This window comes from Haemorhous mexicanus, chromosome 1 (genome assembly GCF_027477595.1).
Source record: "Haemorhous mexicanus isolate bHaeMex1 chromosome 1, bHaeMex1.pri, whole genome shotgun sequence".
In the NCBI taxonomy this organism is placed as follows: Eukaryota; Metazoa; Chordata; class Aves; order Passeriformes; family Fringillidae; genus Haemorhous; species Haemorhous mexicanus.
Genome location: NC_082341.1, coordinates 31,525,454 through 31,597,542, shown reverse-complemented (window position 1 = coordinate 31,597,542; position 72,089 = coordinate 31,525,454). Strand labels below are relative to the sequence as shown.

Below are 72,089 nucleotides of genomic sequence, written 5' to 3'. Positions count from 1 at the left end.
CCTGAAAGGAATATTCCTTCCCCTTTCTCCCTCACTAATGCATGTGGTTTGTTTGGGTTTTTTTTGGAAAACAAACTTGTTACACTCTGCATCAATCAGCAACAAGAAGAGAATAATTGCCCAGATATTAAAGTGACAAATGCATTTGCCATGTGGTGCCATGGATTGCATTTCCAGGGGAAACCTCTACCAAACTGCTGAATAGAGAGAGAGGTCTTTGGTTCACCTGGACTGTTCACAGCAATATTTCAGCCTTACTTGCTACAGCTCTATTTAACTGCATTGGAAAGGGTTAAATGAACTCTGTGTCTATAAGACCCTAAAAAGTCTTGAATGGAAGGATTCTGCAAAGACACTGTTATTATGTGCTTCTCTTTCCCTCACTTCTCTGCCTTTGCTAGACAGCTCCCTGAAATCTCCTGAAGGAATCAGGCAGTGACATACCATTAAAATTCAACTTTTAGCAGGGATGAACTTGAACACCGAAGGCAATAAGTATGCAGCAAGGAGTAAAAAGAGTGCTGTTTTTCCCCAGCTTATTCAGTTATTGATCTTTCAGTGATCTCCATTGCTTTCTTAGGAAACTGACAAGCTTGGAACTGTTCCTCAACCCCCTCAGCTTCCTCAATGAACTTCCTGCTGCTGAAGGGAAGGGCTCCCCATGGCCACTCAGGAAGCCAGTCAATAGCAAGGCAGGTTGCTAGGGCTGGGAAGTTCCCAGCTCATGCTCACAGCATGGCAGTGATGTGACAGGAACACAGGACAATCTGCTGAGAGGAGGGAGGGACCAGGGAGAGAAAAGAGCCACAGGGCAAGCTGAGGCCGTCAAAGAGAAGTGTGCAATGAACCATGGTTCAGCACTAGACAGTACACAGCTGAGGCTTCAAGCCAAATTTGGCAGCTAATAAACTTTGTCAGCAACCTTGGGCAAAGAGGTTTTGCTCCTTCTCCTGTGTACAAACATGGTACTTTGCAGCTTCCTTCAGCTCTCTCCATGTTGGTATCAGTTTCTCAGTTTGATAGCTATAGACAACAAGGCAGGCACAGGGACTGGCTGGCATGCAGACAGCCAGAAGGTGCACATTCAGCTGGGCATGGTGACAGAAACCCTGCTATTGAGTTATTGAGTGTCTAAATCTATTCAAGCCTCTTTATGTGCAGTGCAACCCCTCTAAAAAAACAGGAAGACAAGGAGATTTGGATCTTAGCTTGCATGGGAATTTTAAGGGATCATTCTTAATAAAAGTGGAAAGAGATGTACGAAAAGGGTAGGCCAGAATATTCAGGGGAAAATAAAACTGTGACTGGGTCTTGATATCACCAGGTCTACAAAAAGCAGCTCTCATTTGAGAAGGAAGGTTTATTCCAGTCCTCAGCTGATTCTGTGAACCTGCTTATTGCAGTTAGAACATGCTTTGGGCATTGTACATGCTCTTGGTTAATGGGTAAAATGACAGACATCAGGCTGTTAAGACAGGAATGGAGTCTCTCCTCTATGCTTCTTACTAAAGGAGTCACTTTTATTGCACAGGGCCTCTCAGACCATATGTCACTGATGTTGTTAATTCCAATAGAAAACATCCAAAAGGTTTCAGAAGAGTTTATAATTTGTTCAACAACCACAAGAGCCAGGAGAGCCATCAGGCATGCCAGGGAAGAGACAGGTTTTTTCTTCCTTTAGGCTAATTGAGAACTGACATTCCTATAAGAGAAAACTGGATAAAAAAGGAAGAAGAGCAGAGAATTGAAAGAAAATAAGTACAAAAAAAGAAGCAATGAAAGGAAGAGGTTGACCTGTCTCAACACTTCAGCTTTGAAGCAGTTGGAAGAGATAAAGTGATGTGGAGATAGTAACAATGGAAAATGGTTCAATGGTATCTCCTTGGAAAGAAGATAAAATGGCAGATGGAAAAGAATTGCTACTATCTCATAGTTTCTAAAAATATATAGAGAACACAAGACAGGAATTTATGCAAATAACACAGATAGTAGAACCAAGTCAAACAAAAAATACCCAGGTTGTCCAGGAATGTTACAAAGATGGGCTTAAGGTATAGAAGAAATCATCTACTTTGACTGTTTGAAGAGGCAAATGGCAGAAATGCCCAGGTAGAATTCCAGTCAAGGGGTGAAAATTATACTGAAACTGTACAAAGACACAGAAAGATCTTGGATTTACTGCACACACAGAAGAAAAAAATCAAAAAGATACAAGAATAAATAGTCTCTACCACAAAACTCTGAATCTGAGAAGAAGAGGAAATGCAGGGGAAGAATCTGCTAGATCTGTTTCACAACTCTTGAACATTATTGAGTTTTCTGAATTTGGTTCCTGGTTACACTATGTATCCTGCAGTTAGATTTTTCTCCCCCATGTCACCTCATTTTCTGAAAAAATTCTTCGCTCAGCTGTAATACCAAGACTCACGGTGAGCAGCGTTGAAGCCCAGGGAACTGAATTTTCTCTTCTTCATTCCTCTAGTGGCCACCTTCTCAGACCTGCACACCATCCCTGCTGTGGCAGCAGCAGCAGTGGAGAGCCTGGAGAGATCTGTCCCTGCTTTGATGTGCTGCTCCAAGTGCCCTTGCTGTAGCAGTGGTGCCAAACTGAATCTATCACACCTCCAAAGCTGCAAACCATACACAGACTTGCTTGAAGTTTCATCTGCTACACCCTCCTACGCTCCTCACACTGCTCATATTTGGACTTAACTCCCTAAGTACTGGACTGCAAGAAGAGTTCAAATCAAAGTCTTGGGCTGTTTGCCAAAAAAAACCCAAAAAACCCAACAGAATTCAGTGTTTTCTTTAGTTTTATATCCTAAGTAATATATTAATCTTCCTAAATATTGAAAAATTGTTTGCATGGAATGATTACTGTTTAAATCTTACACTGAACTTTGGGGAGAGGATGCTTTCCCTATCCGATGTAATTTGTTAGGAGTGATTTAGAAGAATTACCTCTATATATAAGGAGCTGCATTAGTTTATATGAACTGCAGACCCCTGAAAAGGCAATACTTGGCTTTTAGGATTGTTTACTTTAAAACTTACTCTACCATCTAAATTCTAGATTTACTAAGTGATACCCAGAACTCCTCTGTTCTCTCCTTGCCCTTGGCAGATGCATTCAAATGCATTAACACAATTTTACAAGTACAGGTTTACAAAGTAGTAGGTAACAATTGAATTAAACTGTTACAAAGGCTAAGAAGAGAGAAAGCAGAGGAATTCTGAAAACTAGATCCTAGAAACCTTACAGGGAATGAAGAGAAATTATCAAATCCAATAAAAATGTAGTAATAGATAAAATTAATTACTTACAGAAAAACTTTGTAGTTTATTGTGACAGGATGAAGTGTAGAAGAACAATTTCTTAATCATTTAATAAATTACTTCTTGGAATATCTGGCCCTAGAGCTCAAACAGTGACATACTATTCAAAATTTCCATTATTTTTCCTTAAAACACATAGCTAAGAGATTTTTACTATACTGTATTGTTAGGCAGGAAATTCCAGAACAGCCCTGGATATAATATAATACCCTGATTAGATTACTACCTATTTGTAATTACTTTTTGTGAACAAAAACAGAGGATACAGCATATACTTGAAGACGCAGTCATAAAAAGAATGTAACCAGATCCTGACCACAGCATAACCCTTCTTTCTCCTTTAGTTTTAGTGAAGTTTAGTAAATTCACACCAGGCATAGATTTGATATGGCATGTTTTCATGGTTCATTTGCATTCTCCCCAGTGAATTCCCTATACTACAAAGGACCTTGTGCACTGCTTGCTTTGCACACAGAATAATGAAGATGCCATGTGATCTGCTAGCAAGAGAGCTGTGAGGAAAATTGAGTAATTATTACTGACTACATTTTGTACAATCTTTGCATAAGCAAGAATGTCTTATTTTGAAAACATTTATCTTTTGTCCAAGCCATGCCTTACAGTTTAATTTGACAGAGGGAAAAAACACAAAGAATAGGAAATTCTCCATGTAAAAAATGGAGAATGTCTTGCAAGACAATCAGGACATAAATTTTGCAATGAAGATATTTCATCTAGAAATAGAAAGATGTAGTAAGTTTTCAAAGACACATCCTTTTCTTTGATGATTTTTGAGATTTAAACGCACAATGGAGTAATGAAGATGATCATTGAGGAAAAAAGCACCATTATCTTGTGAAAGCAGTATCAACTTTGTGTAGCATTCACTGCTCCTAAGAACACAACCTCCCTGTTTTCTCAAGCGTCCATTTGTGCCTCAGACACGTCACTCTCACTACAGATGTGCATCTTACATTTTATTTTTTTGGCTCAGCCTCCTCCTGCTCATCTCAAATATGCAGGCCCTCTAGGTTCACTAAGTGCTTCAAACAGAGCAAGACAGAAAACCAAACAGCACCTTGGCACATACTTGGCTGCTGGTCTGATGGGGCCCATCCTATTTAACTGTTCCATATGAAACTAAGCAGTGCTGTGGCAGGAATCAGGAGCTGCACAGACCAGGCATTAGTCCTGACCAGCTCTATGCCACCCCCATCATTCTGTGAGTAGAACATGGGAGAAGCTAAGCCGTATGGGTACCAGCCTTTTCATGCTACTAGTCCTCAGGACCACAAAATGCCCTTCATAATTTTACTAATACAGATGTATCCTTAAAAGTCAGCTCTCTGAGTGCTCAAGAAGAGATGGCTGACATTCAAATCAAAAAAGCCTGGAGCTATTCATACAGAAACAGGAACTCTGTAAGAGCCTGCCAACAGAAGAAACAGATGTTTGCTGTGCTACAGAACTTAGAAATCCTCGATAGCTACTCCCTACTGAATCAAACAAAACAGACAACAAAAATACACCCAAACCAAAACAAATCTGGGGTCAGTATTAGTTTAACCTAGAACCATAAACCCTAAAAACATAGTTCTTTTTGGCTGAGATTTAAGCACTTGAGCAGATAGATGTGTATTTATGCCCTCAAAGGAAAAACCATGACAGCTGGCCAAAACTGAGCTCTGATGGGGCTTCACAAGTTCCTCTCAGATTCACAGATAAAAATAGATGTTCTGTCAGTAGCAAGACAAACCACAAGGAAAAGGCTAATAGGTCTTAATGAAAGAGGATTTGGAAATGAAAGACAACAGTTTAAAAGAAAAGTAAAAATATGGACAAGACTGCCTGTGGCAATGCAGGACACCCACTCTGCCTATGTTTGACTTTAATTCTGGTTGAAGCTTGAAGTTACTGTACTACTAAATTCCACAGAAAATGGGAGCCAGCTAAATCCTGACAGGACTATAGAAGAGGAGACCATTATAAGGATGTGGTGACTAAAGTAGTCATGCCAAGCTGGAAGGAAATTGGAGAAATGACATTCCTCTAAAACTAGAAAATTTAGTTCTTAATGCTGGGACTTCACAACAACCACTGAGGGACTGTAAACTTTACAAGAGGAAAATATACTATGAAGAAACTTGCTCAAGGATGGAGGAGCAAGTATTTGAAGTACCCATCAGCAGCTCATGAAGAAAACTTGCTGCACATGGACTGAATAACAGAGATTCGATTCGAAAGAAAAATCACTTTACATGTCTGACTTTGGAATACACAGTAATGTTCAAGAGCCCTGAGGAGACTGAAGTGAGAACCTGGAAAACATGCAAAGATGAAATGCTGCAAAGAGTATACTCACTGGAAAGAGTTCATTAGAGGATTTGCTTGTGTAGGGCATGGGGGCTGAGAGGCATTCAGGCACAGTGTTCACATCTTTGGGGAAAAGCTGAAGGGTTACCATGATCAATAAATGTAAGTAATGTAAAGAAAAGTAAAATCAGATGCAGCTCCAGAGACAGCAAGACTGACTGATCTCATCATATTCATGCTTTTGATAAATAATTGCTTCTTCTGGCCTTTACTTTTCCAAGAAATTTTGGTGATGTGCAGTGTTTAGGAGTGATTACTGGGGGATTTGGGATATTGAAAAAATTCTGGTACCCAAGTAAATCACTGAGCTTCAGAAATACCTCATCTTGTTTGTGCCTTAGACCCATCAGCACATTACCATCTACAGTGTTCATCAGCTTTGTTTGCTTGAGCATCATTCCTCCTCTATAATTTATTTCATCATTCTCTATGAAAGTTTTTGAAATTCTTAGGTGCTTATCTGTCCTCAGACACCCTTCAGTTGTGGACCCATATTTTATAATGGTGCCACCCATTGTCTTCACCTGACATACTTTCAACTCAAATTTGCACCTACAGGGTGTGTTCTCAGTACACTGACAGCAGAATTGATTGCAATGTCCAGATTGAAAACAAGCCAAACAAAACCAACACAAAACCAAGGAGGTTCAAAGAACAGCACTGTGTAGTTTTGGTTCCTGAGCTACTGATTCCTCAGCATAAACAGAACTGCAGGATGTAAGATTGTAAGTGAGCTCAAGGGAAAATGCAGCTTAATGTAGGATGTTGATTTTTCTAAAATGAAATGGAAAAATGAGACTATATCACTTCACTGAGCTTTAACATTATGAAACTGTCTGAATTCACCCTTTTGTTCTCTTTCTCATTATATTAGTCTTTTCTTCAAATCTAGGGAAATGAGGAGGTGATAGGTTCCCCTGCACTAACTAAAATTTCATATGGATATCTAGCAGTGTGTTAACTCATGAAATTTATGTCTCCTTCACTACTATAATGTCACTACTTTGCTCCCCTGCAACATGAATAGGTATCTCCTGCTCTTGCCTCCAGAAGTGCTAATTTGCACAGTAGGGGACTGATGAAATTGTTGCAAGGTAAAAGGAGTTTGAAAGCTGGCTTTCAAAAAGCCCTTTAAAAAAAAGAAAATAAAAAAAAGGAAAGAAGAGAAAGGAAAATAAGAAATTACTGTGGGAATAAGGAAAACATAAAGGGTAAAAATGTGAAAGGAGAAGATGAAGAGAGATATTAGGAATAATATTTCCCCCTCCTTTCTTAAAAAAATAAATGCAATAGTAATGAAACAGAGACAAATAGCACTGTCAGAAAGCAAAATGCAGAAGGTAAGCACCACTACTGAACATGTCACTGAAGTCTCTAAAATAGAAAATTATACAGAATATGTCACACTAGATTGTATACAAGCCTCCATTGGCCTTTAAGTTGCAAAAAAAAAAAAGTGTAATTAAGATGTAAAGGTAACAAAATTAGAGTTAGGAGGGAACTTCAGCAAAACTTAAGCAGGATTGGAAAAAGAGAAGAGGAAGGGGGAAAAAAGTGAAAGTGGTATGTTATAAAGTATAAGAACTTGGTAAAAACTCATAGTCAAATCAGAATGCTCTTTAGAACAGTGGTGGTTAAACACCTCAGAAAATTGAGAAACACAGCCCACGTAGAAGATCATTGTGGAATAATCTGCTGTAGGAAGGCTCTTCTAACCCCCAGTCAAACATATAATTTTAATACAAAAAGTATGAGACATCTATTCCTCTCAAACCATTCTCATTCTTAAGGGTTAATGTTTTTCAGACTTCTCATTTTCTTATCAGCTACACAGATGTTTCAGATGATGAGTGGATTGAAGGCTACACAACCTGAAAGTTCCTAAAGATGCCACTGCAAAACCAGTTTTCCCAGCTACTTTCCAGCTCTCAGGAGAGAACTACAGTTTCCCTCCAAAACAGTGTCTCTAAAACAGAGTTTAGGTGAGACACTTGGTATCACATTATGTGTATTTCCAAACAGTTTTAAATCTGAAAACACCTACAGATGTACTTTAATTTTTCCAGTTTTATACAACATAGGAAAAGCAGAAAGAATTAACATTTTCTGTGAAATTGCAATCATTTGTGTAAAAGTTTGAGGGTTGAGTACACGTACAGAATTACTGTGTGCAAAAGCAGGAAGAGTATTTACATGCAATTTACAATTGCATTAACACCACCACAGACTCCTCACGAGCACCTTCTCTCTCAAGTGCCTCATTTTGTCCAAGACATGAAACTAAGACACAGAGCAGCTGTGTGACTTTCCTATGAACAGACAGGAAGTCAACAGCCAGATCAAGGAGCAAAACTTGGTGTACACCAGCCTCCACACAGGCAGGTTATTACAGGGGTAACACAGGAGAGGCAAATTCGGTGCCACACGCCAGCAAGTAAGCTTGCAAGAGAAGTATGCCAACATATGCTGGGTTATGAGATAACTGAAATATGTTGCTATTTTGATCAGCTCATCTCTGTTTCTTGCCCCTAAAATATGCCTTACTTTGTACTGCAGCCACAGCCTCAGGAATCACCTCCAGGAGTGTTTGCTGATGTCCACCAGGCCCAGGGCTCAGACATCTTTTCTAGCTGCTGCAGTTATGACCTTCATGTCTTCATCACTGAACAGATCTGGAGCCTCTCCTGTAAAAAGAGAATGGGGTAGGTAACACGTGACAAATAATCTTCTACATGGTATTTAGCCAACGGGGGTTAAGCACAAAACCAGAGCTTCAGTATGATGCTACATATATCTAGTAACAAAACAGTCTCCTCCTTCTCCCTATGTCTTTTTTTTTTTAAGGGGTAGGAAAAAACTCTGTTTTGCATTTGCCCTGATAGGAAGTTCACTTCTAAATTATGTTTCCCTCAGAATGGTGACTCTTTTTTTCACAGCCTGTTTAAATTGTTTACTAATCTGGTTGCAAAAGTAAATATAACTTCACAAAAAATCTTTCAAGATGCATTCCAGCTGTCCAGAGCTGCAATTTTTCTTCCATTTTATCCCCACACCCCCACATTCAGAGTCCAGATTCTCTAATCTTCAAAACATGGGTGAAGCTTCATTGCTACATGCTACACTTTGGTACAGTCATGGTAACATTGCTTGAAGTGAAAACACACCAAAGCAAAAATAACATTAAGTCAAAGGAACATTCTCATTTCCCCCCAAATCAATACACTTTTGCATGGTAAGCCTCAACAGGCCATGCTTTCTTCACCAAGTTTGACTCAATGCTCAGGTTGGATGGCTTGACATGGCCTCTCTAAAATCTCCCCCTACAAATACCTGAAAGAGAAATAATCTCTTTAAAGTTCAGTGAAAACACAGATCATTTGTCATTGGAAAGGATCTTTCAAGAAATTTGTTGGTTGAATCACCTGATGCCAACAAGTCATTAATCAGCAGAAGAAAGCATTCATCTGGAACTTGGGCATCTGTCAGCAAAAACACCGTGGGCATGTTCTTGGCACCCGTCTTGATGTACAAACTGGCAAGATCTACCTGTAAGGAAAGGAGGCAATCACTCATTTTCTGTTAAAATGTTGATACAGAAAAAGTTTGAAATACATGTTTGTGGTGGCAACACATTGCCGATTCTCTTTATTTTTTTTCAGTTTATTTACATATCACTAATTTGCTGAATAACATCCAAAGGGAAATGCAGTTTGCCATTTTTTCCCCTATATCAAACACTGAAGTTTTGAGATTATCTAGTGCTAAAGATTGAAGAAATCTCCCCATGAATATACTAAAAAAGGATATTGCAGCCATGAAAGCTCCCATCAAGAACAGCCATTACCATAACAAAAAATGTATAGGAATGGCATTGAAGAATCAGATCCATTTTAAATTCTGTTTTTTCTGAAAAACGTTTTTTTTTGTTGTTGTTGTTAGTGAATTTATTTAGGAAAGCTTTCTTATCTGCAAAAACCCCAACAAAACTGAGGTGTGCACTGCTGCTCTGAGGGAGACATGGTGTGGGACCATGTGGTATAAACATGGAATGCTTTTTGGCTTGGGTTTCCAGAAAGAAACCAACTCTCATCAGTTGCATTCGAGTGTGACCACATTTGAAATACAGAATAAAGTCAATGCTGGCTGTTATGACCAAGCTGTCACAAAACCTAGCAAAGCAAATCTTCAGGCTCATTAACAGAGGCTTAGAAATTTTCCTGCTTGGAAACAGCAGGGAGGAAATGACCACTTAAGCCCACATCTTACACTGCACCTCATTTGACCAGGGAAGGAGGGCATGAGAAATTGGACACGCTGAAGAGCACCATGAACACACTGAAGAGCACGCTGCCTTTTTCAAAGCAGAGCAGCATCTACCTCCCCCTGAAAGCCAGAGACTGAGAAAGCCTTGAGCTACACATGCAGTGGTAGTTTGGCCCTGGACCAAGGAAACAGAAGGGGTTTTTGGGGACTAGCATCCACCAAATTTGGCCACAATCAGATCCTCCTTCAGCCACATCTGAGATTCAGAAATGTTGCTTGTCCACACAGAGCGAAAACAAAAATGTTCCCTCCTTTTGTGCTTGCCCACACAGGACTCAGCCTTGCAAGATCTGCAAACCTGGTGAGAGCATCTCAATCAATTACAATCCTAACCTTTGCATATGGACTATTTAGGTGACTAAAGGACTCACATGCAACAAGGACAAAAAATTTTTCCTATGTTCACCCACTTCAACTTTACACCCCTAAACCAGTACACGTTCAATGACACACAAAAATTTATACTCAATCACTAACTATAAACTCCAGAACTCCAACCACATCTTTGTAACATGCGAAGCAGCTGCCTTGGAAAAAGTGGAGAAACTACTCTAATTCTGTGAAGCATATAAGGGGACAGACACTAAAATACATTTTGACCACCCAGTTTTCAAAAATAAAGAAAAGAGATACAGCAGAAAACCACAGGAACCATAGGAGTTGTTAGTCTAAATCCCACTGTTTTGCCTGTGATTTTATCAAGCTTGTGCAACAACAAAACACATTCTGGAAGGGGTGAACTCAACAGACTAAAATAATATCTATTAGTTTACCCGGAGGCCCTGATTTCTTCTGTGTAATTTGGAAAACCTCCAGGGAACAGATGTATCCTGCCAGTCCAGACAAGCTCTGGTTACCACCTACTCCAATCAGAGGTTCATAACCCCTAGAAGCTTATAGGATAGGACTGATTCAGTGCCTGATGACAAAACATCAATAAAGTAACAGTAACATAAAGTAACTTCAACAACCTTCTCAGGGAAGTTCCTTGATTCCTTTTAATTGCACCAAGCCTTCTCCCCCTCCCCTCTTTCCCTTTTTTGTCTGTTTTTGAGCTAATGTTCTCCTGACACCTAAAGGTATATTATCTTCCCCTCAGCATTTACTATATTTGCAATATTCAAGCAAGTAGAAAGAAGCATTCTTTTCCTTTATTAAATATTGAAGGTCTGCCAAGGACCAGAGCCGTCTGGTTACACATTCTTTACATTGTGTTGCTCCAAAGCATCCCACCAGGAATCTGATGGGCATCCTGACTGAACCCAGAAGAGACAGCCAGTGAACTTGGAGGGAGTTTGGCTGGGCTGTAGGAGCACATGAGAATTTCACATCTGGCAGTTTGCACCAGAAAGGCCAAAGGACAATGAACCACTTAATGACAAATTTGCATCAAACTTTAATTAACTCCTGGGATATTTGTCCTAGACTAATTAAAACATACTGCTATTTGCTGATCATAGAGTACTATATGAGGCATAAGGCCAGATAAGAACTTGGCCCAAAATAAAATTAGACCCAATTGCTAAAATTTTGAAATGTGTCTATTGAGGTAATTCCTCCCACAGAAAACTATGTTTGAGACATTGAAAGAAGTTGCTTGTAGTTCATATTCTAATAATTTATATAAGCACCTAAGATTATTTTCAAAATTTCATTTTTTAAAATCAGATGCAGATTCTAAGGGATGAAAGACCAGAACTTAGAGACAGCAGGTTGGACCTTTTGCTTAATTTTTGCTACATATATCAATGAAATATACCCTTCATTCTCTTTATGTCTCATACCATTAAAAAAAGGTATTGAAAAAAACGTTTAACAAAACGATGAGAACCTTCTTAAATAAAGGTATAATGTGTCTAATCTGGTTGCATCTAAAAAAAGAGCTAAAAAACTGTCCAGCCAAAACATTACTGGAAGCAAATTCTCTTTGACTTCACTGTAGAACTTTGTCAGCCTTATTCAACATTTCACAATGGATCCATCAAAAGACCCCATAAAAGGTGCAGAAAAAACTTACAGGATTTAATTTCACAACCACTTTTCCAGGACTGCCAAACTGTAAGCCTAAGATGCCCTGCCACTTTGTTTGCCAAACTGAGGTACCACTCTGGGTCACCAGACTTTAGAGAGAAGATAATGGCTTACCAACATTTTCATGCAAAACTAGTGATACCTGAGAAGGCTTCTTTCTGCAGGTCTGATGATTATCACATCAACCTTTAAATCAGCCTAAAAAAAAAAATCTACAGTCTCTATGAAAAGTCCCCATGATTATCTTTGAAATTTAAGCATTTCTTTAATCCTCCTGGAGTGAAACTCCTACAATAGATTGCTTTGTCAAGAGTGCCTTCTCTTGTATAGCTCTTGCCTGATTATGTGCAAAGTGAAAGCCGATGACGCTGAAATCCTAGTACAGCTCACTGAGAAGAAAAGTTTGTGTATTAAACCATTTGACACTGCAAATAATACAAACTGCTTCAACAAAGCTGATCTCTGCCAGCAGGGGCCTCTGTCTCTTTCTGGAAATCACTGATATTACACATTACCACAGTGATTGTGTCTGCTGAAGAAAGATTACAGATAATGACAAGAAGCAACAATGAAGTCTGTCCCTCACTTACTCAGCAAAATCCTCATCTTCTGAAAACTGGCTGGTTTTCTTCTGGGCAGGAAAACAAAGCAAATGTAGTAAATCAGATTTTAGAAACACAAGTTAAGATTTGGAGCCATGACGGGTACCAAGATATTGCCTGATATGAAAAAAAAATTACATTGAACTGAGGTAAGCATATGTATGAAAAAAAAGTTATGGGTAAATAAAATAAATCTATGATGACACTTAGAAGTTCTGGCTTGTTTAGATTTAAAATGTACAGCAGCTGGGCAGCAAAGCAACTCCAGGTCTGCTATGCAGTGGCATTATTTACTGTATGCTTAAGGTATTGTCCTTGCTTTGAACTAATCTAATTTTAAAAGCATTTTCCCTTTCTTGGAAGCAAAAGACAACTCTTGCTTTTCTTATAAAGGCCTGCTACATCATTAACTAATTAAAAGATAAAGCAAACTATCTACAGCATTATAGATTATCTCTCCAGCCTCAAAAAACAAGTGGTGTTAACTTCTGTGGAGTGCAAAAAAACCCTGGTGAATCTCTGTTCAAACAAAATGGAGGTTATTTTTAACACTGAGCCACAATCTGCTCTTCCATGAGGGCACCAACAAAGTCCATTTATCAGCTCTGTTGCTGCACGGTGCCCTGCATACACCTTCCATCAAGAGTGTTACGAGTTTGCACTGCAACAAGCCCCTGAACAGCAGAAAGCAATGACTTCATGCAAGCACAGCATCATGATGGATTGCATGTTCCCTTTATAGATATTCCAGTTACACCCACTGCATGGCACCCTCAGACAAGGCTGGGCTCACTGAAGCAGGCATGTCAATGTAGCTCCCTAGGAACTCCTCAAGTAGCTCCCCACAGCTATGTAGAGCTCCAATAAATAAAACCTGTCACCACTCAGTTTTTAACTTGCTGGCACAAGGCAAAATACTTTCCAGCTACCAACATACCTCAAAATACTTGTCTGTAGTGTCCATCACCATTTTATAACAGAAATTACAGTCTTTGCTTTCCACTAGTTTATCCCCATAGACAAGTGCTGACTCATGACCAGAGATAATGAATTTCATTTGGTTGCTGTAAGCCCTTGGTTAGCAAACAAAATGCCCTAAAGATAAAAAAAAAATATTTTTTTTTTGTAATGTTGTCATCTGGCATCAAAATAGGATGTCTTAAGGAAGACTTACTGATATATTCTGCAAATACATTAGTTATCCTTAGTAAATATCCAGTAGACATTGTGCTTGAATCTATATAGTCTTGAACATGAACCAGGATGTCTCTAAAATTAGCAGGTTCTCCAGCCGGGTGAATATACAAAATATAGTTAAAACAAATGTCTGCTCTCCACTGACTGGCACACTGAGGTGGGCCATTATGTCTTGAGGCTCCAGGGCAGTACAGGACACATGGAAACATTAGCACTGCCAGGACCTTCCATGGTCACTAGCCCTGTTTTTCAATACTGCTCAAGAAAACAGGACAGAGGTCATCACGACAAAATTAGCACTTTCTCAACCATCACCCCAAACTTCCTTCTTTCCCAGCTTCCATGCCAGGAGGGGTGCAAACATGTGTGATGGGCCAGTGCAACCCCATCAAAACAAGGTGTGTGGTGTACAAGGGGACCTGACAAGCCCTTGCCTTCCTGCCTTCACAGTGATCCATGGGGTGGGCAGACAAAAAAAAATATTCTGTAAAAGAGCAGAGCTGCATTCCAAGGAACAGGAAAGCAGATAAAAACAAACCAAGATCAGACTCACCTGTTTTTACAAGTGAGGGCAGGATTTGCCAACCCTATTCTGTCCTTCCCTCTGTCTTGAATCTCTGCTCTGGTATTCAGCTACCCTTTGAAAACCCTGATTCATGGAAAGGGTTGTCAAGCACCGGAACAGGATACCCAAGGACGTGGTTGAGTCTCCATCCCTGGAGGTATTTAAAAGATGTGCAGATGTGGCACTTAGGTACGTGGTTTAAGGGTGGACATGGCAGTGCTACACTAATGGCTGGTCTTGTTGATCTTAGAGGTCTTTTGCTGCCTAAATGATTTGTGATTTTACGATTATTGTTTCAGAGCTTCTTCAGTCTCTGTTTTGTTCTACCTAGTCTTCCAAAAGTTGTTTCACCCTTGAGATGTTGACTTCTTCTTAACAACCAACCAACTGAAAAAGTAAGCACAGCAAACTTTGCAAACCATTGCTCTATTTCCACTAAATACATTTTCTGTCTCAGCTTCCTACCCATCTGATCTTTAGGTCACTTTAGGGAAGGGACTATCTTCTACTTTGAACAAAAAGCATCTGTTCTTCACCAGTCCACAATCCAACATCCGTCATTAGATTGTAAAGATCAGCAATAACAGTGTTGTCAGGTACATGATATAGATATGATATAGACCTGAAAGCCATTGGAGAGGTCTCTCATATTTAGGGTGCAGTGGAACATCATATCAGTTGCTGGGAAGTTTTGAATCCTTGCCTGGTGAAGATATATGTCTGCTTGCACTATGGCTCAAATATTTGTGATTACTGGTGGAGCAAAGCTTGTTGCTGGAAGAGGAAGCCAGCTGTCTTTCTCTAGATGGTAATCAGGGAACCTGAAGAAAGGAAGTTGGAGGCAAATACTGCAAAACGTAGCTGAAAATAAAAAAGGAAAAAGAGATGAAGATTCTCAGCAGATAAGAGTCAGTGAAGTGTTAAATGACAAGAGAGCCTGGTGAGCATACATCTACTTGTGTGTCACAGAAAATACTTCATTTCTAGCCTCATCCTTGATGCAGTCCCACAGCAGTTGTACGTCTGGTTATGAGCCCCAAGGGCACATCTGACAGGTGGATGACCACATGAGACTGCAATTCAGGGAACTCTCAATGTCATCATAAATCTAGTGTGTCTCTTTCCATTTAGCTATAAGAACAGCAAGATTTTCAACCAGCACTAAATTTCAAACACTATATTTTCTCCTATTCCCTTTCATCTGCTACCTATTGTAGCGGAAAGCTAAATAGTAATTATTTCATGTATTAAATACAGGATTGCTATATTATGACACTTCAAACCCTAGCTGGAGCTTTGGCTTGATAATGAAGCTGCCAGCAGCTGGGTTCATAAGGGCAACATACTGAAAATTATGAATTTCTTTAATAGTTACCTTCTGCCTATCATAACTGAGAAAGAAAATGTAACTTGATTAATATTAGTGACAAAACACTGAAGCACTGTACATTTCCAGGCTTAACCTCAGTTAAAGAATCAACAGATCTGTCCTACAGGAAATCTGGAATACAAATGTCCATGGAAGTATAGAATAGAGATTGACATTTTAAAATTAAAAAAAATCCCACACTTTCTATCACATAATATTTTGTTTAAAAATTCTGTTGCAATTAAGATACCACATTTCTACAAAGCTTCTGATGATAAAGGGTTTTTTGTAATGAAACTGGCTCCAAACACACTTGGAGATGAGCAAAGCATGGTCAAAAGAGGTACAAATCATTTTGAGAATGCACACAACCACCACTCATCACAGATTAGAGGAAAATTAGCTGAGTAAGAAAAAAACCAGCAAAGATCATAATGGAGTAGGGGGCATGCTCCTCTGTTTGCTGTGTTATCCAATACACTTTCTGGCTCTCCAGGTGACACAGCTCCAGGTGAAATAAAAGGAGGTCACATAAAAAGTGGATAGCGATTAAAATTAAATAAAATTAAAATTAAATGAAATTAAAATAAAATTAAATAAAAATTAAAAAATAAAATAAAATTTAAAAAAATAAAATAAAAACAATTAAAGGGCTCTGAGTTTCTGGAAATTTACATTCTTTTTGTCCAAATGGGAAGAGAATCCTGTTTCTTTAGATGTTAGTGCACATGTCAACTAGGACAAGCAGGTCTTTAAAAGAAATACTGTAAAAGGAAAACTGATGAATAATGTAGTTATTCCCTGCTCAAATCAACAAATCCTTACTTCCCAGAACTTTATAAAATAATGCATTTTCTTTCTTTCCTTGTATTTGCAATGAATTTAACTCTATTTTAGAATTCTTAAGTAGTTACATTAAATTCCTGATTTTCATGTTCAGCACTTTTCTTGATTCGATCTGTTTTGTAAAAATGGAAATGTTTAATTTTTGGCTAGATTTTGTTTTAAAAGAATTCAAAACCATTCAAAAGAAAGAAGTGACAACCATTTTGAGCACTAGGGATTTTGAGATCTTAACTCTGAGATCTTTGTGAAAGAATAAAAGGTTTCCTGTCTCAAAAAGAACATAGTTTTGGGAAAAAACCAGGAAAGTATTGAGACATTAGCTTTGCATGTTACCAAGTTAGACCTGACTGATTTCTCCAAGCCAGATTTGAGGAATCACTTCCTTTTTTTTTTCTCTTTACATCTTCTTCCTTAACAAGATATTCAGCTGATGCCTGGCGTTATTTCTTCATGGGATGAAGTATGACCTAGTGAAAAAATTTATAAAATTCATCTGCATTTAAAGATGCAAGAACAGTACAGATCATTCAAAATGTTTTCTTTGTAAGTCACGTATTTTCTTCATGTCATATAAGATGACATGAAGACATGACATCTGAACAAGAATCTAATATGTATTTATGATAACAGTGAAGCATTTACACAGAATATTGGTCTTCTTGTAACAAAATTAACTAAAACACTAATCTGTTGATTTTGGATTGGAAACTTTATATTTACACAGGTTCTGGTGAAGGAATACAATATGTTTTAATTGTCAAAAAGTTAAATCGTCATTTGGAAAGTAAGAAGGTTGTCACCTACCCTAGGTGGCACTGCCTTGACATCTTGGACTAGATGATCTCCAGAGGTCCCTTCCAACCCCAACAGTTCTGAGATTCTGTGATTCTGTAATTACCTTAATTTCCCAAATCAACTGAATTTCTTTCAGTGGCCATCATCTATGCTTTTATTCTCATGGCAGAAAAAGACTGTTCATTTGAACCAGTATTATAAAGTTTCTATGGATTTTGTCTGATGTCGTTACAGGTGAAGAAATTGTCTTTAGAGGTGAAGAAAGCACAGAGGGTTAGAGGCTAAACACCTGCAATTTAGGGAATCAGCTTCTATATCTCAGCCATCCCTGCTCTCTACAGTCAATCAGTGGGGCCAATATCCAGCATCTTCATCAAAAGCAGCTGAAGGATACTTTCCTTACAAGACTCCATAGCCCCTTCACTTTCTGCTTCTCTTTTCTAAAACAGTTTATAACCTCCCAGGAACATATGTTTTCCTCCTTAATCAATTAATTTTGAAGCTTTCTGGTTTTTTTCTGTGGTTTATGGTTGCCATCATGGACCACAGCAACATTAAGTAAGAAGCAAATGCTCACCAGTGTCCGTAAGCAATATGCTGCAAAATCATGAGGCTGAACAATTTCATATCTATCCACTTCAGGCACATTCAAATCACTAATTAAATAGAAAAGTTTCTCATTCTTTTGCTGGACCATAAGTTTGACTACATTCTTCAGTTTTTTTCCAAATATCCCTGAAATGTAACACAAAGGCATAAAAATTATTACCATATGAAGCAACACTGAAATGAAACAAAAATCAAGAATTCAAAATCACGCTGGCTAAAATTTCTGGAACATTTCACCATGTACAAGGTTGGGGTTTTTTTAACTATTGAAGTCCTTAGCAGTCACTGAAACTCACAGATAGTCTTTGAGAATATATCACCTTGGGATTCTGAATTCCAGAAAAGTCTTGCTGATTCACTTGATTGACTACTTCACAGCTTTTGAAAGTTTCACAGCATATCCATCTGCATCCTTTGAAACTGAAATGCTTTCAATGTGAAATCCCCAGGTAGCCTGACACTCAGAAAATTAATCAGTGAGTAGATTATTTTCTCCTTCTCCTGGGAAGGATTAAATAAGATCTTTACCAAAATATGTAAAGTGCAAAAATATGAAGGATAGATCTCATTTAATCAGGACATTTAATCACATATCTAATGCAATATCATCTCCCAGACAAAGGAATATTAAGGTGTTTGTACTAAATTTCAGCCTATTCCCCAAAATGAGGTGCTTACATGATGGTCAGTGCAGACCATCAGGTTACAAGTTTACTACAATAGTGAACAAATTAACTCAAAGACCCTTATGTTTTCATCAGAACTGCAAAATGTTGAGACATAAACTTTGAGTTTATGCCATTTTTGTCCAACTGCACTTCTTTCCTTAGATGTGTAAGGAAAAAAAAAAGCTACAGAAAGCTGCTATGTCATGTTGAAAACACAGAATAAAACAACATTTATTAAGCATTATTATGATGCTGAACTCTGGTACGATGTGATCCTCAATTTTGACACTTAGTGAAGTATTCTACAGGAATAAATTCCACATATGACAGGATTCATCATCCACAGAAGTCTGGTTTCTAATAGCACTCTTTCAAAAACCTGCAGAAATTACCAAGAATTTATTAAAGCAGGACTGGAAAACTAACAATCTTCCTTCCTAGGTCATATATTTTTGCTATTCAAGTTATCACAGAAAGTATTCTGCACAAAATAAACCACAGCAATAGGTGGATTTCAAGGAAAACTTCAGTATTGTCACAGTGACAGAGCCTCTCACCTTCAACAAGCAACCTAAATTCTCTCTGTCTCAGAGCTGGGATTTGAACCAAAGGGTGTTATGAAACATTCAGGGAATACAGCGGTTAAAATCCTTACAGCACTGCAGAGCATTTAATGCAAACTCAATACTGTTTGGCAAGAGGAAAAAGATTTCTCAAAAGTTTTGTACATCTAAACCAGATTTTTTTTGGTCCAGTCAATAATGTAATGCATTTGGGATACACCTGCTATTGATTTTGAGATGATGAAAGCCAGAATTTAATAAGACTTAAATATTTGTCAGTAAGAAATGTCTATATGTATTTTAAAAAAAAGAAAAATAATTATGAGTTTCATGTATAATAAGTAGAAGAGGAAAAAGTGTAGACTACAGATTTAATTTTTTTCTGTGGCCTAGTGTATTAAAATAAAAGAATGAAACATAAGTATATGGTTTTGAACTTGTCTTGCTTATTTAAAAACTGGGCAACATGTCCATGATAGCCTGTAGGAGATGGAAACTGCACTGGCAGAGGGACAGCTGAAGGCTGGACTTCACAGCACTGCCACAGTCCTGACTCACAGCAGACTTATGAGTGCCTTGGGCAAAGCAGGATAAGCAAATACGTCACTGCAAGAAGTTTCCAGTAGGACTGTGGAAGCATTGTCATAGATTTTTCAGTGAAATGAATCATCTGCAAACCTTTGACTGGTGAGCTCAGCGAAGGTAACAAATGCTTCCAAGGCCATTTCTGTCCAGTCATAGTCAGCTGAAAGGATGGTTATTGACTGGAGAAGTAAAACAAGAAGATAAAGAGTGAAGGTGTGCTGGAAGATAGGACAGAAATGGAGAACCTCAACCTATTTATAACTGGATGATCATAAATTCTGGGGGCAAAATCTGTGGCTGCACTTACCCTGCTTTCCTACCACAGAAGGAAAAAACTTCTTGCAGAAACTATGTGCATATGAAAGGCCTAAAATCTCTTAATTACATAAAAGACAATTTTGTTCTTTTAGCTCCATGTGTACCCCTAATTTTAAACCACAATTTTCTTGATCTAAATTTTAAATAATGTCCACAATTATAAACACTTTCACATTTTTGTTCTCCCTGGCAGTGTTCCAGACTTAAGTATTATTGAGATCCCCAAAATTATTGTACCAATATTAGTTTGCATCAGAACGTGCCTCCAACAAGCAACATTCTCAAATTTTTTGCTGTTCTAGAGGCAGAGCGGGTGAGTCATATGCCTTGGGGAATGCTAAATAAAACCCTACACTACATGCTAATCTCACCCACTCTAGCAGATACCTCAAAAAATGCTATGTGGCTACAGATAAGATGAGAACTGACAGAAAATACTGCAGATTAAAAGCAATATGATCTGTAAGAAAAATATTTTAACCTCTGAACTACGGAAAGAACATTGCAATGAACAGTAGTGAATCACTGTTCTTTAACAAGTTCAACTCTTAAGCTCTTTTTTATGAACCAAGACTTAATTTAAATTGCTCATTTGTGCAATTTGCTGTGAATGATTCTTTCCATTATGAAAACAATCCACAATTTAACTGTTTCAGATAATTGCTTGGAGTGATGGCTCAAGACACATGAAGGCACTTCAGTGTATCACTTGAATGCATTTACCAGGAGGAAATATTGGTACACACAAACACAAAAATAATGTAAGAGGCCATCACTTTGATCTACACACGACAGTAAAAATAATTCCATCACAGCTCACTGAGACAATGCTGTAAACGCAATGGAAAGGGAGCACAATTTACTTGTTTCTGGATTGTCATGCAGTTCACCTGCTGGGATTAGCAGAGGGACTTGGTAGAAGAGCATTTAACAAGAGGAACTTGACTCAAGAGCAGTGGACAGAAGGAAGAGCTACAGACAATGAGATGGGTCAACTGCTTTGTACATGCCTTAATTTTTCTTAGAAGGAGCAGTGGATGGTTTACAGCACTGACTTGAAATGTGAAGGAATACTACTAAAATTTCACAGCAAATCCTTAAAGGTTCATAAACTCTCAAATTTCATGCCACGAGACTGTTGGTGGGTGTAACATGCTTGGAAAACAAGCCCCTGTGATGTTGACTTCACATCCTTGGTTTATTTAACAAGTTTCCTGCAAGAAGAATACACAGCCTTTGCTGCCCAGGAGCTCCTTTCATCAGCTTCTCTTTGCAATGGAAAGTGTTATGCTTTTGTACTCTAGAGCCACGGCCGTGGTTCCTACTGGAATGGCAGTCATTAGCTGAAAAATCCCTCCCTGATCAGAGGAATTTCTGAAAGGCTTTTAAGGCTGATTCCCCATTAAAGGAGCTATGACAGTTTACAACAGCTCGTGAGCTCACTCTGACGTGCAGCAAATTTCTTTTCTCCTAATCTTTCCATTCATTTTGATGGGCAAAAGGGCCATTAAGTCCTGTTAATGCAGGATTCTATGTTAACATGAATTTGGAAACACTTCAAAGAATGAACTAAGGTATAAAGAAGACAAAATGGTCTTTGCTTATCTGATGTGAATACAGAAGAAATTAACACAAGACATGAGAGAGAGAACAGGGCAAAAGCTTATTCAAATAAGATTTGTGCCTACTTTTTTAAACCTGGTGAAAATGTAATCCATTAGCAGCAATGTAGATTGGCTGAAAAATTAGACATCTGATTGCAAAAGCTGTTAAATTACACATCAAACACACTTAAATGCTTCTGAAGATTTTATCTCAATACTTCTAAAGTCTTAGAAAGTTTTTAAAACTGAAAAATCTTTCTTGCTATCTTTTCCCAGACATTTAAAAGGACAAGCCAGTGTATTAACTTATGGTGCTTTTCATAGCATGAAAAAAGAGGGCACAATTTTTTCCTGTGTAGTTGTTTCCTGTTCAAGTTACAGGAAGGATAAAAAAAGGGATGGCAAAGAGGGCATATCCACTGACAGCTGGGCTCTCCCTTGATCGTGTTCTTCATGAAGAGCAAAACAGACAGCTTTTATGACCCTATTTTCCTTTGACTGTCTGACTCCTCCTGTTGCAAAATCTACCACCAGTATAATGGTTTTGGCCAACATCTAGCCCTCTCAATTTGAGTGTTATATTAACATTTCCTTTGATCTGCATCCATCTCATCTACAGAGACTCCAAACTACACCAGACAGGGATTGACCCTCCTTGGATGTTTTGTGGTACCTGGCAAAAGTCATCTCAACTTCTGACTGTCCATTTTGGTACACCTACAGGCACCATGCTGAGACACTCAGGCTAGGACAAAGCTGGCTCAAGGCTTCTTGTGAACAGAGGTTAAGCCAAATTTTTTCATCTGCAATCAGACAGCAGCTTGTGGGAGCGCAGTGTCAGTTCCAGTTTGCACCAAGCAGTTTCATCCTCTTCCTTTCCCCTTGCCTGCCACAACTTTCAAAGTTTTCCAGTTTGCAAAGCAATGAACTTTGCCAAGGCCCAGACAGTAGCCAATGGTTGTGATAACACTGTAATAACTGTGGAATATGTTTTATCATTGCTGTTGAGGGAAGATAAGTTTCTCACATCTGTATGGAACTTACTCTGGAGCACTGCTGATGTTGTGTGGTAGCTGAATGAATTGCTGGTCTGGAGCTTGTTTTCAGAGACAGCACCAAGCCTATTACCTATAAACACTGTTTTTCCTACTCCAGCATTTCCTACAAGCAAGACAGCTTTGCCTTTTATTACAAGTAAATCAATGAAGTACTGGAGATCTACAGCCTAAAATGTGTGAACAAAGACTGACTAAAATTGAAAAGAAAAACCCCCACCAAACATTCGCACATCACAGTTTACTTTTAAAAGCGAACTGTAATTTCTGACTTTCTCTCTGGCTAGGACTAAATTATAAAATGTGATGAAACAGGATATACCATTCTTTTATTCTCAAAGAATAGCTAAAATAAATTGTTTTACTTTCAACACAGTGTTTCTACTTGAAAATTTTAATTCAACTTCTTCTAATAGGAAGCTTTTGAAGTCTGGTTGTATCTGAAGTGCAGTCATTCCACCTCAGGCTTTACAGCACACCAGTCTCCCTATAACTGTTAGGGAAGCAAAGACTGGTATGATGTAGGTGGTTTAATTTCTCAATTATTACAGTTAATTTTTTGGCCTAGCTTTCAACTTACCTAAAACCGTTTGGACAAAGAGTTGGAAATAAACAGCTTCCCTTACAGTGAGCACCTAAAAGCTTCCCTGCCTGATAAATCTTTCTTTTCCAAGATCTTCAATTGTCTTATAAATATTTTTTTTCCAAGCTCTGTATTTTCTTATCAAATATTAACCCTCAAAGACAACAGCAAAGTTGATAATGGATTATGCCTTTTGATGATCAAATCCATGTTTCTATGTCCACAGACTTCTAATCTCTCCAGGAAAATTCCTACTCATCTAAACATTAAAAAGTTGCACAATACAAGTTAATGCAATCAAAACACCATGAATCACTGGAGAATGCAGAACACACTGAAAAAACTGCAAAAATAACCATACCTTCAAACTGAGGTGATTACAACTAACAGCTCGTGCTTCCTAATCCTCTGCTGACAGGTATACATCATACTATCTTCTACAATTTGTCTTCTACAAATAGAACTCTATAAATTGTTCAAAAGCCTAGTGGAAAGGTGATGAAGTGACTTGATTCCTCTAGATCTCATACACTTTGTTTGTGTGAAGCTAATCTAGCTGGCAAAAAAAAATTATCTGTGCATAAACGTGGCCACAGGAAAATGCTAAGGCTTCAATTTGTGGTTTACAGTTGCTGTGGGTGTTACTTTCAATTATTTAAATGAATTTGGAGACTGAATTTCTCTGACTATGGATAAAAGGTGTCCCACACAGAAGTTGGTAGATGGCCCAAAAAGGCTGGAGCCCTGCCCTAAGTTGGAAGCTTGGGCTAGGTCAGGTTTCTGGGAGGACCTGTGAACCTGCATAGAGAGGAGCCCATGCTGGAGCAGGTTGGCTGGCACAACTTGTAGCCCATGGGGGACCACACTGGAGCAGTTTGTGAAGAACTGCAGCCTGAGGAAAGGACTCAAGCTGGAGAAGTTCATGGAGGCCTGTCTGCCATGGGAGGTACCCTGTGATGGAGCAGGGGAAGAGTGTGAGGAGCACTTCCCCTGAGAGGGAAGGAGGAGTAGAGGCAATGATGAGCTGACTGAACCCCATTTCCCATCCTTCTGTGCTAATGGGGTGAAGAGGGAGAGAAAATTGGGAGTGAAGTTGAACTGGGAAGAAGGGAGGAGTGGAAGGAAGGTGTTTTTAAGATTTTGGGTTTTTTTTTGACACTACCTTACTCTGACTTGACTGGTAATAAATAAAACTAATTTCCCCAAGTTGAGTCTGTTGTGCCTATGGCAGTGTGCTGAGTATTTGATTCCCCTGTCTTTATCTTGACCCAAGAGTCTTCCATCATATTTTTTTCTCCACTGTCCAGCTGATGAGGGAGAGTAATAGAGGCATGGTGGGCTTCTGGCATTTAGGGTCAGTAGTTTGGAGGGTCAGCCCTCCACACTACTGCTCTGATTAAGCAGTACATATAAGAGAGATAAAAAACTCCACTTAACTGATGATAAAATTCTCTGAAATGGCAATTTGAGGATATATGTGGCCACCAAATAAATTAACGTAATGAAAATTAGAAGGAAGACTTAGTATAAATAATGGAGTTTGATCCAATTAATCTTCAAACTGGATGTTAAAAATGCCAACTAATAAAATCAAAATACTTACAGGTTCTACTCCAGGTGCTGGGGTTTCGGGCGATGAATACTAGCTCTGGATATTGTAGCTGGGGCAACAGCTCTTAAAGGTGTACCTCAAACAGCAGCCATATTTACAAGCAATGAATGTGTGCCTATGACTCTGTCAGGGTCACAGCCTAGAAATCATCAGTAAACTTTTCAGGGAAAGAAAGTTAAGATATGCTGTTTAACAAGAACATGATCGAGGAAATCATGTTTATTACAGCCTCACAGAGGATTAGTTGCAACACAATGCATACACAATGCATTCCTTGAACAAGCCAAACAAACTCTGTTTGATCATGCCTTAGGGTTTTTTACCAGAATCAAAGAGGGTGAAAATTCAAAAGGTTTTACTTGACCTTGCACGAGTCTGTTAGAGTTTAATTAATTTACAAGGTGACTAGCCTGCTTTGCCAATGTGAGTTCTCCTGAAAACAGATGAAATCAGACGAGGGCAAAATCTCTCTCAAGGTCAATGGAAATAATCAGAAGATGATTCAGAGCAGGAGTCTAAATTTAGGTGCTCCAAAATGTTTCTCGAAAAAGCCACTTCCTGTTTCTCAGATAAAGTTAGATTATATGGCTCACCCCACCAGGCACCTTGCTGAGTAACCAGAGGATTACTATGGTTTAAGTTTCTAAGACAGGAAAGCATAAAACTCCTATCACTTCCAAATATTACATTCAGATCTTAGATTTGGATTTCATTACATTCCAGCATTTCAGAGAGCCCACAAAATTGGTTTGGCTGTATAATTAATAAGAAAGAAATAAGTCTGTATTCTACTGTGCTTAGACTGACTGATTTAGATTTCCTACCATTGATGCCTTGAGAGGAGACCTAGAACAGACACCAGACAGAGTTAAAGAATAAAGCAGGGATTTATTAAAAGGCCTCAATGGACACACCTTGGGCAGTACAAGAGCCCAGCCAGGGCTACACCCAAGGCGGACCCAAAATGGTCACAAAAAGGATGACCAGTCACAGAGTGTCACACTTCTATAAGTTTTGGTCCATTAGCATATTGGAGTTAATTGTCCAATTATAACTTTAGGTTATGAAGTCCCATCCTTCTTGTTTTTCTCTCTTCATTTCACCATTGTTTGTCCTCTTGGGCCTGAAATTTGTATTGATTATCCTTGGTCCCAAGCTAGAAAAGGAATTGTTTTGTCTAGCTACTCTGTGAAGAGAGCTTACCATCCATTAATAGGAAGCTCAGAACCACACACTAAAGCAGCACAGAATGTGAAAAATATAAAAGCTGAAACTTAAGGCATTGCCATAGTACAGTGATGCAAGGACTTCAGTAATGGAATATTAAAGCTATTTTACGGAGAGACTTTCCAAATACCAGTTTCAATAATCTCGTCATTGATATCTCTAGTTACATCAGCTCACATCTGGGAGGCACAATCAGCATTACAGTATTCATAGGCTAATTTAAGGCTCTTTTCTGTGCCAAATAGGCAAGATGTAAAGTGGAAATTAGATATTAAATATCACTTAGCAATGGTGAAAACTAAAGAAATTATAATAAAAGAAAAAGGAATGCACACTGCAAAACTGTCTCTAGAAATATAGAGGAAGAAGCAAATGGGAAAACAGGTAAAGGGAAAGCCACTGTAATTGTGTCTCAATGGCTCACCTTGTTAGCATCCAAAACAGTGTTGAGGGACTCAGTCTACATAGGATCTATATCCCTATTTAAAACAAAGCTTTTTTGCCCCTCATGGGTAATATTGGCTTGTCCTCTCAGAGAAGATGACAGGAGAACTGCAAATTATATTTCAATATAATCTTATCACTTAAGTGCTTAAACAACATTGTACTGCAATTAAAACTTCAGAAGATGACACATCACTGAAACAAGAAGCTTTTGTAACATCAAACCCATGTTTTCTTCCTTTGCTTTTTTATTACGTAGTTGTTTAGAACAACAACAAAAAAAAAAATCAGTGAACACTCAATACAGTAAAATGACAGCATTTTGTGTAATAATGACCTATTTCTGTTTTGATTACAGGAGAGTTGGTCATAAGTCTTCATGATATGGGAGATATAAGGGAGATGCTGTGGGTCTGGGGAGAAAATAACATTCCCTTCAAGGCAGCTGGATCAGAATTGTGGAGGCTAATACTTTCTGTCTACCAGCATCCTGCTCTGCCCTCCAGCCTTTCCATAATCACCAGTGCTCTGCACCCACATCAAGTTGCATCAAAACCTCAGGAAAAAGGAAGAATTCTATCTCTTACATGTTCTCTGAATTCTGGTATTGTCCACTTTGGATGAAGAATGACATCCTAGCAAGAACACGTGTTTCTTGCCATCTTTCCACTCTCAGGTTTCCTGGTGTATAAAAACACACAGTTCATCAGCTGTCAGAACTTCTCTATTAAGTTAATTCCAAATGGGCATTTCTTTTGTGTTCACATACATGTGATGAAGAACTTGCAGAACCTGAAGGGAAGGAGCAGGGTAATGTTAGTGACACTATTTCACATAGTAGGAATTTTTCACTTTTTCCTGAAGTGGATCTTGGACTGAATCCCTGTACTCAACCAACAGTTTACATTAATTTATTCTTGTCTCTGTGCTGGTTTAGCCCCAAATTTCCATTAAGCTTAAGGATAGGAAAGGAGATTCCCAGTCTGAAATAGCCATATTCCGCACTCAATTCTACTAGAAAATGTTAAATGGAGAAGAAAATCTACGCAGCTGCCAACATTTAGTAGCATAAATAAGCAAGCATTATGTATTAGAATTATTTGTCTAGCATTTTGGCAGGACATTCCATGATGTCTTTCTAGAAGTCTAATTAAAACATCCTGCTTCTCCTTCCAGAACAAAGTATTACTTAGTCTATCTGTCAAATTGAATGTTCATTACTTCATGCCATGATTAACTGTCCTTTGGGACATGCAAACAGCACATAAAATGTAGAATTTGCTTGCAACATTTGAGCTTCCTATTGCTCAGCATGTGGCTGGCTGAGTGGCTTCAGCAGCATGGTATTACCCTGCAGCCTCAGGCAAAGGCAACATGAAGAATTTTTTATGCAAGAGCCGTGGCAGTTTCTTTACAAGGTGAGATGGAAAACATGCTGCATAGGCAGGCAGGTACCTTACCCTTCCCATTCCCTGCAATTCCACCCACAAACACAGAGTGACACACTGATGGCTGCTCCTCCAGCTGAACATCCTGCCACACAGAAGGGACACACAGGGACCACCTCTCCTCCCCTGTTGTGGTTCTTATCACAGAGACAGAATTATTCACAAGAATTTTTCCCTCTATGCATTCTTATTCCCTTTAATAGGAAAAAATAAGCTTGCACTTCCTTGGCAGATTTGCCTCAGCAAAGCTGATGCTGCATCAAGAAACACGGTCTCTCAGAAAATGGTAAGAATTAGTGCAAAGGGATTAAAGCCATTACCTCAGCAAGTGAGAACAAATCCTATTCTGATAGACAGCCATACAGTCCAGCAGGACTGTGGAAACCCAAGGATACAGAACAGTTACCACAAATTTGCCACTGCTTTGGCAGAGTGGATTCAGCAATCAGTTGTACAGCTGGAATTCAGAAAAATACAAAGTCAGTCTCCTAAAGTAGTACATTGCTTCCAAAGAAATAGTTGCATGAGTCACAAAATAGAAATAGCTTGGCTGCTTGTGGATTTCTGTTTTAGCGAAGAGTATTCATTCTGATTTTCCGAAGCCTAACAGGAACAAGTTCATGATCTCCAGTTAGCAGGAAACAAAAAACTCTGTAGAAGGATGATTGTGAAGTTCATAATACATCAAGGCATCCCTTACTGTTTTTCACTCTTCTGTCAGGATAACGGAACAAGAGCAAAGAGCACAAAATCCTTTATAATTCTTCTGATCAGTCACATTCAACAAACCTGGTTATTTCCAATATAACCCAATAAAGGTAAGGATGTGCTGCCACATACAGCAGATGTGGATGGTACTTGAAGAAAGGTGGGAATAAATGCACTATTTATTTGGTCTATATACTAACCAGTGTTTCTATGTTTCACTTTTTCACTCTGTCTCTAATTAAAACAAATTAGTGCTTAAATTTAGCTTATGGGCAACTACTGCATGCATGCTTTTAATGTGCATAGCACATCGTGCACTATACTATACATCAAAGCCAGAGCACAAAAAAGTGACATGTAGCCATGCATATTCCAAATCCACACCTTCTTATTTATATTTTTTTGTTCCCTTACTCTTCTTGCCTCACTATAAATATCTGACCAACAATGAATTTGCTACCAAATATAAATTCGTCTTACCATGCAAAACAAATATTTTTGTCACTCTAGATTGTCACTGTACATAGCTTTTCCAAACAGGAGACATGTTTCCTTATGGACATATTTATCATACTGAGGAACATTACTACCATGATGAAATGCCTTTGAAATACTGAGTCATTGAGAGACACTTTATCAATGCTTTAACATATTCAAAAATTATCTTTGTGTCTGATACAACCAACCCATTGGCAATTATCTTGATAAAAAATCTTAAGGGGAGTGATTAAAGACAATGAATTTGTTTACTTTGAGAATAAAGTTCTCTTCTGGGCTGCAAGTGGAGCTCCAGGGTAGATTGTTTAACCATCTGCTCAGACTGTAGGTTCCCCATCTTCAGAACATCCAGAGACGGAAACAGGTCACTGAGCACGCCTGTGAAAATTGGGATATCATCTGTCACTATTTTATGCAAATTGAAGTCTCTTAAGATGCAAATAAGCACATGGAAAAAGAGGGTAAACAATGTATCACAAGAGCATTAAATTTTTTTTTTAGGAGTCTGTTTTTATTCAAAGGCAAAACACCAGAAACATATTTTACCTAATCCTCAGGTCTGTTCTTATCTCCTTGCTTCAGAAATTACCAAAACTGACTTGATAGCATGAAGTCCCCAGTCATAACAGCCCTACAAAGACATTTTAACTAATCATGTTAGCACACAAAATAAAACTAAGTGGTAATGTTCATGAAGAAAACAATCATTTTACACACAGAGTTAAACAAGACATTTTTATTCACTTGTAGTCTTTCAGTGGCTTTTGGTCACTATTAGACGTTGACTAAAAATATAAAAAGCTGAAATATACATATCTGTATATCTATTTAATTTTCAGTATTGCACCATTTGATTCCCTATTCTAAACTGGCTACCAGCTGAGTAAAGTTTGAAAATATATTCTGCAGCCACAGCTAGGAATTCAATATAAATGCAGCCCATTAATATTATCAATTCCCTCTGCCCCCCCCCCCCCAAAAAAAAAACCAAAACCCAAAACAACAACAAAACTGGAAGCAAACTCCCAACCTAAAAATACACCATGTCAAGTTGACAGATGCCATGCCTTTATCCTCTTCCATGACAGTGGTAACTCTAAGTGTGAATCAAATGTACTAAATACAGCACAAAAAATAATGAAAAAAAAAGTAATTTCCAAATTCAGGACAGTTCATGATCAGTAAGAAAAAAAACTTCTGAGGTAAATGATTATTTATCTATTATCTGCATTGAAAAGGAGTCTCCACACTTTAGGAATGGTACATCTGGTCAAAGAAGTTAAAACGGAATTGATAATGAAACCAGGAAATTTAGGAATGGACTGTGCTTAATAAGACTTTTGTTAGATTTAGGCAAGGGTTTTATTTTGTTTTTTTTTTTTTTTTCTGTTGTTGTTTTGAGTTTGGGTTTTTTGTTTGTTTGTTTGTTTTCAGGATATGCATCTTAAGAGCAGCCTGGTGTGTGGCTTGTCCAGTGTACAAGGACTTCATTTGCCATGGTATCACAGGACCAGAAGCCCCTTCACAACATAAGCCCTGAAAGCTCTGACTGATAACCCTGTTCTGCAGCAGGCTGAGGATCCTTTCCATGGGCTGGGATCCTAGTGCCCCAAAGGTATATTTAAAGGTCTAAAAGTCCCTATACCCTTAGAACTCTTTGAACTGGTGTATAATTTATGCAGAAGCCCAGAATTTTTTCTCAGAGTTATTTGATTTCTCTCATTTCCATTAAAAGTAAACCAAATGAGACATAAAAAGTAAATAAAGAATATTCTTGATTTCGCTTCAAACATTAATGTTAATATTATTATTGTAACTATGATTAATACTGAAGTGGCAAACAATGGTATAAATTGCTTTTCTCAATTCAGAACATGCCTCCAGGAAAAAGTAATCATTAGACTCAAGGAATCCTTGTTCTAGTGAAGCAAACAATATTAATTATTTTTAGATATGCACAGTTTAATTTCATTATCTCTAGAAAATTGCAAGAATGTGTCAGAAAATATTCAGGATATTTAGACATAATTTCAAAATTATGCAGGCATGAAAAAAAAGTTGTTTTTTATTTCAAAAAGGCCCTGCCTGCTATTTGAGTTTATGGTTTAAGGTTGAAGGGTTCTTCAAGTTCTAATTCCATTGATAAAATTGAATATTAGGAACATTTTGCAAAAAATTATACAACTGGAGATTATTAAAACAGCATACATTCAGGAAAGCGATCATATGGTTTCTAGGGTTTGCATTTTTAAGATAACTCTGAATAGGAATTCTTTCTAGGATAATAATTAAATTATTTAGAAATCCTTTTCAATCCCCTTTTTTTCAAACAGCTTTGTTTCACTGCTTTTACTGGGGAAAGTTTAAAGACATGTTCATTCAATTACAATAGGCTATGTGTTTTTCAAAATAATTTATACTCTGTTACTCTCTTCTCCAAAAGATAGTTATTTACATGGGTGTTACACAGCAGCACAAAGTAGTCAGTCATCCCAGGTATGAGGTTGTGATATACAATTGTTTAATGCAAAATGAGCACGTTACAAACATCTAAAGGTAAGAAGAAAGGACACTTTTTTCCAAATTCATGTCTGACAATTTCTTAAGGATGGACATGGGATTTAGAGTGCCTTTAAAATACAAGATAAGAGAATTTGCATAAATCCCTCCTCTTGTGCAATATTCAGCTGTGTGCTAATGGATGTGTAGTAAATCCAGAAACCCAAAGAACCCTCACCTGTTCAGGGAGCAGCTCCCTGCAGAGAGGGTAGAAGGTGATGAACTTCCTGGCTAACAGACAGGCATCAATAAACCCTTCAGCAGCCAACATCATTTCAGAGACCAGTTCAATGTCAGGGACAACCATGGCACAGGTTCTAGGGAAGGAAAAACACCCCATAATCCAGATGCACAAATCAGTATTTAAACACGGTGAGAATAGGCCAGCTAAATCAAACACGTCTGATGTGTGCAAACATTTTTAAAAACAGAGCTCACGAGAGTCACAATTAAGAGTGTCAATCAAAGCTGACAAGGGCCCTAGTTCAAAGAAAAATGAGCTAATTAAGCACTGGTGATTGTTAATATTCCATAACACTGCTGCACAAAAGAGGCATCTGAGAAACACAGACAGGTACTGCCCAAACTCAGAGCAGGCATAGGCTGCAGTGGTGGCACTTGCCACTGGTCACTGGGGGCACAGCCAGCAGCTGTACAGGGTCTGGAAGCCAAGTGCAACACAACCATTGCTAAAAATGTCATCATTTTTTAAAGCTCTTCAATTTTTTTTGTGAGCTTTAGTGCTTTTGTATGAAGGTTTGGTTGCCTTTAGAGGTTTCACTGTTTCTTTTCTAAATATAACTACTCAAACTTTTAGAACCAACACCCAGAAATTTTAATGACACAAATGAAAAATATCTCATTAAATCTCATTTTTAAATGAGCATGAAGTAATAATGTTATTGCCAAACAATTTCACAATTTCCTCATTAAAAATCTTTACTTCATTTACATACTAGCAAAAAGGAGATCTTAAATTTTGTGTTCAAGCCAGCTACAAACCAGCACATTTGTACCTCAGAGCTCTTTCTTACTACTGAACAAAACCAAATATTTCTTCTTTTTCCCCATCCAGAAATATACTGTTGAACTAAATGACCAGTTTTAATTTTGTCATATTGTCATATGTATGAATGGGGAACCTGAGGTTCTCATGTAGCTCTGTCTGACCTGCACATCCAGGGATTGTAGTAATAAATATTCTACTCTGGATTTCAGGGTCATCTTTTCACTAAGAAATACAAATCTGTTAAAAAAAAGATAACACAAAGAAGTGTTAAAAGAAAAGAAGAAAACATACTAGACCTTAGCAAGCAGAGATATTTCACTGGTAAGCACCAGCTTTTAGTAATCTGTCTGGCATTGAATTCAGAAGGAAAACACTGGACTATTAGAGCCACAGAGAGTGCATATGGCTGAAGCATGTCTATAGGAAGAATCACCTTTGGAAACACAGAATAAAGGAGACTAGTAGGGATGCAGAGGATTTGAAAAGGCCAGGAGACAATATTGAGTAAAAAAACCCAAAATGAAGAAGGGTGAACATAGGACAGTGGAGAAACAAGGCAGTGCTCAAAAGCACTGGAAAGTCCTGGAACCACTGAGACTTCTTGCAAATTTGAATCCCTCCAAACTTCTCACCCATAGGGTGCCATGGTCTCACATGGTAGGACTTGAACCAGTTTCAATAGCAAAACTTTAATTGTAATCTGGTAGGACCAGGGTTTACTCACATTTATTCCTGCAGTTTAAAGAGAAAGTAATTTTTGGGTAGGACATTACACAGATATTGTGTTACTATCTAGTCTTTCATTTACAAATAGTTTCAGAGGAACTTTGGAGGAACATATTACTGGTTCAGAATTTATAGCTTGCAAAGGACAAAGAAACACTCCTATCACATTCACTTCTTTTTTTTCCCCAATTTTATTGTGGATAGGCTTTAATTGTACTGCCACTACTGATCAGACTTCCACCAAGAGATGACTGAATTCTTCAAAGCTCCTGAATGGACTAAACCTTTAAAGATATTCCCTACAGACTAAAATGAAAATATTTAACATATTTTTCTTGAAAGCAGAAGTTTCCAGTGCAATTCACATGAAAAAGAAGCTAAACAACCTCCATACTGCTTAACAGAACATCTCACCTTGTCATCCATGTATTCTGAAAAGTTGAAAATTTTCACCATCATACCAAGGGCACAGCCTAAATCTTCCATGGTCTCTGTCTTCTCTGCACCAGCTGGTCCTGCAGGAGCACCACTCACTGCTAGGTGGAGAGCCTGGGTTGGAGTAATAGAACACCTTAACATATGAAAAGGGATTTTTTGGATTGCAATGAACTTCTACAATATCAGGAGCTTTTTTATAACTCTTATGTTTCAAGGATGATTTATTCTAAGTCCACTTCTCATTATAATTTAATGTCCTAAACCACAAATGTATCTCTTCCATATTCATGTAAGATCATGGTGTGGTACTACTTGGAAAGTGCTTATTTTAGAAAAGGAAACTGACTACATCAGTATTTTTTATCAAGAAGGAAGATCCTATCAGTGATCACATAGGACAGGAAACAGGAGGCTGTAGCTGCTGCTTTGCTTATTTCAAAGACTTGACCCCCAGAATTTGGCCTCCCAGCTGAGGGTTGAAAGCATTAAGCTAGCCAGGATGCCTGAGTGTATCTTTTTTGATCACTTATTTTAACAAGAAATTCGATATTGGAGCCAAGACATGCCCAGAAGAAAAAGTTTCACTGTATGTGGTATATAAAAAAATAGTAGTTTGGACTTTCACAAATGAAAAAAAAATTGCTGAAAACTCCTGGTTAACCTTGGCAAATAACTGCTCATATTCCCCTTCAAACTAGACAATGAATATATAGTTTAAGTTATTAAAAAAAAATTTCAGTTTTTATAAATGTAGTGGCCATTAAAATCATACCATTTCTTAAGTATGTGCACCTACATGCACATAGATTCTGAAATATATTGAGTCTTGATAACCTCATAATATACCTATGAGGCAGGAAAGAACTCCAAATTTCTAAGAAACATTAAACTTTTCATTCCTGAAACAGATAAACCAGGCATAGTTATTTATAGCAGTCATTACCTGTCAGTCAAAGGTGTAATAACTTGCCAAGGGGTATTTCCCAAGTACTCATAAAAGCACTGAAACTGAGCATCACAAATGTTGGCAAAACTGTTTCTGGACATCATCCCATCTGTGGCATACCTGTGACAGAAAGCAAAAGCTCTGGAAGAGCCACCAAAGAGTCACGATGCCAGGTAGGAGCTACTCAGGTGGTACAAATGCCACCCATCACAAAGCTGCAGCTGTCATCAGCAGGTCTCACACCTCATTCCTAGCCACTTATGACTAAGAACTACCACAATCTATTATAAAGGATTAGATGTACCTCGAGGCATTTGTGCTTTTATATAGATGCAAGTGTAATAGAAGATAATTTTATGAGAGCTATTACAGCAGAACTCAAGGGCTCTCCATACAAACAATGCAGTCTTTGCAAGGGAGCTGACATTACTTTGACCACAATGAGTTTCATTTTACTTCTCAAGCCTTGTTTCCTCTTATCTGAATGCCACCTTAAAAGCCCACTTTATTTCTGAGGCTCAGGGGGGAAATAAGAATTCTTTCCTATTTCAATTCCAATCCAGCAAAACATTTTGTTCATTCAAACCAACAGCATTAGTTTCACCTGGACTAAAAAGTTATGCATAGAGTGAACGCTTTGGTTTAAATAAACATGCAATATTTCAGTTGTCTGCACCTATAAAAAGCCACCACAGGAAGAGGGGATGCTCTGGAGATGCACATGCCTCTGAAAGGAGAACAAAACACACTGTGAATTACTAAAGGCAGAACAAACTGTGAATGCAAAATACAGCAGATTCGAACATGCACCCTCTGGGCTTGAAGGCTTGCTGATACCTCTCTGCCATGAGCATCTTTGGTACAAATGGCCATGATTTTTCCATGATCACCCCAGGAAAGTTCTCCAAGCAGCATGGTAATAAGGAGCATTTAGCTCAGTGACCTGAAAAGATTTAGGTAGCCCTCTAAAACCAGATGGCTTCCAGGACTGTCTACCATTATTACTACTAGAAATTAGTTCTGCCTACATCATGAACTAATTCACCACAAAAACTGGCTTGTATGTACAAATTTTCTGATATTCAACGTGAGATGCCAGAAGAAATCCTGGTTTAAACAGAAATTTGAACCATCTCCAAAACAACAACAATCCAGGTGAGCACAAATGCTGCAGATGGTCAGCTAGGCAGGGTAGGAGGAATAGATGGTTAAGAAGTTGTACATGAAATGGAATTGAAAATTCTGTGGTTATAATCTCCATAGAGATATGTTCCAGACTTTATGAAATTGTACTAATTGTACAAGAACATTTATTGGCAAACTAAAAATAGTCCTTAGGAAAGATCAGAGACATTTTAAAAATAGACAAAGCAATAGGGGGATGAATACAAAATACGATGTAAATGACTATACAGAGTTATGCAATACAAAGCGACTATGGAATTATTCAGGTTTCATATTAATAGGGGGAAAAACCCCAATGTCAGCTACTGCAAGCAATTCTAAGGAGGCAAATGTAAAAACACATGGAAATATCAAGAGATAGATATAATTCATTTTCTATTGCAGGGAAAATTTAGACAGTTCTGTCAGATATTCATGACCCCTTTAAAGTCTCTTTCCTACTTTGTATTTCCCTTCAGCAGATATTCTATGTTGGAAAACAAAGCCAAAACTACTGAAAGTTTCACAAAGAGAAAGAATACTCACTGCAGGAGAAAAGCATTCAGAAGAAGTTTGAGGTAGACAAGGGTAAAGCAAAAAATCAAATGGCACAAGGTATCCTTCTGAAATGGGACTAAAACTAAACACAGTTGTACACTGCTTGGTTAGACATAAACCAAATAGTTTTGGCTTCCTTACACAAATATATGGGTGTATATATATTGAATTGTATGTATACATACTGAATGTGTACTCTGTTCTTAGCACACCATTGTGGCAGTATGCTCACTTTTAGCTTTGTCTCAGTTCAGAATAATCCTACATAACCCCAGTAATAAAGATGTGATGCCCAAGAGGTAGCAGAAATTAAAGAAAAAGCCATGTTTCTTTTTTCAGTAGGTGCTGTATTGTTTAATATGTTATTGTAGTACGTTCGTATGCTTAACATTTAATATGTGAACTATACTAATATGACTATTTTCATGTTATATTTATTTTCTGTGAATTAAACAAAAAGGAGATGTTCAAACCTGCTTCTTGTGGAAGTCCTTCAGGTCTGTTGCCAAGTTCTCTTTCACCCTACCAGATGCCATTTCTACATCTAAAACCCATCAGGTTTGTGAAGTATTAAGCTCAGCCTGGGCTGGGTAGCCAAAAACTCCCTGTTCTCTCTGCCTCTCTTCATAGGCCAGTAGGGCCTCCATGGAGCAGAGATGTACTGCACTGTATACAGTTACCTCAAGGTATAGCAACCAAGACTCCACCTTTGGAAGCAAAAACCACCCAAGCATGCATAAATTTATGCACATAACATAAATGGTATATTTTGTACTAAGAATAAGGGAAGTTCATCTCATTAATCTCCACAAAGGATTTTTGTTACATTAGCACTTTTTGCAAACTTGAAATGAGAGTGGATTTTCCACCCATTTTCTCTGTCACTGTACCTTCAGTAGGATTTAGATGAGACAATACTGTTTTTTTTTTTTTTTTTTACATATCCACTTGATTTGAACACAGACATACTGTCTTAAAGCTCTAAATAAGAAAGTCTGGAGTTTTTGTGCTCACAGCCCCAGAGTAGGCACAGACAATACGGTATTTTCTGTCTCCATGTGCTCAAACATAGCTGTATCTTGGAGAAGCTACCTCCAAGAAGCAAGCTGCATATACTTGTCCATTCAGTCTGGGGCCTCCCTGCCACGACAATCAATCTTGGAAGCACAGGCAACATTGATTTTATGCACTCAGCACTGTTCTGAGAACAATAAGTTATTGTCTCAGAAGTTGCTGTTCTCCCTGACCTACCACTACCCAGTCAGCACACATGCTGGCTGGCCAGTTGGCAAATATGAGGCTGAGAACCAGCTGGAAGGTTCAGCTGATAGGAGATGTGTGAGAGCACTGGAGGTGTGGAGAGGTGTGTGCCAAAGGATAAGACAGGAGGGGATGTGAAACTATAACAGAAAACGAAGTAAAAAGAGCAACAGGAGAGAGAAAGTATGAGAAATGCAATATTCAACCATAGTCTTGATCAGTTCTGTGACTTTTAGTATTCGTTTTTTGATTTTCAGGACTTCCAAACAGTAAAATGTCTACACTGCTTTTAAAAAACATTTTATGCACAAGAGAAAGAGAGAAAATTTATTAAATTATAGTAAATTATACAGCATTGGGTAACAAAATGTTCTGGGTTTATTTTTATTTATTATTTTTTCCAAACTTATATAACTAAAAGTAACATTTCATGCAATTGAAAGTGTCTATTTAATCTACATCCCAAAAAGGGCAAAATTCATGAAGGTGATTTCACATAACCCAACATATCTGATCATTAGATCTACATTTGTCATGGAACAGAACATGCTCCTTTTCTGCGCTGTATTTCCCAAGGGAAATATTTATATATTCCCTTGTATTGTCTTGAAATTTAAGATCAGCAACATTGTCAAAAGTTTGGGAAGATGATGGGCTATTTGCATCCAAAAATACCAGATATATAAGGAAACCATTTACATTAGATTTGTGCCAATCACACTAATGCATGCCTCTGTTAAAGTGGATGACTCTCTGGCTGTTGCATGATTATTACACACGAGGTTTTATGGGGAAAAGCTGGGCCAAAATGATAAATCAGTGAATGGAGTTAATTACACTTCTGTCAGTTGTCAGAGGAGTCTGAAGGACAAAGCTCAATGTAAAACTGAGAAGTCTCAAAATTGTTATTCGAGAAATGCTTGAATGCTTGAATAAGCATTATGGCTAATGCTTATTCAACAAATTGCCTTTTGTAGCTACACATCTCTCCAAAGACCATGGAATTCGAAAATCACTGTCTACACACCAGCATGCTCTATGCCTGACACCTAAAACAGAAGACTTGTTTGCTTGCCCTATGTCTGGATGGAACAAATCACTGAGATTTAGTTGTGTGGAGAACCTATGAGGGCCTACCATCATGTTTGAAAAGGCTCCGTGTTCAAGCCTTCATCACCTCTGAAAGCATCAGTTTTTCTGAGTTACAACTCACAGCCCTTCAAGGAAAAGGTTTTCCCGAGGCACACTCAAAGCTGTAGCACTCAGAGAATTGATGGCTGTGGCTGGATAGTAACTGAGGCCAGGAGTATCATCTGGCATGTAGATAACATAGCATGAAGCTTCTGAAATACATCAAAGTGCCTGTGCTTTTATACAGATGGGTGTCACAAAGCCTAGGAGATCATTGTTCAAGGGAGGAACACAGAGGGATAGCTACAAAACGCTCCTTGTAAAAGGGGCAGCAGCTCAGTCAGTAACAGCCTACAGACACCATAGATCTTCCAGTCTTACTCATCATCACTATGCATTGCTTGCTTGAAACTTGATCAATCCATGCTAGAAGAAGAAGAATAGATTTGATGATCTCATTGACCTTTTTCCATCTCTAATTCCTGCAAACCTACAACCCAAAAATCCAAAGAAATGCATCTTCCAGGTGGCTAAATTTCCAGCAAAGACAAATCAGGATTTCTAACATGTCCCTCATCTCTTCTTTCTGAACACCTTCTACTAGTCTTAGCTGGAAGAAAAAAAATTTGTGCTGCCTTCCTTAGGCAAAATGTTCCTATTTTCAAAGTAAATTAGAAATTTGCTCAGAACAAAAGTTTAGTTCAATGATATTATCAGCTCACAAGGTTAGCTGGAAAACTTCCCTTTCTGTAGAGAAAATGAAGTACATTAATACACAAAGAGGCTCAGCTGTTTTGGCTGTGTTTTTCTTTAAAGGATGTCTAGCAAGTCTGCTGAAAAACCAAAATAGAAGAAAGGAAAAAGTATGTGCTTGCTTTCGAAGTATACAGCCAAAGCTTATTCACAAAAAGAGAGCTGAAAAAGAGACAGAGATTTTAATCATCACCTTAAAGCCAGGAATTCCCTCCCAGTTAAGGTAAAAGTCAGACCAAACATTAGAATAGAACACTATAATCCATTATTGATTTGAAATAATAACAATGAACCCAGCTGTAAGAAACATAGAAGGTGGCAAGCCTTTCACATTTCCTTTCAAGAAAATGAGAGGGAACATAATTTAATTCAGACTAAGAAAACCAGGGGAGTGGAACTGTGCCAGAAAAGTCTCCCCAAAAGGAAATTTTGGGAAGGGGAAACACCTCCTCAACCTTCCAAAGAGTCCAGCCTTAGCAAGTAAAATATGAGAAAAAACTTTCTAACTTAACAGGGCAGTAATGTACAGTTTAAATTAAAAAAAACCAAAAAACAAAACACCAAAGCAACAAATAACAAAGTAAATGAGAATCAATTGAGTGGAGGAGCAAAGAAACCACTTTTTAAAAAGATAAATGTATTATTTCTAATGTACAAAGAGTTAAAAACATGAAAACACATGCTGGTATTGACACTATAACTATTAAGGATCAAAAGATTAAATTATTTATGTTTGACTGATGCACTCCAGCAATTAGCTTGGTATCTCTCAGAACAAAAGTGACATCTCAAGAAACAGGTTTGTGTTGGTTTGTTTTTTAAACTTCCTATTGCAATATTTTCCTGCAAGATGAAACAGACTGTGACTCTAAACATGGCTGCCTCTAAAGCCAGGAAGAGGGAATGCAGGTGGGAAGTTCAAGGCATTCCTGCAAGTGTGTGGAAGGAGGATTTTGGCTGCACAAATCCACCACCTCCTGCTGCAGGTGTTAAAGAAGGACTCCCAGATTATGGATAGGGAGAAATTGAATTTGATCCAAACAGAACATACTTTTAACACATTTGACAATTTTGACATCATGCCATCCCTAAATAACGAGCCAATGCCTCAAGCTGAGCTGGTCATGCAAAAAGCAGTAGAAATCCAGTATGTCAGGAACAAATGACAAAAAAATCATTGGAATATCTCACACCTGCACAAAAAGAAAACAGTTTGACAGCTCTCATTTCCTGCTTGTTGCAGAACTATACTTTGGAACAGTTTGTAATCACACTGGAAATCTTACCTCTGCTGCAGAGCTTCAGAGCTTTCATACACCTTTGGCTTTTTCATAGCTTCCATCACATTTTCTTTATTTGTTATGTCAGTCACCAACTGCTGTACAGAAAGAAAGGGAGCTATTTCAAATATCTTTTTTTTTTTTTTTCTACTTCTTATGGTTTACTAAACTGGGACAAGAAAAACATGGGAAAAAGAGCTGGAAGAATACACCCAATCAGCTTGTTTTAAGTTCAATTTCTTAGATGGAAAATGAAAAATAATTAAAGCCACAAACACCTATTTTGACAGTGTTTAGACTGAATATGAAGGAAAAGCAAAATGAACAGAGAGAACTACAAATACCACTGATGATACCTTAAAACTATTCAGCTAGATAAAAAGGACAGATTTTAGCAGAATTATTAACTTAGAGTATTTCTGCTCATGCAAGCTCAATGCCTTTTTCAATATGTACCATGAAGAAACTTATGCATGTTAAACACCACAAATCATTTCATTGCTCTTAACAGGGTTCTCAACTTGTACAAAAATTATACATTTTTAGCATATAGTGAAACATGCTGCTGTCAATGTTTCTAAATTGCAGATTTAAACAATTAGAAATATATTTGAACTTTCAAGCACAGAAGCTTCCTATAGAATATTATCCTATACTTGATTTTCAGAATTGTACATGATGAGGACTCTCCTTAGATCCGTGGATTGAATTACAGGTATATTGGCAACACAAAATTATCATCTTTACTATGCAAGAGTTCAGTGACTTTTTTGGGGTCAGAATGAACAATTAAGGCATAATGCTTTGTGTCAGTTCAAGAGTTTATGTTGATTGTCGTAGTTACCTTTAGCCATTAATAAATTACAGACCTTAAACTTGTATTTCTACCATCACTTTCCTAAATGTAGGGACTTTGCAGAAAAGATTTCTGCACCTCAGCAGTATCATATCTCTTTGAGCCTCCAGGAGGTTAAAAAGCTAACTAAAATAAAAGAAGATATTAAAGACATGTGAAGGAATGACCCACAGATCTTTGTCTCAAATTGTGACACCAGCAGCTTCCAGTCCATGTGAAAGGAAAACAACGCAGATAATTACTCTGATGAAGATACCACATGCATTGAAATTCCATCCAAATGGAAATGGCAGAATCTGCCATGTTTAATTTACTTTGTCAGCCTTTCAATGTGCAATGAAACATACCACATATTTACTTTTCAGAATCGCTTGCATCTGAAATTAGAAAAACAAACAAACAAAACAAAACAAAAAAACCCAGTAAAAAATGGCACTAATCAAAATTATTTATTAAACAGAGGAACTAAAGCTGACAACAGCTTAACAAATTCTCCTGTAATTGTTATTATTGTATATCATAAGAGAAGACATCTTTAAACACTGAAAACGGACAGCATATTATTAAAGGATTTTAAAAAATTAAAGGAATTACAAGCTTAGAAAGTTGCTATTTTTTTAAAGTCCTACATGGAGACAGGAATGTTTTAGAATATGTATAGTTACACAGCATAAATGTAAATTCTCCCAACATCTGGAGAAAATATAAATCTGCAATAAAGATTCAGGAAGAAAAAGTTTTAACTTGCCAAGTATATCAAGGGAAGGAATTATATTGATACAATAATAATATTTATAATAATTAAATTCTTATTTGATTATTATCTAAAATTACAAGCACCTGTTCATTGGGCTTTAATAAAGGAATTCCTACTCTTTTATGGTTTTGGTAAGAAAATTCCATGGCAGTCCATGTTTGGTTGATTTCTTCCAAAGTCTGGGAATAATAAGAGCAATAATACCATTTGTCTATATATATATATATATATATATATATATATATATCACATTCATATTTGGAATTGAGGAATTTAATTAAATTATATGTAATTCACTGTGATGGTAAACTATACCACAGGCAAGAAGTTCATTTTGCTAGGCTGTGAATTTTGATACCTAGGTAAGTCACATGAAAATATTCAGTTCTATGATGAATTTATTGAAACAAGACCTAAACAAACAGTTTGTTACATACTATTCTGCAAAAACAGAAGGGGAAAAATTGTCCATCTCTCACCTTTTCAGTACTCAACTCATGCACAGCATTGACAGCTACACTTTGGACTTCATCTTCTACCTTTATGAAACTGGAGTCCCAGAAGACCTGAGAAGGTCTTCTGCTACTGAAAGCCTGACCTGTAAATAAAAGAGACAGCAGGGAGCAAATTAAGTCAATGAGTCCAACATGAGCATATAACAAAGTGTTCAAATGGAATCTAAATAAAAACCACAATTAAATAAGTTAAATGCACTCTAGATACCAGACACACTTTCAGATTTGGCACCAAAGTGTGGACTTAATCAGCCTAGCAGAAATATTTCTTGATTTGTTTTTTTGGTTTTTTTCTTTTACTTTGTTTTGGGCTCTGGTGTTCTGTACTTCATAACACTGAAGGTAAGTTTATTTGCACAGCTGTCACTGAAGCTGATGTAAGATACAGACTCAGTATCTGAGACTAGAAACCTTGGGGAGTGATGCAGATACTTGCAGTATTTTGTTGCTACTTGGTAGGATTAATGAAATTCAATTTAAAAACCCTTAAATTTTTAATCAATTATTTGAAAAGATGACAGTCAATTATTTTTTTATTTTCTTTTTGTTATAATAAATCACAATTTTGTGATAATACTGTTAGAAGCTCCCTGCATTAAAAAGAAGCTTAAATGTGCTTTTATTAAAACTGCATGTGATTAATCATTGGTATACTGAGGAAAAACAGAAAAAATCTGTTACACTCTGCTACACCTTCAGATTCACAGTTTTTTAATTTTAAAAATGAAAAAGAAATGGAAATGGGTCTTCAATTTTTTTTTCAAAATGGCTCAAAAGAATTTTATTAAAATTTTGAAAACCAACAATTTCCCCATGTTTTAGCCTATGAACCAAATCCACTGGGATTTATTTTGATAAAAAAAAAGAGTATCAGAACTGGATAGGTGGAGTTCACACTTTTGAAACAATTTTGGAGAAGACATCTACAATGAAATCTGATTTTTCTCTTAAAAGACTAAAAAATGGACATGCAATAGAGATAATTTCTTTCTGAATGAAACAAATACGAAACAAGAAGAAACTTTATACCTGTTAGGTTCAAGACTTTGTATTCAACCACTGTGCTGTCTGTGAGTACCTGTAGTGTCCTGCAAATAGTCTGGGGAGTCTTTGTTGTTCTTTTTACTTCATATTTCTCTTGTCCCATAGAAATTTTCTTCTGCAGAGCTACTGTCAACAAAATATTGAAATACTTCAAGCAAAAGAAGTGCCCTCCCTTTAAAAATTGGCACCTTTCCTGCAGCTCCCAACCCTCTGGAGCTAGCCTATGAGCAGAGCAGATGAAGCTCTGCAAATTCCACCTGTAAATTGATTGTTGTCTGGAGGCTCTGCCATAAACCCTCTCCCTCTTTTTTTATTCCCCATACTGCCTCAACTGAGAGAAGTGCCAGCATGATTTTACATATAACTCCACAGGGGCTGCAAACCCATTCAGAAAAATAAAGTTTTAAAGGAAAGCCCCCAGAACAAAGCATGTTCCAGAACATTCAGCTTGGACATGAGTAATAAACCCACCGAAACATCCAAGTGGGTGGGAAGAGTGAGGAAGGGGTGGCACTGAGACAGATAAATTGCAGAAATAGATGGCTGTGGAACCTGCCTTGGCAAACCTTCTGAGCTGCACATCCATCTGTTCCACATTAATCTCTCTCCACTGGGTTTTAGTCCAATCATCAATGCTGCCCTGAAACAGAAAATACAGATAAAAGCATCAACAGCATTTGGTGAAGACAAGCTTCTGCCACAAACCAGATAAGTGGATGCAGGGGAAAGCCCATCCTACAGCAAGAGTTCATAGGCCTAAATTTTTTCCTACACCACCATTACTTTTCTAGCACACATAATACTCCATCTTCTATAAATTCAACTCAAAGAAAGCGTTTTAACAGTCTCATGTTTCAGTATCTGATAAAAACATACCTGCACAACTTTCTTGTGCTGTCAGACACACACCCATACCCACAGGTAATATCCAAGTGCACCTGGGAGATTCTGGGAAGATGCCCTGCAACTCCTCCTGGGGGTGCTACCAACAAAATTACAGAAAGAGGATCTAGTACATGGATTTTTAACCTTGCCTATGAAAGGCAGCATCTTGAGGGAAACAGAACTTTGCCAGACTGATTCCCCATACAGATTTGTTCACTGACTTTTCTGGACTCTTGCTTCTAGATTTGTAGAGCTTTCTAATGTTCAGTTCTGAGTTGGATTTTATGGATTTCTGAATTTTTAGTCAGTTACTTAAACTAATCAAGCAAGTTCTGGGTATTAAGAAAGCCCTAAAGGAAACTACAAAGTTTGTTTTGCTTTGGGATTATCTTGAAATTGGTTGACTTGGGAATAGAGATATTTTTGCTCTGGGTATCCTAAAACATAGCAACTATTATTTCAAAAACAAAAGGATTAGTAAAATCTCCAGTATTTAAGTTTCAACAATCAAAACTATAGCATTTCTAGGATCAAATTAAAAAATATAACATTCAAATATAGTCTAAATTTATAAGTAATTTGTAAGTAATTTTAAGAAAAATCTTACATTAATATAAACGTGAATATCCCACACTCTCTTGAGCAATTGCACTTTTCAATATTGTTTCATGTGCTTGTAGCCTGGAAAAGATCCTTCAAATAGTTCTGTAGATAGATTCCCACATTAGAAACATTTCTTTTTCCAGCATCTCAAGCTCTTGATTCTCTGGAAGAGGGAAGGAGCACTCAAAGTACAGTTGTAGGGTATATTGAGCTTACCTAACCTGCCAGTGAAATCTATGGACCCTGCATATATGATTCAAGATAAGAAAAGCTGAGAGAATTATGGCAAGGAGACTACAAAGCTGCATTTGCATTGCTTCTGAAAGCACCCAAAAGCATATAAATATTTCTGCATTGAAACCACACAAGAAAAGCTGGATATAAAGAAGTTAATTTATATTCTTGCATTCTTTAACTTATTAAACCACTTCTTAAAGTTGTATAAATGTTAACAAAGTCCCCTTAAGATGTTTTAAAAAAGAGCCACTTAATGGTCTTTAGGCTATTCTACTTAAGAGCATGTTATGCTGTGAAAAGGAACATGAGGAAGTATTCAGAATTTTTAATTTTTTTTTTTTTTGGTAAGCATTTGCAACGCTAGAAGAGAAAAAAGAAACCTGAATTTGGTGGCACTAGAATTGTAACAGCATCTTGAAAAAAAATATCCCCAAACCAACAAACAAAACTTCCCAAAACACCAGTAAAACAAAAAACCCTTCAAAACAATCCCTCAAAAAAAAACTCCAAAAACCCAAATGTTCCAACTCACAAATATTTTAATGTGTACATTGAAATATCATTAACTTTTTTATTGAAATATTACCAGCAAATCTGTTTTTCTGAGAATCCTCATCACCTTATTGAGATGAACATATGGATTTTCTACACCAAATGGAAAGGGAACTTCCATTTTAAATCTTTCTCTGAATCCCATCTGCTTACCCATGAAGAACAGGTAGTGACATTTGTCACTGATTATGCTCATTCTTATTAAGAAAAAGAGACAAAAAGGGCTGATCCCAGAATTCAACATATGTCAAGTAAAGTGCATTTTCTGATAAACTGCAATGTCAGATGCCTGAAGAGGAATCACTTTGTGCTATACTGACAGAGCTCTATTCTTAATGGCATTCTATTCTTTGGCCAATTCCTATTTAACAGAGTAACATTTTCTTTAAACAAAAAAAATCACACTTGGTAGAAATACACCAGTAAGATCTGTATATTAACAGTGGGAATATTCCTGCATCAACTCATAAATAAGAAATTACAGTGGATGAATTATTGAACCAAAACTATACTCTATGTCATAGCTTTTACTAGAATGCTTTAGAATTCATTTTATGGATCACTGGTAATTACAAACTATTTGAACTCAATAAACTCAGTTATGTTATGTATAAACACATAAGACTTTATTTTAATTATGTTGGAAATCTTCCACACAGTAAAGCAGAGAGTTCTACTCCTGCTGCTATGCCCACTTTCAAATATGTAAAGATGGCCTGGAAGTAGCTTTCTCATTCCACAAATCTCCCCCAAAAAACCATTCAGTAAACCATGTGAAAAAAATTCCATCAGGATGAAAAATATACCTTGACATGTGGTTTTTTTCTGTATCAAAATATTAAAAAAAGGGAAGGTCAAATCTGAATCACTTCAGAGTAACTAGAAAACCAGCTAAAGGTATACTCCAAAATTCCTGCCAAAAATATTAGACCAGATGGGCACAGAAATAGAAATGTCACCATGGGCTGGCAGTGCATATCCCAAAACAGACCAAATAAAGGTTTCTTATTTCTCATATGAGGATGATGCTCTTAAAACAATGGATTAATAAGTTCTTCTTTTAGTGTCAGTAGGAAACACTACAGCTGTTGAGTTTTCCCATCTATTCCTCTCACCAGATTTTTTTAATTCAGGAAAATTACACTTGCCACTCACAAAAATTATAACTGGGAGGGGTATGGGGCAGAATGTATAGAGGAAAAGGTGGCTGAGGATGTCTGTAAGACAGCACCACCTAAAAGCCATCAAATTCTACCTTTTGAAAACATATTTGAACAGTCCCAAACTACTGCTGCCTATGATATAAAAGTCAAGGGAGGATATTAGGAAAAAATTTCTAAACTGAAAGGGCTGTCAAGCATCAGAACAGGCTGTCCAGGGAAGTGGTAGAGTCCCCATCCCTGGAATATTTAAAAGGCATGTAGATGTGGAAGTTAGTGGTGGACTTGGAAGAGCTGGGTTTAAGGTTGTATTTGATGGTGTTAGGGGTCTTTCCCAACCTGAATGATTGCATTATTCTATAAAAATACATGAGGCTTAAGATTCTAAGATTCATTCATACCCTAGAAGATTACTGTCATTTTTTAACTATGAAAGCAAAGACAAACATTTACATATTTAGTTACAGTTCTAAGTACCCACCTTAGGATCAAAATTCACCATCAGGAGTCAGTTTTGAGGATTACACCTAATTAATTTGGTTTAAATTAAACTGACAAATTTAATCCACCTGAACATTCCACTTACTGTAGATCTGATTTGCATACTGCTCAAGAGATTTCAACTTCTCCATATATTTCTGAGAAATAAAAGTATTTTCTGGACTTTTTAAGAATCTGCAAGGTAAAACCCCACACCAAATCAGTTTTTTTTTTCCTTTTACCTCATGAACAAATGCTGGTGGAAAGTTTTCATTTCCCCCTCCTTGCATGCTGTTAGCTATGTCAGTTTCCAATGTTGGACTTGGTATTACACAATAATTTAAGTAATGTGTGTCTAAAGCTCTCACAGGAGCTTCCATCCTCTGTGCTCCTGCCTGAAAGCATGTTTGCTTAGGATCAGGACAAGAGGAAGGAACAGAGCACAATTTTCAAATAACTTGGATGTCCATGTCCCCCATAAGTATCTTTGAAAGTCTTGTCCCCATACAAGAATAAACCTCTTTATGAACTCCAATGATAAGTAGGACAAAAATGTCTGTACTTGTTCCTTCAATTCTTTAGAACATTTAAGCTTTCCCAAAGTAACCAGCATATTTTTTTTAATGATTTAATTATAACCTCCTCCTCATCCCCCCACTTATTAGAATACAAATTAAGTTATTATGAAAGCAGGAAAATGCACTTTTATTTTTGCATTGTTCAATACCTTTTTAATGTGTTCATCATGTTCGTTTGCAGTTATCTAGTTCTTCACTAAACAATTGCAATGAAATATTGCAATTTGGGATAATTATCTCCTCAGACACGGATTTTTTTAGAAAGCTTCCAAGATGGTTGAAAGCTTGAAATGAAAATAAAAAAGAGAAAAAACCCAAACAGCAGATAAGGCAGTAGAGCTCTCTTTCTGTAATAATCTCAACATGAAATCTCATCCAAAATATTTCTAAAGTGCAGAGACTGGCACTGAAACAAGATATAGTGTTAGCATGTGTCATGTGCTTACCAACAAAACACATATTTCTAAATATGTTCTTAAATTGTCCCCAAGAGATGAATTCTAGAATGCTAAAGAATTACAGATTAGCTCAGATCCTTAAAAGTATGGAGCTAGGCTTTCCAGATCTAGACATGTACCCCCCACTCTTGATACTTCTAAATCACAGAACATTCTGAGTTGAAAGGGACACAAGGATCAATTCCACCTCCTAAGTGAAATTCTGTTCTGTACTTTTCTCACTTGTTTGTTTTCTCCCCTTATTTTCCCTCAGATATATTCTCTCTCATAAGTCACTAGGCTCTTCCTCCTGAGTCTCATAAAAATTCCAAATCTTACATGTAAGCTAATATTTTCTAGAGAGAGAAAAAAAAAAGCCTACTCTTGTAAAAGCTTACCAAACAAGTGGCAAGCAGAAGTGATTCCTTGAAGTTGCCTCCCATTCTCATGGGTATGTGTAAAGTTAAGACAAGTTATCAGCCTTTTGAAAGAGTAGATGTGACAATGTATGCATTACCTGAAATCAGGGAGAAAACAAGTTTGGAAAGAAACAGAGTAAACATTAAATGCAAGACACTCATTTAATTGCTAACAATGCCAGAAGTGTCTACCTAAGGAAAATTCATTTATTCAACATTAGTAGCTAAATATTCATTATTACTGCCTTATACCCACAACTAATTTGCAATACTCTGCCACAGTTTGAGTGTAATACAAATGTATTACATAGAAATGTACATCTAAAAGTGACTTCAAGAGTAATTAGACCATGTTTCTGCTCCAAGAAGAGGTTTGCTATACCTATGCAATTTGCAAAAAGGTTTTTCTAGCTCTCCCTGGAAGATTTTTCAGTAATGAAGAGGCTGTCACCTCCTCTGGCAATCTGTTCTAGCAATTCATTATGCTTGGCATAAAGTGGTTTTCTCAGTCATCATACTTGAACCTTATACACTTTAAATTAAGTTCAGTATGTTCTGAGTGTAGAGAATAGACTATTTCCTTCCTGTATGCAGAAATCTCTATTGTATTTGAAGATTTATGCCTGTTCTCTCTCTTCTTCTTCAGCCTCAATGACTATCAACAGATCCTTTTCCCTGAAGTGTAATGCCTGAGCACAATACTCCACTAGAGGCTTCATCAAAGTGGAGTATTTTCATCTAGTGGAGTTTTTTTTTTTTTTTTTTTTTTTGAAGATGCTGATTGAAATGTGAGATTTCACATCCTTGTGCCTTTCAGGACCAACCCCTCATTTGAACATCTACATACTTACCACTTTCTTAATAACATGACTTCACTTACTCATGTTCAACATACAACAATGCCTAAATCATATTAAAGGACTGTTTCTAATCAGTTCTTTGCTATCTTATGTTTCCATTATTCCTGTGTATGAAGAACACATGCTCCAACAGCCCAGGTTACCTATGTGCTACACTGGATGGAGAGCCTGGACACACCTGCCATCCATGTATTCTCTGGGCCTCATGCAGGCAAATGCAAAATACAGTATGTTAGTGAGCTGAAAATCTCCCTGTTTCTTTGAATTGCATTTTCTATCTGGCTTTAGCTATGGGTTCACTTCTGGAAGGAATCTGCAGTCAGAACATCACTAAAGCAAGAACAGAATCATAGAACACAGTTTGATTCCCAGCTGCAATATATATGTCAGTATTTCAAGGCATTCAAATCACAAATAGCTTAACTAAAGCTGTAATTTAAGCAATGCACAAAACTATCTCCTAATAATAAAAAACCAGTTTCATGTATACGGGTACTGGCTTTTAGCACAGGTTCTAAACTAGAACCTTCATGAAATCCTGCACAAAACTGAGGCAACACATCTGTCAAGATCCAATGTTTTGGCTTTAAAATCAGTATAATCAGCTTCAAACTCCTTTAATGTTTAAAAAAAGGAGGAAAAAAAGTATGAAATGCATGTTTTTTCAATGACAGAAAAATCTGATGGATGGCATATGGTAGTGTTAAACACATAGCTCACCTCTGCCACTGAACACACTTCTGAGATTTTTCAGTGCTGTTTTAACCAACAAGCAATGATTGATACTATTGACAGTGTTAGTTGTTTTGGGTTTTTTTTTAACAGAAACTGAGTTAGCAACTGAAGCATTTTCTGAGAAATACAGAGTGGTTTTGAATAACAGTTTAAGATATAATGCAAGTGTACCACTGCAAAATCAATGCACGTGTGTCCTAGGGACACCTTTGTTTAGGAAGCATAGTAATAGGGATAGCCATCTATATTGCCCCTTACTTTTATACTGTTTCATCCTTTTAACCCTCCTGTTAAATAAAGATTTTCTCAGCAGGTTTTTATGAGACCAAATTATGCCTATGTAGTATGGTTAAGAAGGTTATTATGCACATCAGACTTCAGCTACTCAAATACTTGAAGTCGACTCACTAAGTAAACAGTATCTTTTGACTCTGAATCATTGTTACATTTAATTAGGGAATCTTAATCCATGGCTGCCACACGTATCAGGCAACAGAACAAGTCTTGTTCTACAGCACAGACGTGTTCTATTAAGACTCTGGGTAATTAACCATGTTCACAGATAAGGACTTTTGGAAAAATAATATCAGGGCAGAAAAGAGAGGTGCATTTTATTGCAAGCTCATGTTGGCTCTAAAGGGAGAGCTCCAGCACCTTCTTTTTTCCATTAGCAGCAATCACAAACAGCAACATGCGACATGTACATGTAAAGCTACACTTGTTACTTTGCTAAATATGTTAAACATTAATAATCTCTGAGAATTTTTTTCTTTGCAGCTTGTCTGCATCTCTTTTCTGTTGCAAGCCACTTGAAAAATAAATTAAACAAATAGAAGTATCAGTAGCCAAAGTGAACATTTAAATAAAAACCCAGCACCTTTGAATAGGCATATCAAATTAACTTGTTTGCTTAAGAATCTTCTTCCTTTCTAACTCCATCCATCCCTCAACTAACATGGATTTTGTTGATTTGAGGGGTTTTTTTTAAATGCACAATACAAGCCCACTCGTATATACACAAAACCCAAGATGAACTACTGCACTTCTCCAAGGCAAATAAAGGAATTTATTTGTGGTTAAATTAGTATATATTCTCTTTTAAGGATACACATATTTAAGTCACCAAAAATCCATCTAAGAGAGTAAGTCTGAGAAGATCATATTTGTGCCCTGAAACCTAAGCATCCTTTGATCCTCTTTGGGATCAGACCCACCCCAGTCACACCACAAACCAGATCATTCCTCTGTTCAGGTTTTCAGGCACTTCCATTCACACTTTAGCTGAATACATTCCTGCCTATCCAGAAGCATGTAAGGCTTGTTCCTGGAAATATGTGGACACTATTCATATATCATACACTTAACAGCATGAACCTTGAAGTTTCTGACAAATAAATTAACTGTAAGATGACAGCTATTGTCTGATAAAGATCTGGACTAGGATTGTAAAACCCAAAGGCAAATAGTTTCTGAAGAACCTGGAAAATAAATATTTTAGTTGTGACAGCAAAACTAGTGCAGTAATTGGTGCTTGGTATTTCACCTGTACCTCTTCTGTCAACACTAAGACTGCATGCATGAGGAAGAATGGCTCAAACTTGAAAACTGATATTCATTGACTGTGCTTTACCTGGCAATAATCTGGAAAGTCAGCAAATTTACAATGCAGAATGCTCATTCAGAACTGTGCTAAAAGGCTGCTTTTGTCCTGAGTAAGTCAAGTCACTGAGGAAGCACTCATCACCTCAAAAATTGATCAAATTCAAACCTTCTTGCAGTCTACATCTGGCCAAATTGCTGTACTCTACCTAATAGCTTTAAACTGTTTTTCAAGCATGTCACCAAATTTATGTTTATACACTGAGCCTGCAGGAAATCCTCCAGAGGTAAAGGCAAGACTGGGTAAGTTACACACAGACCTCAGAAGGGGTGTCTTGAATTCACATTTGCCACAGACAAGGCTGGTTCAGAGCTTCCTGGTGCTTCAGAGGAAAGAAAAAAGGCAGCAGGAGGTCACTGCTGCCATTCACTTCTCCTTTCTGAGGCAGCTTTGTGCAGGGATCAGCAGGAATTTACTGTGAATCATAAGGGATTTTATCAGGAGCAATGCAATTCAGAAGTACAGTAAAGTGAGTCCTGACCCTGAGACAGGGAAAGCTTTGCCATGGATTTGAAAGCAGTTCCAGGATTTTTTGTCCAAAGGCATTAATAACTTTACAAGGCTTCTGCATGAACTAAGTGCCATTCATTTAGTTTAGATCTGGTTTATAACCATTCCTCTGGGTTTTTTATAACCTAGATTGTGGTATATACTTGCAAGAAAAATCAGTGTATGCACACAGAGAACATACTTCCTACCCCATTTAATGGAAAAGTAAATCTCTTGTTCTGCTAATTATTTTCTTATAAGTATCATTATTATATATTTAATCAAATTTTTATTTTTATTTATCATTTTAACAACTTTAGTATTTGTGTCTGCTCCCAAATTTTGCCTGTTTAAATAATACCTTACCACAAAAATGCATTCCTCACACATGCAGCAATCTCTCTCCTTAACACACAGCCAAAATTGCCACACAGCAGATCCAAGCTCCTGGAGACCAGCAAAGCTCACAGCCCACCTTCTAATGGTCTGCATCTGGGCAAATCCAGCAGCCTTGTGGGTACAAGGTGCCAGGAGCACAGGGAAATGGCAGGGACACAGCTAGGAGAATCCCCTTCTGGATCAGGATAGTGAAGAAGAGAGCCATCCCAGGGCACCAATTACATCTGCACCTGGAGCTGGACACACCTGGGCTTCACCAGCTCCCCCACTTCAAGTGGAATTTAATCAATATCTCCCTGCTCCACAAAGCTGCAGGGTAAAAATGAAGGAGACAGAATTTGGCTGCCCTCCTGCCAGCTAAGTGCTCTAGCCAGCAGGCAGTAAAGCCAACTACATAATATGAGAATGTTCTTCTTTATTTGAATTTATGTTAGAAGGGGATTAAATCCTTCCAAAAACCTAATTTTTACAAGTTCATGGATATTTATAACAATGAACTATCACCAGAATTTTGAAAATTACAAGAAAAGGTATCTAAAAAAGTACAGTAATAAACATTCTGTCTTATTTTAAAGACATACCATGACTGCTGGTGAGTATAGTGTTAGGAATTATTTTAGCTTTCTAGCTAAAATAATTAGTTTTTAGCTAAAATAATTTACTTAGGAATTATTTTAGCAAGATGCTTCTCTAAACCAACATTTTAAAAACATTCTCTATCTTTTTGAGCAGAATCGACTGATTTTGTATCTGTACCAGAACTGCATGTAAATTGCATCCTAACACTCAGGAAAAAAAACTTACAGAATTGACAGTTCTGAATATTATATGTAAAAAATTGACCTTTTTTCTTTTCTTTTTTTTTTTTAATTTTGGGCAATGTTGCTGGGGTATTTTGTTTCATGTTATCCAAATGGTAGACATTGTACCCAGCTGTGTTGGAAGCCTTCCTCATGACTCTCTAGTTCAATTCAGCACTACAACATTCCCAGAGTCACAACTCCAAGTTCACAGATACTTTTCAATAAACAAGGAGATAATAATACCCTGTGTACAGGGTATTCAGTAATTCTGCTCACTTTAACTATGCCCCTTGAGTCCACCAAAAACCAGTTTTTTCACCTTTTGAAATTGCAACTTAATGATGGAAATTTCCTCAATCAAATTAACAAAAATTATTTAACCTCTACAAAAAAGTCAGTAACACACCAATGCTTGAGATAGTCAATGCAATTTGACCTTTTCCCTTCTGCTTTGGCAGAATGAGCAGTTAAGCCTGTGCTATCTTAATTTCTATGAAGGAAAAGCTGATGGAGCAACAGATACTTCCAGCAAGGCTTCATCCTGGTTGATTCACTTCCAGGATTAAAACACAAGTGGAAATGAATTGTCCCATGGAGCATACACATTTATCTCCATTTCAAGTTCAGCAGATTGAGTTAAAAAAGACCTAGATGCAAAAGAGCAAGCACTCCTAAACACGTACTTTCATGTATAAGCACATGGTTTATTATAGTAACAGAAAGTGTTGCTATGAAAATTAAACTTAAATCTTTCCCAGAGGAATAAAACTGAACACACTTTAGCCTCTTTAGTAACATGTGCCAAATTAATTTCTATGGTCTCTGATTTCACTCGAATGAAGTAATTGTTTTATGCCCCAAAGGGATGAAAATGATTTTTCCCTTGTATGTTTAGAAATCAGAGTAGCCATTCTCCCTAGGAGCAAACCAGTCATGGGTTCCCCAAGCAGACCCCAGGTCGCTGCAGACCCCTTGTCTCACCACTCATCTACAGACTTCCCTCACCCCTGGCACAGGGCAGGGCTCTCTGTGACCCACCTGACTGTGGAGAACCAAGGCTGCCAGCAAGAGCTCCTTCACGTGCAATGGCTGTGCACAATGTCTCTGATGGGCACAAGCTGCCACCTTTGTAAAACTGCTGGCACAGGATGCTCTTCCCAAGTATCCACAGCTCCCCCCTCCATCAAAGCACTTCAACCTTTCTCATGACAGTCAGCCAAGATCCAACACATTCACCCCAAACCCCTTTCACAGATCCTGCTGGTGGGCACTGTCAGACTGTAAGATTGGATTTCTTGCACTCAGATAGTATTTTAAGGGGTGGGATGGAGCAGCACACTGCCTCAATAATTGCAGAGCTGAAGTACATAATTTTCCAGCTCAGATCCCAAACTTGAGCCTCACATTTCCTGGAAGGGCATGGATCCAGACGAGGGCCACAAAGATGCCTAGAGAGATGGAGCACCTCTCCTCTGAGAAGAGTTGTGAGAACTGGGATTGTTCAGGCTGGAGAAGAGAAAGCTCTGAGGATACATTATCAGAGTTTTTCAGTACTTAATGGGGACTTACAAGAAAGAGTGGACAAACTTTTTAGCAGGGCTTGTTGCTACAGGACAAGGGATAATAGTTTTGCACTAAAAGAGAGTAGACTTGGACTGAGTATTAGGAAGAAGGTTTTTTTAGTATAAGGGTGGTGAGACACTGGAACAGATTGCCCAAAGAAGTTGGGGATGCCCCATCCCTAGAAACACTCAAGGCCAGGTTGCATGGGGCTCTGAGAAACCTGATCTAGTTGAAGATGTCCCTGCTCATCACAGGAGAATTGGACTAGGTGACCTTCAAGGTTCCATTCAAACTCAAACTATTCCATGATTCTGTAATTCTAATCAGCTGCCAGTCCTGTCCCCTACTACAACTGCTTCCAGTTTCAGTAAAGAACAATAAAAAAGCCCCAGGAGCAGGAACCAAAAACTATGGCTGCTCCCATCCTACACAGCTGACTAACCACAATAATAGACAAATATTCTGCACTTCTTTCCTGACCTCAGATTTTTCATTTTCCCTTACTTAGGCAGAGATTTAAAAAGGAAGATGAAGGGGGTTCTGTCTCATCCAAGGACTAGCCTAAAACACTACATTTTTTATAGCTATAAATAGATGAGTCCTTAGTTCTTAGAGGCAGGTGCCATGCTGCATGTGGAGACCAGCACTTTACTAAAACAGCTTCCAAAACCCTAAGAAGCAGTGGATTTAGGAATCACCCTTGAAATTCCTCATAATGCTATTACTAGTCTGCTCCTTGCACAGCATGTGACATTCTCATCCTGTTCAACACTCTTAACTCTCCTCTATGCACTGTGATTTTGTGTTCTGGTATTAGAAACCTGAGCCTTGCTGTCTGCATGACTGAGAATGGCCCATATTTCTCAGACACTGTATTTACCCAACAGCATAGATAATAAGCAACACCTCAATCTTCAGTGAGCTTTTAGGGAACATATCAAATCTGGAAAACAACATCTCAGATGTGAAATCCCATGGTTTAAATTCCTTGGCACAGGCAAAGTAACTCTCCAACATGTTTCTGTGATTAAAGAATAAATCCTTAAAGCTTTTTAAGGTAGTTTTAGCTGTTTTCACATGCTCTAATGCGTCTTCAGTTTCTTCTTTGAAAAGATTTTTGGTGAAAGATGCAATCTAGACTAGAGTGTAGATAAATGAACCACAGGAAAAAAAAAATTAAAAGTTAATTTTCAAAATGTAGTCATGACATCAGTCATAAAGCTACTTTTCAATTTATATATAAACACAAACTCCAACATGTATTATATTTTTAAATTTTAATCTCTAATGATTCTAGTTTTATAATTATCTCATAATGCAATACTCACTTTTGAGGTGCTCCCAGAGCATCCTCAACCTGCCCAGCTAGACCTACTCATAGGTATCACCTTCTGTACAGGGAACATTAAGACAATAACAGAGTAAAGGGGGTTCCTTCCTCTCAGTAAAAGTGGTATTGGAAATTTATTCACCTGCTTGACATAACACTGCCATAGCTTTTGGGTACTAATTCTCCTGTGGCATATATTGTGCCAACAAATACAGAAATGGCAACATGAGTTCTCTTAGATTTTACCATTTAGTAAACTTGCAGAAGAGGGCTTCCCCACCCCCAGAATCAAACCTAGCACACACTCATATGTAAAGTGTAACTTTCCTACTTCCTGACCAAGAAAATACTCCAGAACAGTGAACTCTAGAGAATGTCTTTGCTTGCCAACATTTAAAAGTGCTCACGCCCCCAGCAGTCCTCTTGGTTTCAGTGGAAGCATGGGGAAAGCTTATAGACCAAAAAAATGCCTCAAGGCAGGTCGTTCACAGCTTGTTTGCAGAGCCCAGATTTTCTTGGCTTGTGCAGCTCTTACCAGCATTTTGAAATTCGCAAACAGAAATACCTACTAAGATATGTGATAAGAAAAGAGGCAGCAAACTTATACCAACAAAGGAGGGTAAGGAGCAGCAACCTATCCTGGAAAAGTTAAATGGCTTCTAGAGAATTTGTTTCTAGACAAGAAGCATATTTTGTTCTTAAGTACACAGTACCTGTATGCCTGATGACTATTTGACAACTATTTATTCATCTCTTCTTCAAGTTTAATAATCTAAAACAGGTTGAAAGTACCTGTAATGTAATTTTAGTGTTTATTATGCAGCTAAAAGACAGATTAAGTCCATGTATTTTTAAATAGTGTCCTGTGTACCAAGTAACATTTATTTATTAGGTGCTTAGGTGGTTTACAACCCTTACTTGAAGCTACCTGAGCGACAGGTAGGTTGTGACTTACAAAACACATAAACACAAAGTATACATCTCAGCCCTTACCATCTTCTATTTCCTTGAGATCATCCTGAAAATTGGGGTAACAGCTGCTTTCTTTGGCTTTTAAGATATTAACAGTTTTTTTTTTAATCTAGACAACACTGAAACTATAATTTTACAAATGAGAAAGAAAACAGTTGAAGATCATGGTTGCCTGTCAAAACTATACAGTTTACAAGTACACTCAGTGAATTGATTAATAAATATGTCCCAAGCCTACTAGCAAATAAAGACTGATAAATGCTGGCTGAAATCCTTAGAAAGGTCAAAAAAGTGGGGAATGAACTGGATTCTTCACAATTCTCACTCACCTAGCATCATGGCATCAAAACACTGTGAATAACAATCATGGAAAAAGAAGAGGATTAAACACAGCTCCCAACAATTTGGAAAGTAAGTAACCTTGCCCATATTTTTCAATTAAAAAGAGCTATTTTGCTTGTAACATCCTATGACTGTCATCATTAATCAACATTGCCTGATTCATGGCCAAATTTGGCAATAATTTCCTGAATACAAACTTTATTCTCAAGCTCATTTTCTCCAGATTGTGAGAAATGTCATGGGAAGAAATTTATAAGAGATGGACAAAAACAACAGAATCCCTTACAGCTTTTTAACCTCTTAACATTAACTTCCTCTTATATTTAACTCAGTTTTTCTTTTGTAATTTATGCAAACCCAGAATACTTTGGGAAACCACTATAAACTATTTGCAAAAACAAAACAATATAAAATTGTTTTGGTGCCTCATTTTTCAAAGTGCATAGAGAAAGGCAATCCAAAAGAAAGCTCTCCCTGATGTTAGCACAAATATCTGAAATCTCTTACTTGTTTATTTTTAAATAAAATATTGTCTTTTCTTGCTTTCCAGAAGTTCAGCTCAGTTTGGAGGTCTGTGTGAAGACCATGCAGAAGAAGAAGAGGAGCAGAATCCCTTCCCACAATGTCAGGAATCTGCTGTGACCACCATTGATTCAACTGCATGCAGCAGTGTCCTGGAACTAGAACCTTGTCTGCAAAATACAAAAACAGCCCCTGAATTTCAAAGCAAATACCACCTCATGACAGTACCGAGCCCTTCCTACCTCCCATTCCTACATACTCTTTAAGGATGAACACCACTGAAATTCAGAATCCAGTTCTGACTAGAATAAGATAAAAAAAAATCCTGAAGACAGAGCTAAAAGACTGTTTATAAAGACACATATCATATTTCAGCTGTATTTATTAATCAACATCACGCCCAAACACTCTCTCAAAAATTATTGGCTGAAGATCCTTTGAATGGTTCCTTGCAGTTACTCAAAAAGTGAAAAAATCTGCATTTTACTATTTAATTTCTTAATGTTATGTGGTAATTTGTTTTTCTGAATAAACATGAGAGTTAAGACAAACATAAAATATTAAATTGATCTTATTTACTATATTTTATTACACTTTGCCAGTGTTTACAAATAGAGAAACTAATAATACAGAGCAAAGCATTTTAATAAAATATTTATGGAGCATTAAAGCTTACATTCTGTTCCACACATTATTTTTTCCCCTTTCACTTAAGCCAATTCATCAGCTCTGCCTCAGTTCTAGCTGAGTTTTTGGTATGTACACTCCTCTGCCCGTCACACCTGCTTCACTGCCATGACACAGAGCAGGGAGCTGACCCTGGCCAGAGCCTTCAGATCATTTTTTATTATAAACCTCATTTATTCAACAGCTTTTTATCAATCATCTCTGTACACAATCACTCCCAAACTGAAATCAAGATTTAGTTTTGCTTAAGCTGTGAGCTCTGTGGAACACAGCTCATATTATTGCTGTCTCTACAGGTAAGAGAGGCACATCTGAATAATTAGTGACACTTTCCTTTTTGATGCCATCCTTTGATAGTGTTAGTCTCATCAAAAACAATAAGATGCCTTTTATGATATGAGTTTAGTTCACATTAAATGCTCAAGGCAACAGAGAAGGGCAATCTATGGAAAACACATTTAAAAGGTAATTCAAGAGAATAACCCTATTTTGTACCTTGGAAGTGTAGCTTCAACTGATTCCAAATTCTGATGACTCTACAGAATGCTCAAGTCTTACCTTTGAAATTAATAATCCCAAAATATAAATTCCTGAAAATTCGTATTTCAATATGACAAAATAATTACACTTTAAAAACCACTAATTGTAGCAAAAACATTTAAAACATTTTTCAGTGCCAAACATCAAAATTGATAAGCAACCTTTGAGTTACAGAACTCTGGGCAATGAACTCTTGCTATGAGCTCAGCTTTAGGGCCCTGTGCAGCTAAAGATGTGCTGCTACATCCATAATGTGTCCCACTGATTCCTTTCTGTGCCAGTGACTTACAAAGAAGAAACTGGAAAATAACACAAAAAGAAACAATAAGGAAAATAGTGGTGCAAGTCTGCTTTTGCATAAGTAGTTACAAACTCATGGTGCAGTTTAGCTTGTTTTGACAGTGAAGGCATGAACAGCACAAGAGCAACCTCAGCATAAATGAGTAACTCTTGCAGAGAACAGGTAAGCAAGTTGGTAAAAAACCTGGAGAAGCTAGGATGAAAACCACAGCACTTCTAATTGTCTGTTTTAACCATCACCCTTCTCCCAAAATCTAATTTATTAGGGCCTAATACCATAACAAGCAGCTTCTCCAGCACCTTGAAGCTCAGGCTCCATTCTAGCCTGCCCCTGAGCACCAGCAGCTGCTCCAGGGCAGCAGAAGTCTGCTCCCCCAGAGCCCATCCTCCCCTCCTAAAACCTCCTGACATCTGTCACACTGGTCAGTTCCCATCTCATCCCTGAGGAGGGCATGCCTTGCCCTGCTTGTGTGCTCCCTGGAGACTCATAAGGCAGACATTAATTTAATGAGTTCATTTGGGGCTTTATGAAGTAATTTATGCTTCCTTAACACAATAAACTCCTTAACCTTCATGGCCTTCATAAATCTGATAGAGTTTGGATTTGCTCCAGTATGGAAAAAAGGAGCAAAAATGTCATTGGGAGGGGTTGTTTTTCTGTTTTTGAACACTAAAGCCATGTTATGACATGTAACTACTGGATTTAAATACAAAGTTATCAATTAAACTCCTTTTCTATATACTGAGCGAGCAGTAAATTCATGTCAAAACCTTTTATTTCTCTTTCAGTTTCTCCTTTGCAAAAGGCTGTAAAATATTTTAAAATAAAATTTTAAGCACTTTGTGATTACAAATATCTTGTTGTTTCGGTTTGTTTTTTAAAATAACACAAACACATGGAAATTGAAAGTCACAAGATACATTAGATAGAAACTTTAGCAGGTAATCTGGGAAATTCTGTACTCCCTTTGCAGAATATGTTAGTTAAGTAAACAGCCACAATAGTGCTACAGATACCACTTGTGGCACCCAAATCTTGTATATTCGTTTCCCTAACATCAAACCAAGGAAAAAAGTAATCCCATTCTCATTTGAAGCAGAAACACCTAAGCCAGCTGAATGCCTGTATCAGTTTTCACAAAAATTACCTTCCTTAATAAACACAGATTTAGCAATGAACTGTGAACTTAGACGTCAGCTTCCTCTTCTCTTTATGCTTGTGATGATTTGCTCTGGGTCTTTTTCTTTTCCCTGCTAATCTTTGGAAAAAACCTTGACCTTTCCAAGCTGCCCAACAGTGGATTTCAGATGCATTCAGGTTGCTGTGCTTGGAATCTTTCTGCTTTGATGTTGCTGGGAGTTTTGTCATGGGCTTCAGTCGGGAGATTTCCGTCACGGCGGGGAAGTTGTGGTTCTGTCCTTGCCCCTATTCATAACTGCTGCCTCTCAAGATCAAACTGAAAAGATAATGACCAGCCTGAAATCTGAACACTGCTAACAAAGTGCTAGCAGACAAAAAGAGTATTTTTCATCTTCCTTTCATTGCCATTGGTACTTATACAAAATATCTGTAATACTGCAGCATAAATGGTACACATTTATTCCCTCTTTGAAACTTCATTTTCTTCCATAAAAATGCAGGAGTAATAATTTAAAAACTGTCCTGTAAAAACTGCTTGCCGTCCCTGATCTTAAATTCGGGTTTCTCCAAGTCTGAGCTATGGACACGAATCACTACATTCTTCTCCCTCCAGGCAAAATTTGGACCTGCATCTGTACATCAGAAAATTTTCCACAGGGCTGGCATATTTGCATTTAAAAACATGTTATTTTGATGAGCCAAACCTTCTCAGAATGTTGGAAAAGAAACCCAAAATATCAAGATCAGGACCAGAGGCATGACTCAGGGGCAAGAAAGAACATCACAAAACCTTTAATCCATGATGTTGCCTTTTTGTACTGAGCGTAAATCCCCTGTTGCTATAAGGCAGAGTTTCCAAAGCCATTTTAAGTGAAATTTTATTGCAAAGGTAGGAGTCTGGTCTGGTTTGCAGTGTCTCTCTCTCTCTCCTTTTTCTTCAAAGTGTTCATATAGACTCAGCTGAAAAGCTGAAAACTAAATACTTCATGTTTGTCCCAGAGCATTTACAACACAAAAAAAACCTTGAACATTTTTTACCCAGTCCTAATTCTAAGTGTCTTCTACACAATGTTATAAAAGCAAAAGATTTCTAAAGAGCTTTATGGCATGTACACTAAAAGAAGGTGCTTTTCTTTAAGAAAATCTTATACAAGTAATTGTTTTTATAGTTTAATCCTAATAACTCCTAAGTGACACATTGTGGAATCTTGTATACATATCTCTTCCGATTTACACTTCAGGAGAAGCACAGTTCTAGGAAGACTCATGCAAAATTGAATATTCCTTCTCTTATTACCTTCCTATGAGCTTTCCTCCTTTATGAGCTGTAAAAGTCTTTCATCTTGCAGCTTAATAAACTGCTTTTACATCATGTCGTCATCAGAGAGCTGATTGGAGGTGATGATTCCTGGTGTGCCCAGCTCTGGTGTGGCAGCTCCACAGGCAGGAGAGGCAGTTAGTCATCACTGCCCACCAGGGAAGTGACTCATGCCTCAACTCACCATGACGTGCACTGGACAAGAAGTACCTCACCTTGCACTCTGCTGGGGATGGCTCTGGAGACTTGAGCACAAGGAAGAATATATCTTTCATGCAGTAAACAATTCAGATGACAGCAGTCACATCCATTAAACAAAAGGCAACAGAAAGGAAGAGTGACATGCTACACAGAACTAAGCCTCCAGCAACAAGTCACTTCTGATGATTATATTAGAAGTGGGATAGCTACTTTTTTAAAAGAGGCACTTTTCTCTGATGGCAGTTAAACTATCATTCTCTTTTCTTTTTTTTTTTTCCCTGCTTTATCACAAATATTCAGATATAAAAACCTCTTCTATGAAAGCCACTGTGTGCTGGAGAAGTGTTTGAGCCAGCTCCCCAAACTGAAGGTCTTTTCTGCTGTTCTCCACCCCAAGGCACCCTGTGGTGTTCCTCATAGCACAGCTTTCTGCACCACCTCATGTGACACCCGAATCAAATGAGAGGCAGGTTATTTGCAACACCACTGCCACATTTCTCCTCAGACAGACAAAAGATGAGGAGGGTTTAAGCTGCCCATCAGAGCTCTCCAACAACTGATGCATAATAGAAGCCTGAACCTCAGCACGTTCTGTTTGGACAGAGTGAAGAAAACATGACATATAAATAAGAAAGTTTCAAATCCAGAAATTGTTTTCCAGAACACCTATACTACAAAAACATACATATTCCTTGTCCTTCCTCCTAAACCTGCTTTTCCAGCTTCCCTGTGGATATTCACCGACCTTTCCAAAGCCTCTGGGCTTGGAAATATGAACATACACACCATCTTTTGAAAACCATCCCTGGATATGCCACAACACCTTTAATCAGTGCCACATTTTAATATACATAATTGAATTTAGCAATCTCTGCCCTGCCAAAAATCCATATAGTCCTATCTTCTTGAGAGCCATATTGGTAGGTAACAGATACAGAATCAGGGTCCTCCTTCCAGATACCAGCAAGTTACATTTAGGAGATGAGACAAGATTCTCACAGACCTAACACTGTTCAACTGTATATACTTGATTCCTTAAGTTAGTGGGAACTAGAAGAATATTTCTGACAGCATAATTTTGATCATAAATTGTGTCTTCATGACCAAAAATAAACTACCTCTTCAGAATCTTCTTTGCCAGGGTTCTGTATTTCATGGCTTGGCAGCTCTGCAAGTTATTGTGAATTTCTCTGCTTGCTCAGAAATATGGAACTGAAATTTCCATTGAATCAAAATTATTTTAGCATACCTGGAAGAGTTAACAGCCATTACTGAGTACAGGCTAAACTGAGTGCTGCCTGGGATGATACCAACAAGAAATTGGTTAATTCTGTGACACCAACAAGCATATACAGTATTAAGTGACTCATAAAATGTGGTGGTAGCCCACTGGATAGTGTAGGGCAGACGGCTAAGAGGGACAGAGACAGCTCCCCAGCAGAGGAGGAATCCCTTAGAGAAGGTCAGCCTGCTTGTGGCATAGGTCAGCAACTGGAGGTAAGAAAGAGCAGGAATCCCTGCCATAGCATAAGCATGACTCCATTGGTAGAAGGGTGGGAGGGAGAAAGGGAGCTGTGCTTTGCGCTACTGAAATGTTCACAGACTTTCCTGTTGGACACTGCAGTCATGAAAACAACTCATTTGCTACAAATATTTTAACTGGGACCAAGTTTTATACAGTTCTTGTAGTTCTAGTTCTCAACACAGATGTCACAGAACTAGTATAGCAGAGAAATCAATGACCTTTGCCAGAGTAAATGGCACAGAAGATCTTCAAAACTATTCACAGTCAAGGGAGAAGAGGTCAGGAAGAAGACTGACACTGTAAAGCATCAGTATTTCTGCCTCTTGGGTTTTATCAGAGTTAAACTATTCTTAAAATGCTTAACCAGCTTTCTGGATAAGAAATACAAGTAGAGCCTCACGGTGATGCAAAGAAAAGATGCACCAAGAATTAATTTTTGAACCTGCTCTGCTGGTAAAACCAAGGCTGTGGAATCAGTTTGAGGTTTTGTCCAACCCTCGTTTCCTCAAAAAAACAATCAAACAACTTTTTTGTTTCAGACTGACACGAAATTACATCGAGAGGCGACACTCTCACTACCTTGGTTGCTCCTCGCTCTTCAGGTTTTCAAAATAACAAACCCTTCGGAACTGAAAATAAGAAGCACAAACCCGCTGCATTCCCCCACTACCCACCCCGGGAGGGCGGGGGGAAGAACACCCTCTGAAATTCCCTGCGAGAAGCCCCCGCTGGGCCGGCAGGAGGCACCCGCGGCGGCCGCCGGCGCTGCCCGGCCGCTGCCGCCGCAGGGACTGCGGCGCAGGCAAACAGTGCTCGGCTGGGGACAGAAGGGGGCTCGGCCGGGGAAAGGGGCTCGGTCGGGAAAAGGGGCTCGGCCGGGGAAAGGGGGCTCGGCCGGGGAAAGGGGAATCAGCCGGGAAAAGGGGGGTCGGGGCCGGCCTCCTCACCTGCCGCTGCCGGGGCCGCCTCGGGAGCCGCGCTGGGGGCACGGGACGCGGCTCCGCTGCCGCCGGCTCAGACGTTTATTGCCCCACGCACACACCCCTCCCCTCCCCATCCCGTCCCCCGGCTCACCGCGTTCCCGTCTCCCTGGGGATGGCTCCCCCGGGCCCTTCCCGCTGCCGCAGCCGGGGCACGGCGCTGCTCCCTCGGCCGGCGGAGCGGAGGCGGCCCGGTCTCTCCGCCTGGACGGCCCCCGGGCGGGCGGCGGAGCCCGTGCGGGAGGGGCCGGGGCGGAGGGCACGGCAGCGCGGAGGGGTTTGGGGGAATTCGGGACCGTTCGCAGCGTCGATTCCCTACGGAGCAGCACTGGTGCATCCTCCCCCGCGCCCCCGGGAACGTGTGAAGTACGAATCCCCGTCTCAGCATCTCTTTTCCGCAAACGTGTAGAAAAGTGCCAAAATTTAACTGTTTGTTGCCTGCTCGTACCTGCTCCCCGGCGTGCCGTGGGGATGTCAGGACAGCGCGTCCTCTGGGAGTTGTTAGACTCAAACCGGACAACAAATGTCCGACTCTCACTCGGGGATCCAGAACAACCATTGGGACAGGTCCTCCCGGATCCCGCTCCCGCTGCTGCGGGGACACAAGGACAAGGGGCTCAGGAGGAAGCAATGCGCTGACAGCGGTTTTATTTGGGCAGTTCTTAGTTAAACTTCAGGCCATGAGAGTAGCAACCGCCTCTTCCACGGCAGTGGGAGGACAGCTGCTTTCTGAAGTTACACTCACTGTGCAACAAACATTTCCTACCGGGATTTAAAACTGCTCTTCAGCTTGCTTTTTGCAGGAAAAACTCCAGGTCACTAGTGTTTGCCTTCACAGCTGCTAAAGCTGCCTGACTGTGTCTGACTAAGCACAAACAAGACACAGATATTTTCATAATACATGTTTTCAACCCAGTGAAAGCAAAATATCTGTGGATGTCTGAGAAAAACACCCATTATCTCAGCTGCAAGGAAAGCTAGCTTCACTTGGTGTGTGACAAGTTTCCCTCTGAGGTTTCTTCAGTTTGGCACTTAGAGACTGCTCGTGTCTCTACCAGCTCATGGTGGTCTGCCAAGCTGTAGAGCATCTCTGTAGACAGCCACTCATCCCAGAAAAAGTTGATTTCTGTCACGTGACTAATGCAAAAACACCCTTTTAAAATATGTGCCTGTTCTTGGCATGGGCATCTGGAGACCTCTGTGATCGTGGTGTTGTTTTCAAGAAAATATCTGGAACTGTGAGCTGAGTCTACTACCAATGTACTTTAGTGCCCGGTACCTGTGAGTGCACAGAGCCCTGTGCTGCTGCATGGGAGCTCTCTCAGGAGCTGAGCACTAATAGTGAGACAATGCCCAGCAACCCACCTTGTGCCAGGCTGCTGCCCCACAGACCTCTGGAGCTGGCTTGCTTCTTTTGTGCAGAAAACTAGTAGTGCTGCTTGATGAATTTTACTCTCCTTATTTTGCAGCACACAGGACGTTACATTTCTTCCCCTGGTTTCTTTTCTGTGAGCACCTTTGTTCTTATGTTCTGAGAGAAGGCAATTACTTTCCCCTCTGCAGGGGTCAGCCAGAATTCAGCAGTGTTGCTAGGGCTTGGAGCCTGGCTCTCTCACCAGTGCCATCCATTTGCTTTTCATGCTTCACTTGGTCACCATTCAGCATGTAACCAACTTTCAGAGCACTTTCCACCTTTCTCAAGGAAACAGAAAGAGATTTTTTTTTTTTTTTTTCACTTCTCTTGCTCTTTGGAGACATCGATCTGTGTGATATTACTCCTCACAGCTAAACTTGAGCTACATCTCTTTTCTGGAATCACAGAGTGGCAGAGAAAACAGCTGTCTTGTTGTAAGTGCAGGGGTTTTTCCAGGCTTCCCCAGATGAACCTGCCTCTTAGGTCACAGCCAGAGGAGTCTACTAACTTAAATGGGCATGGATGAAAAAATTTTATCTATCTATCTATCTATCTATCTATCTATCTATCTATCTATCTATCTATCTATCTATCTACCTATCTATCTATCTATCTATCTATCTATCTATCTATCTATCTATCATCTATCTATCTATTGAAGGCAAGTAATTTCCCCATTTCCTGTGGTAAAATAAAATAAAACACGCTTTAAAGAAAACTTAAAAGATCTGTAATAAAACAAGGATGAAAAAATCCTAAAAGCTGACCCGAAGTCTCTTCCTGACTTCTGTAACCTCAGTGACTGTGCTCATAATTTGTCCTCAAGATTTACTTGCCTTATTCTTTTCTGATCATCCTTTTGTTTCTTTAAATCTTATCTCAAATATTCCACAGAAAATCTTCTAGGAGTGCACTTCAGCAAGAGTATGGGTAAAAGCTTTGATGCAAATTTTCTAGTCAGTTACTGCTGCTTTAGCACAATGAATACATATATTCAACCCAAAATAAAGAGTAGATATTTTAATTTCTTAGTTGGCCAGTCAGATGGACAATTAACAGATTGTTAACAAACAAATTCAACAGTAATTTGAGATCAGAATAATACATTTTGAGGGATATAAGTTGGCAGTTCACTAGATATAGGTGAAAAAGATAATTGATCTCTAAGATCTCAGCTAAGCAGTATAATAGATGCTTTTGTTCTCTGAAATGAAAAAGGTGGGCACCTTCAAAAAGTAATTTTCTGATCCTTATTAAAAACTGCCTATAGAATTTTTGTGAAAAACTTTGTTTAGTTCAGTTGAGGGATCACGTGGTACAGTCTGTCAAGTCATTCAAATGAATGGGCATATACAGATTATTGTGGTGCATGTATTTTTATTTCTTCAATATGACAAAAAGATATTCTCCAAATTCTTTTTCTGAACCTGTTTGAAATCTGTTATCATCTTCCACAATAACTTTCACTTTTGACTTTCCTCCATGTGTCATTGCTGCACAGCTGGTAGGGGTTTGTTACAATAAATATTTGTCTCTTTTCACTGCATGTGGTCCTGTGTGTTTGCTAGATATCTCCTCAAGACCACAGATGAAGATTTTCTTTTTTTTTTCCTGCAGGGCACGAGCAGAACTTGAAAGAATGGAAGAGATCAAATTTAATTTATTTTAAATTTAACAGGATTAAATTTAGCATTTTTGTGGGTAATGCCTCTTTACGTATTGGCTTGTTTCACACTGCATTGTTCTCTCTTCACATGCATATTACCATGTCAGCTACCACCAATTAATTAGATAACAATTTTATATAGACTAGAGCTCTTAGGAGCGAGAAATTTTATTCTGACAGTGTGGTAACAGACTACTGTGCTAAAACAAGCAGAACATAGAAGCCATTGAACAGTCACAACTAAAGGAGGAACAAGGGTGCAATCACTAATTATTACTGGCTAAAGAGCAATAATAAGCAGCAAGGTGGTCCTCAATGCCAAACTAATTTTGAAATCTACAAGTGCAAAAATAGAAGACTACCCAAGGGTTTCAATCTTAGTTTCAGATAAGTCTTCAGGCACTTATTTCAACAAAAGTGAAACTTAGAGATGCCAGTGTAGAAGTGTGGATTGTGTTTAATGCAAAACTCACATTTACTACAACATATTTGAATTACACTTGAATGTTTCCAGTAAATTGACGTTGGGTGCCAGTGAAATTTGTTCTGCTCATATATAGGAGCAGGAGCTTAAATGTATGATTATTTCACATCTTAAGCTCTTACCACTTAAACCAGAGTATTTTTATTCCATCAAGGTTACCAACTTTATTTCTGTGTAGTTTCATGCTGCGATAAAAGAAGTAGAGAAAAAAAGCTGAAAAAAAAAACCAGAAGAGATTTTTCTACTTACATAGAAAATATTTTTTTCTATGTAAGTAGAAAAATCTCTCTGTTTTATGACAATCTGTAAAATTGATTGCTTCTCTTAATGTAAACAGATGGTAACATCGAGGACGATTGACATTTACTATGTCCATGCACAGGTCCCAGAGGAATCTACTTTTAACCATATTCTACTCTGTCTGCAAGTCCAGCAGCTAGAAAAATCAACACTATCAAGAATTTCCACTTTCAAAGTCCTTTCAATAGTGAGTCTACTGAGTACTCTGTGACTCCTGCTCAGGATAGAAAGAAGCTGCCAGCACCATGTGAAAGACCAGTGTTGTGCCAAAAGTCAAAAGCACAAAAAAAAAAAAAATTTTGTGTATTTGCAAGTATATTTGCATTATATTTTTTTTATATTTGCAAGTATATAATTTAAAGTATATTCACAAAGGGAATATCCTACCTATTCTCCACCTCCTAGCTCCACAGGGTAACTGCTAATGGTAACTGCTGCTTTTCCTGTTCATGTATGATAATTTTAGACTCCATTCAGATTTCTTTCAGTACTTCAGTCTCCTATTTTGTCATGTACTCCTTTTTTTTCCCTAATTAAATATTTTATCACCCTTCTCATCCCACTCTCAGGTAATTCTTGCCTGCTTCAATTATTTTGACTTCTTTTCCCTTTATGAGCAGCAATAAACTTTAGGGCCTGCTGTCAATAAAAACGGAAGACTTTAGGGGGAAAAGGTACACCAAACCAGCATCCTGCTTATTCTCTAACTATCTTTTTTCTCCTTTAAATAAACACTTCTTCCACATCTAGTTATGGAAGTGTCCAGCTAGGAATTGACATAAAATGATGAAAAAACTGCAACAGTACAAAAGTAAAATGTGTGACTGGAAAAAATTACTTCACTAGGTTTGGCTTTCACTTTCTTGGCTTTTTTCCACTCACCTGTTTAATTTTGCATAATAATCCCTTAGATTTTTAAAACTGCAAACAGACAATCTATATTTGCAAGACTGAAGTAGAACTGACAAAAAGGAGATAGCAAGTGGATAGTGTTTTATATACTTGTTGATGTACAAACTCAAGAACCTTTAAGTCCTGAAAGAGGTACATGTCCACTCAGCAGACACACATACCAGCATCAATTTCAGATAAGAAACTGAGCTGTGAAAGTAAATCAATACCTTGTTAATTCACTTACTTTTAAAAAAAATCTGGATGTGTCTAGGTCTATGCAGAGAATCCTTCTCTTGCTACTTGCTTTCAGTAGTTTTAAGAATCTTTCAGAACTTTGACAAATGTGTCAACACCAAAAGGTCAGCCAGCTTTGAGGTTGGGTTCTTCCTCGAATTTGATCCAAGACTTTCCTTTAAAATACATACAAGTGACACAAAGCTATGCATTCAACTAAAAACAACATAAAAATAAATGCTTGACAGAATTTTAGATCAGCAGCACAAACATTTTTTGATAAAACATTCTGCCCTGAAAACTTTTATTTTAAACTGTAGCTTAGACTAAGCTGCCATAATATGTCGGGATGGAACAGAGATCTCATTCAACTGAAATACTTTCCAAAGGAGTTTTCCAATACAAATATTTAGGAGTGAGTACTTCTTTTGCCTGGTCTATGTGTTTCTGCAATGTGTTTAGCGAGAAGCAAAAGATTATTCAAATAAAATCTATGGCTTTTGAAAATGCAATGAGTGAGGTCTTAATGGCAACCTAGGCTAGGATACAGCACAGATGCATGAGGGAACAGATGCAAGAGAGAAAGTGAAAAATTCCAGAAATGCTGTAAAATATGTACCTGGTAAAGAAATCTCTGAATATTTATGGTCTCCAACACACTTCAGTTAAGAACAGTTTCTCCTTCCTAGGACAAACTATAAAGGTTGAAACATTTTTTTATTTTTTAAAGGGTTGTGTTAAAATATTGTTGCAAGTAACTATTAAATGATCAAGGCTAGGCATTTTTCATGCACAGAAGTAGAAAATAGAGATATAATTTTGAATGTGTAGATTATGAATCTTATATTGCACATTGCTGCTCAGTAAGTCAAAGAAATGCCTATGTTCCTCAACCTGGCAATTTAGAAGTAGGCACTTTTTGGTACTTGCTATAAAATCCATCCAACAAACCACATTAAACTGAACAGAAAAATGCCCATCACTATATCAACAGTAGTTGAGCAAAGCACCAATCCACCTGCTT

At 38.0% G+C, this 72,089-nt stretch overlaps 2 protein-coding genes across 9 annotated transcripts; both read right to left on the bottom strand.

Moving 5' to 3' along the window:
* Positions 1–27,509: 27,509 nt before the first annotated feature.
* LOC132323172 (dynein axonemal heavy chain 11-like) lies at positions 27,510–34,139 on the bottom strand. The gene is given in 8 exon segments (XM_059838141.1): positions 27,510–28,238; positions 29,612–29,635; positions 29,637–29,811; positions 29,910–29,942; positions 29,944–29,990; positions 32,097–32,235; positions 33,061–33,125; positions 34,068–34,139. Coding segments are annotated over 8 exon segments (702 nt in total). The 3' UTR covers positions 27,510–28,091.
* On the bottom strand, positions 33,054–66,423 carry LOC132326444 (dynein beta chain, ciliary-like). Of its 8 annotated transcripts, XR_009486240.1 has the most exons (10): positions 66,168–66,423; positions 45,848–46,006; positions 44,912–44,995; positions 44,341–44,478; positions 43,276–43,394; positions 42,387–42,416; positions 41,190–41,281; positions 35,035–35,157; positions 34,068–34,202; positions 33,054–33,164 (listed from the first exon to the last, which is right to left on the bottom strand). XR_009486240.1 is itself a non-coding variant. In XM_059844578.1 (9 exons), exons 4-9 carry the CDS (start codon positions 44,456–44,458, stop codon positions 34,190–34,192), a joined length of 495 nt encoding a protein of 164 aa, XP_059700561.1. In that variant the 5' UTR covers positions 44,459–44,478; positions 44,912–44,995; positions 45,848–46,006; positions 66,168–66,423; the 3' UTR covers positions 33,889–34,189. The 8 variants fall into 8 exon arrangements, 7 of the variants coding, with proteins under 7 accessions (XP_059700561.1, XP_059700583.1, XP_059700613.1 ...); XM_059844578.1 differs by lacking the exon at positions 33,054–33,164 and having other exon boundaries at positions 33,889–34,202; XM_059844600.1 differs by lacking the exon at positions 33,054–33,164 and having other exon boundaries at positions 33,889–34,202; positions 41,190–41,278.
* Between the last annotated feature and the right edge of the window lie 5,666 nt (positions 66,424–72,089).

Bases quoted from the DNA above. Each gene is read 5' to 3' on its own strand.
- LOC132326444 (XM_059844578.1), bottom strand. From the start codon at position 44,458: ATGGGACAAGAGAAATATGAAGTAAAAAGAACAACAAAGACTCCCCAG. The intron at 42,417-43,275 runs GTGAGAGATGGA...TTCTAATTTCAG, and splicing joins ATGAGTTGAGTACTGAAAAG to ATGCAAGCGATTCTGAAAAG. The intron at 41,282-42,386 runs GTATGTTTCATT...CTTTCTGTACAG, and splicing joins TTCTGAAAAGTAAATATGTG to CAGTTGGTGACTGACATAAC.